Genomic DNA, 72,089 nt, shown 5'->3' with positions numbered 1-72,089 from the left:
CGCTCTACTACTATAATTGCCACACCGTTGCCGACAGGCTAGGCATAGTAGTAGCGCCCTTTGTGCATACCGCGCTACTGCTAACAAAATAATAGTAGCGCATTTTAGGGTATGGCGCTACTGCTAAGTTTGAACTTGGCCACATGGCGGGCCCCACTTAGCAGCAGCGCGGACTAATATCCAGCGCTACTGCTACGACCCGTAGTAGTAGCGCTTGTCCCTAACCCGCGTTGCTACTAACCCAAGCTTATCGTCTTTCCCTCCGCGCGGCCGAACCTCACTCTCCCTCTCCGCTCTTCTCACTCTCCCTCTCCACTCTCTCCCCACGCCACGCCGTCGTCGCCCGCTGCCACCGGAAGAGATCGAGGTATCTCCTCCATCCCTCCTCCTCCCTTCTCCCTCTCTCCTTCCACCTCCGCTGTCTCCGAAGGTGTTTGTTGGGTTGGCATAGATCAAGATTAGGATTTGTCACTCCGAGTATCGGAGAGGTATCTCTGGGCCTTCTCGGTAATGCACATCATAATAAGCCTTGCAATCAATGTGACTAATGAGTTAGTTGTGGGATGATGTAATACGGAACAAGTAAAGAGACTTGCCGGTAACGAGATTGAACTAGGTACTATGAAGATATCGACGATCGAATCTCGGGCAAGTGACATACCGATGACAAAGGGAATAGCGTATGTTGTCATTACGGTATGACCGATAAAGATCTTCGTAGAATATGTGGGAACCAATATGAGCATCCAGGTTCCGCTATTGGTTATTGACCGGAGAGGTGTCTCGGTCATGTCTACATAGTTCTCGAACCCGTAGGGTCCGCACGCTTAACGTTCGATGACGATTTTGTATTATATGAGTTATGTGATTTGGTGACCGAATGTTGTTTGGAGTCCCAGATGAGATCGCAGACATGACGAGGAGTCTCTAAATGGTCGATAGGTAAAGATTCATATATAGGACGATGATATTCGGACACCAGAAGTGTTCTGGGGCTACCGGGTACATATCGGGTCACCGGAAGGGGTTCCGGACATCCCCCCGGCAACTACATGGGCCTAATGGGCCAAGAAGTGGACAGACCAGCCCCTAAGGGGCTGGTGCCCCCCATGTAGGCCGAAATAGGGGGGAGGAAAGAGGAGAAGAGAGAAAGGAAGGGGAGAGATTCGGCCTCCCCCTTCCTTCTCTCCTCCCTCCTCCTTCCTTCCCCCTCTGGATGAATATGGAAGAGGGAGGCCGAATTGGGAGGCGCCCAAGTAGGATTCCTCCTACTTGGGGCGCCGCCTTGGCTGCCTCTCCTCCCCTCCAACCTATATATATGAGGGGGCACCGCTAGAACACACAACATTGATTCCTAGCCATGTGCGGCGCCCCCCTCCACAGTTTACGCCTTCGGTCATATTCACGTAGTGCTTAGGCGAAGCCCTGCGCGGATCACTTCACCATCATCGTCACCACGCCGTCGTGCTGATGGAACTCTCCCTCGACACTTTGCTGGATCAAGAGTTCGAGCTGAACGTGTGTAGAACTCGGAGGTACCGTACATTCGGTGCTTGATCGGTCGGAACGAGAAGAAGTTTGACTACATCAACCGCGTTGTCAAACGCTTCCGCTTTCGGTCTACGAGGGTACGGAGACACACTCTCCCCCTCTCGTTGCTATGCATCTCCTAGATAGATCTTGCGTGAGCGTAGGAAAACTTTGAAATTGCATGATACGTTCCCCAACAGTGGCATCCGAGCCAGGTCTATGCGTAGATGATATGCACGAGTAGAACACAAAGAGTTGTGGGTGGTGATCGTCATACTGCTTACCACCAATGTCTTATTTTGATTTGGTGGTATTGTTGGATGAAGCGGCCTGGACCAACCTTACATGACCACATTCATGAGACGGTTCCACCGACAGACATGCAACTAGTTTTGCATAAAGGTGGTTGGCGGGTGACTGTTTCTCCGACTTTAGTTGAATCGAATTTGACTGCGGACGGTCCTTGTTGAAGGTAAAAACAACAAACTTGATAAATCACCGTTGTGGTTTTGATGCGTAGGTAAGAACGGTTCTTACTAGAAGCCCGTAGCAGCCACGTAAAACTTGCAACAACAAAGTAGAGGACGTCTAACTTGTTTTTGCAGGGCATGTTGTGATGTGATATGGTTAAGACATGATGTGATATACTTTATTGTATGAGATGATCATGTTTTGTAAAAGTTATCGACAACTGGCAGGAGCCTTATGGTTGTCGCTTTATTGTATGAAATGCAAACGCCATGTAATTGCTTTACTTTATCACAATGCATTAGCGATAGTTGTAGAAGCAATAGTTGGCAAGAAGACCATGACGCTACGATGGAGATCAAGGTGTCAAGCCGGTGACGATGGAGATCATGACGATGCTTTGGAGATGGAGATCAAAGGCACAAGATGATGATGGCCATATCATGTCACATATTTTGATTGCACGTGATGTTTATCTTTTATGCATCTTATTTTGCTTAGTACGGAGATAACATTATAAGATTATCCCTTACTAAAATTTCAAGGTATAAGTTTTCTCCTTGAGTATGCACCGTTGCGACAGTTCATCGTGCTGAGACACCACGTGATGATTGGGTGTGATAAGCTCTACGTTCACATACAACGGGTGCAAGACAGTTTTGCACATGCGGAATACTCGGGTTAAACTTGACGAGCCTAGCATGTATAGACATGGCCTCGGAATGCTGGAGACCGAAAGGTTGAACGTGAATCATATAGTAGATATGATCAACATAGAGATGTTCAGCATTGAAAACTACTCCATCTCACGTGATGATCGGACATGGTTTAGTTGATTTGGATCACGTGATCATTTAGATGACTCGAGGGATGTCTATCTAAGTGGGAGTTCTTAAGTAATATGATTAACTGAACTTAATTTATCATGAACTTAGTCTAGATAGTTTTTGCATATCTATGTTGTAGATCAATAGCTCGCTATATAGCTCCTATATATTTTTGATATGTTTCTAGAGAAAAGTTGAAAGATAATAGTAACAATGACGCGGACTGGGTCCGTGATCTGAGGATTATCCTCATTGCTGCACAGAAGAATTATGTCCTTGATGCACCGCTAGGTGACAGACCTATTGCAGGAGCAGATGCAGACGTTATGAACGTTTGACAAGCTCGGTATGATGACTACTTGATAGTTTAGTGCGCCATGCTTTACGGCTTAGAACCGGGACTTCAAAAACGTTTTGAACACCACGGAGCATATGAGATGTTCCAAGAGTTGAAATTAGTATTTCAGACTCATGCCCGTGTCGAGAGGTATGAGACCTCTTACAAGTACTTTGCCTACAAAATGGAGGAGAATAGCTTAGCTAGTAAGTATGTGCTCAGAATGTCTGGGTACTACAATCGCTTGAATCAAGTGGGAGTTAAACTCCCAGAGAAGATAGTGATTGACAGAGTTCTCTAGTCACTATCACCAAGTTACTAGAACTTTGTGATGAACTATAATATGCAAGGGATAACGAAAATGATTCCCAAGCTCTTCGCGATGCTCAAACCGGCAAAGGTAGAAATCAAGAAATAGCATCAAGTGTTGATGGTTAATAAGACCACTAGTTTCAAGAAAAAGGGCAAGGGAAAGAAAGGGAACTTCAAGAAGAATGACAAGAAAGTAGCCACTCCCGTGAAGAAGCCCAAAGCTAGACCCAAGCCTGAAACTGAGTGCTTCTACTGCAAAGGAAATGGTCACTGGAAGCGGAAGTGCCCCAAATACTTGGCGGATAAGAAGGATGGCAAAGTGAACAAAGGTATATTTGATATACATGTTATTGATGTGTGCTTTACTAGTGTTTATAGCTACCCCTCGGTATTTGATACTGGTTCAGTTGCTAATAGTAGTAACTCGAAATAGGAGTTGCAAAATAAACAGAGACTAGTTAAGGACGAGGTGACGATGTGTGTTGGAAGTAATTCCAAGGTTGATACGATCACCATCTCACACTCCCTCTACCTTCGGGATTAGTATTGAACCTAAACAAATGTTATTTCATGTTTGCGTTGAGCATTAATACGATTAGATCATGTTTATTGCAATACGATTATTCATTTAAGTCAAAGAATAATTGTTGTTCTGTTTATATGAATAATACCTTCTATGGTCATATACCCAATGTGAATGGTTTATTGAATCTCGATCGTGGTGATACACATATTCATAATATTGATGCCAAAAGATGCAAAGTTGATAATGATAGTGCACATATTCGTGGCACTGCCGTTTAGGTCATATTGGTGTAAAACGCATGAAGAAACTCCATGCAAATGGGCTTTTGGAATCACTTGATTATGAATCATTTGATACTTGCGAACCATGCCTCATGGGCAAGATGACTAAAACTCCATTCTCCGGTAGAATGGAGCGAGCTAATGACTTATTGGAAATAATACATACCGATGTATACAGTCCGATGAGTGTTGAGGCTCGCGCCGGGTATCGTTATTTTTTGACCTTCACAGATGATTTGAGCAGATATGGGTATATCTACTTGATGAAACACAAGTCTGAAACATTTGAAAAGTTTAAAGAATTTCAGAGTGAAGTGGAGAATCACCGTAACAAGAAAATAAAGTTTCTATGATCTGATCGCGGAGGCGAATATTTGAGTTACGAGTTTGGCCTTCATTTAAAACAATGTGGAATAGTTTCACAACTCACGCCACCTGGAACACCACAACGTAATGGTGTGTCCAAACATCGTAACCGTACTTTATTAGATACAGTGCGATCTATGATGTCTCTTACCAATTTACCACTATCATTTTGGGGTGATGCATTAGAGACAGTTGCATTCACTTTAAATAGGGCACTGTCTAAATCCGTTGAGACGACACCGTATGAACTGTGGTTTGGCAAGAAACCTAAGCTGTCATTTCTTAAAGTTTGGGGTTACGATGCTTATGTGAAAAAGCTTCAGCCTAATAAGCTCGAACCCAAATCGAAGAAGTGCGTCTTCATAGGATACCCAAAAGAAACTGTTGGGTACACCTTCTATCACAGATCCGAAGGCAGGATTTTTTTGCTAAGAATGGATCCTTTCTAGAGAAGGAGTTTCTCTCGAAAGAAGTGAGTGGGAGGAAAGTAGAACTTGATGAGGTAATTGTACCTTCTCTCGAATTGGAAAGTACCTCATCACAGAAAACCGTTCCCGTGATGCCTACACCAACTAGAGAGGAAGCTAATGATAATGATCATGAAACTTCAGATCAAGATACTACCGAACCTTGTAGGTCAACCAGAACACGTTCCGCACCAGAATGGTACGGTGATCCTGTTCTGGAAGTCATGTTACTAGACCATGATGAACCTACGAACTATGAAGCGATGATGAGCCCAGATTCCGATAAATGGCTTGAGGCCATGAAATCTGAGATAGGATCCATGTATGAGAACAAAGTGTGGACTTTGGTGGACTTGCCTGATGATCGGCAAGCCATTGAGAATAAATGGATCTTCAATAGGAAGACGGACGCTGATGGTAGTGTTACTATCTACAAAGCTCGAATTGTCTCAAAAGGTTTTCGACATGTTCAAGGGTGTTGGCTACGATGAGATTTTCTCACTAGTATCGATGCTTAAGTCTGTCCGGATCATGTTAGCAATTGCCGCATTTTATGAAATCTGGCAAATGGATATCAAAACTACATTCCTTAATGGAAAAAGAGTTGTATATGATACAACCAGAAGGTTTTGGCAATCCTAAAGGTACTAACAAATTGTGCAAGCTCCAACGATCCATTTATGGACTGGTGCAAGCATCTCGGAGTTGGAATATACGCTTTGATGAGGTGATCAAAGCATATGGTTTTATACAAACTTTTGAAGAAGCCTGTATTTACAAGAAAGTGAGTGGGAGCTACCGGGGGTTTGGTGCGACATATGCCAAAGGATGGCTAATCATGATGGGGGCTAGTAAGACGTCGCCGGTGCCAGGAAGCGGGATGAGGCGAAGACATGCACGCCGACGAAGCTTACCCAGGTTCGGGGCTCTTCGTGGAGATAACACCCCTAGTCCTGCTCTGCGGGGTCTCCGCATGATCACTCAAGCAACAATGGTGGCTACAAGCTTGCTCCTTGAGCTGTTTCTCTAGAGGGGGAAGGAGAGCAAGTCTAGCCCTAGCTTCCTCTCTCTATGTGGGTGCGTGGGTGAATAAGAGGCTGAACCCTTTGCATGGGTGCCCTGGGGGGGTTTATATAGGCCTACCCCCCAGGGGTACAATAGTAATCCGGCCGGGTGTAGGCCCAAGTCGTCAGTGTCTCTGGTCGCCGGCTTCTCCGCTGGCTGGTGGGTCCCGCCGCCTGGTGGGTCCCGCCGTCTGTTCGATACTTGGCCGACAGGCCGTACCCACCGCTTGCGGGTCGTGCCGGCTGCCCGATACTGTAGCGAGGTGGCTAATGATGCGCGCTTTGTCAGTGGAGGCGTGGCTACAGTGTCGTCGCCTGGTGGGCGTTCACTGTAGCCATTCCCCGTCTCATCTGGTTAATGATGCGTGGGTCCCCAAGAGGGGGTGGGCCGCCTCGTCGTCTCTCGGCTTCTGCTGAGCCGACTGGCCAGGGACGGCCGCCCTCCGGTCTTCTCATTGTCAAGTGGGGCCCGCCGCCTGCGGGCCGTACCGACAACCCGTCGTAGGGGCACAACAGTGCTGCGCCGAACGGAGGAACCCCGCTTGGTACGGCGCACTGTGGCCTTGCTATGTCCTAGGCTAGGGGCGGCGTGGCGTGCTGTAGCCACGCCCCGTCTCGTCGTATTTATGAGGGTGCAGACTCTGAGAGTGCTTGAGGCCGCCTGCTGGGAGCCGGCCTCTCCAGAGGCCGCCTGCCAGGAGTCGGCTTGTCTTGAGGCCGCCTTCTAGGCCATGCCGCCTTCCAGCAGCCGGCCGCCTGGACCAGCCGGCAGCAAGAAGGCAGCGCTTTGGTCTTGGATTCTTGAGGGGCGCAGTCGGCCCCGATGTCTTGAAACGCCATGGAGAGCAGATGAGGCTACCCGTGGCTAATTACTCTGATAGTAGTCCCCGAAGCTGGTGGGGCGCCGCGGATGAAAGGGACGTGGGGCCGCAGTAGCTTCCTACTACGAGTATTTTGTTGATCTTGCTTCATCCGTCTTCCGGAGCGCCGACCGCGAGGAGTCGGACTTGACCAGGCTGCTGCCTGGTGGTTTTCAAAACATCGAGGCGGGAACCAAGTGGCGCGCTGGCCTAGCCCTAGGCCAGCCACCAGCTATTCGCGCGCCACGTGGCGCCAGCAGGCCAGGGGTCCTGCCAGCCCACGCACGCGATGGGACGTGGCCGTAGGCCAGGGCCCGCCACTACCGGGCCTTGGCCTGCGTGCGGATCCGCTATGGCCGAGGCGGACGGTTGGGCTTCTGGAGCGCATTTACCCCACGCTCTTTACTGCGCGGTTAGTGCGGGGACGTGGGGTGGTGGGCGCAGTTAATCCCACGAACCCCACGCTCCGCCCCCTCGGCTTCGCAGCCCGGGGCTACAAATAGGGGGAGGAGGGGGGGCACTAGCACGCACGCCCACCTCCTCCTTCTCCTTGCTCTTCTTTTTCTTTCTCTCCGCCGCCACCGCACCCCCGCAGTCTCGCCAGAGTGCCGTCGCAGCTTCCCGTGGCCAAGCCTTTCTCCCCCGCGGTGCGCTGTTCCGCCGCGGATCCGCTCCTCCTCCACCGTGTCGCACCTCCATCGAGCCTTCAACATCCATGGTGCGCGACAAGGCGAACTCCGGTGCCTGGGACGACTCCAACGTACAGCAGGACCACCTCGACTTCTTGCGCGACACAAGGCGGATGCCCGGCGCAGGCTATGTTGAGGCGCGCATCCCGCCGGCGATGGAAATCACGCCGGCGCCGAGAGACGGCGAGCGCGTCGTGTTCTGGACGCATTTCCTCCACGGCTTCGGCTTGCCAGTCAGCAGTTTTCTTCGCTCCTTCCTCGAGTTCTACAACCTTCAGCCGCACCACCTTACGCCCAACACGGTGGTGCTGCTTTCGTCCTTCGTCACGATGTGCGAAGGCTATCTCGGCATCCTCCCCACACTCGAGCTGTGGGGGAAGTGCTTCTACACCAAGCTCGGCGTCGCCGCCAAGGACGAGCCGGCCGAGTGCGGCGCCTTCGTCGCGTGCGGCGCCCAGGAGCCGGCAACCGCTTTCCCCCCATCACTCTGATCCAGTCTGTCAAGCTGTGGTAGAAATCCTACTTTTATGTGAAGAATGCCGACCCAGCGGTGGACTTCCTCAACCTGCCGCCCTATGAAGCCGGCCCGCCGGCTGAACCGCGCTCCAGCTAGACGTACAAGCCGAAGCACCTATCGGCCTCCGGCGCTGCCGCTGTCACCAGGCTCGAGGAGATGACGGACCTGGAGGGTCTCTAGGCAGCCGACTTGCTGACGGCCTTTGTGACGTGCCGGGTTCTCCCCCTCCAGGGCCGGCCTCACATGATTTGTCAGATGAGTGGTCACCGGGACCCATGCCGGTTGTCCACCCGTGAGATGCCGGTGGCGGAGGTGGCCCACATGGTGAATGAGATCACGAACCTCAAGCTCGCGGCGGACTGGCGGTTTGGCAAGCCGCCATACTCCTGCGCTAATCCGCCTCCTGCCGTAAGTTCTCGATTCTTCTCTCTTTTTTGGTCTTTATTTCTTCTGCCGAGTTCTGGCTTGCCGACTGAACAGTTGGACATATCACAGCTCCTTCCGACCGCGCAGCCGGCCGACACTCTGGCGCAGGGCCAGGTCTTCATGCCGGACCGGGTGGTGAGTGACGCGGACGACCCTGATTTGGGGGCGGCCGCCTTGGAAGACGACGCCACAGGCGGTGGCGACGGGGCAGGCAGCTCCGGTGGAGGAGGCGGCATCGAGGCGTGGTCGGATGACGATGCCTCGGAGGTCGGGCGGCGCCACCAGCCGGCCGGCAACAGGGCGAGGGCGAGCTCCTCAGCGGTGCCATCTGCACCAGGCGGCGCGCCGAAGCGCCGAGCCGGCACGCAGCTGCACGGCGCCCGGCCGAAGAAGCCCAAGGGCTCGGCTGCGGTGACCAGACGAGAGGAGGCTGCCTCGAAGGCCGTCCGGTTCCAGAGGGCCACGAAGCAGACACCGATGGTGCATGCGTGAGTGCCTACACCTCCTCATGCTTTCTTTTGTTTTTGTAAACTTTTACTGAATTTTCTTCAACTCATGCGAATCAGGGCACCGCTCTCTCTTGAGCGGTCGACCTCCGCCTCCATCGTCGGAGGGCCGGAGGGCTCCACCAACACCTGCCGTGTGGACCCGCGCGCCGAGCTCCAGGCGGCAACGCAGCGGAACGCGCGGGAAGCGCGCGAGGAGAAGGAGAGGGCGGACCAGGCGAAGCCGGACGCGGCGGCCAGGGCCCTGGCCTATGCCTTAGCGAAGGCCCAGGCGGAGAAGGCGGCCAAGACCCAGGTGGACGCGGCCGTCGGGCGCAAGTGGGGGCGGCCATAGGTGGCCAGGCCCCACTGCTGATCATTCCGCTGCGCTCCATGCCGCCAGCGACGGATGTCTTGGCGCCGACTGGAGGGGCCGGCGTCGACCAGCCGGCCGTGGAGAGGGAGGAGGAAGACGCCATCGTCCCAAGGCCGCAGGAGCCCCAATAGATGCCGGCTGCTGAGGCCCAAGACAGTCGGCCCAACGTGCCGCCAGCATCTCAAGGCGGTGGCGAGCTGGTGGTGGGGGCGACTTCTGTCGTTCGGACCCCGACACGTCGGCGTGTAGCAAAGGCGACCTCGGCTCTGCGACCCCAAGAGATTGGAGCTTCGAGCTCATCGGTTCCTGACGCCGAAGCCACCAGCTCCGTGCCGATGGAGTGGTTGCATGGGGGCGGGATGGGCACCTTGATCAAGGCGGCGCAGGACGTCCAGGCCGACTTCAGGGCCGAAGCAACCGCCCTTCAGCAATGCATGAAGGCGTTCGTGAAGACGCGGGCCACCGTTTGGGTATGTATCTTGCTTCTCGCTTTTGATTTTTGGGATCTTCGGCGGGGGCGCGCTAGCGCACCCGCTGGGTGTAGCCCCCGAGTTCCGGTCCGACTGTTGAGCAGTCGGGCAGGAACTGGGCTCTGAGCTCTGACTCCCCTTTCTTTCTGTTGCTTCGTTGTAGGACTACCACAACGTCCGCGCATCCACCTTCAACGCCTAGATCAAGGAGCTGGACAAGCGGACCGCGGACCTGGTTGAGAGCTGGAGTGAGCACTCCATCCTCTTTCTTCTCGCGGGGGCGCGACAGCGCACCCGCTGGGTGTAGTCCCCGAGATGCGGGCCGACTGCTGAGCAGTCGGGCCGGATCTTCCGACAACCACCTTTTCTTGCTTCCTTGTTGAATAGTTCAATCCATCGCGGGGGCGCGTCAGCGCGCCCGCAGGGTGTAGTCCCCGAGATTCGGGTCGACTGCTGAGCATCCGGGCCGGATCTTTCCGGCGTTTGCTTTGTCTTTGTTGATCATTGATTTTTTTTCTTCTTTGCCTTCGTAGGTGCCAATGCCACCCTACACCAGCGACTCGGTGAGGCTCAAACCGTGCTGCGCGCCAGGGAGGCGGCGTGCCTCAAGGCGGAGCAGGAGCGTGACCGCGTGGCCAAGCAGCTGGCTAACCAGGAATACGCCCATAAGGCGGAGCTGCAGAAGCTCAAGGACGCGGAGGAGGCTCTCCAGGCCGAGTTTGAGAGTCAGTGCTCAAAACTGGGTTGACACGCAGAAAGCCCTGGAGGCCGTCTACGTCGAGATCGAGGATCTGCTCGATGGTACATTGCTCTTTCCTTGCTCTGCCTGCCGATTTGTCCTGCGTGCTTGCCTCTGCCTTCTAATTTCTTTCTTCTTTTCCTGAGCAGAGTATTTCCCCGGCTACTCCGTCGCCGCCAACCAGGTCGTCGAGGCCCACCGCGATGAGCAGAGGCAGGCTGGCATGACGGTTGCGCCCAATGCCCCTCGAACTCTTGCCGAGGAGATGGTTGCCATCGAGGCTCGTCTCCAGCCGGCGCATCGGGCTCTTCGTCGTCTTCAGCATGCTGGAGCTCAAGTGGTCGCCGCCCTTTGGCCGGGCACTCCCATTCTACGCACCGCCAGCCAGACCTCCGACTGGTTGGAGGTGGCCATCGGCCGCATTGAGGCGTGGAAGGGCTCCTCCGCTCGGGCAGGTGCGTGCCGAGCTTTGGAGTTTGTCAAGTGGCTGAATTTGGACCAGCTCGCCACCCTTCGAGCCGAAGCCGGCGCAGAGCTGGAGGCGGTGGCGCCTTAGCTTCGTCATCGCGCCGTGGCGATCGTCGAGTATACGGACACCAGCATCTTCCTCCCTGAGCTGGACGAAGCGGGCGCCGAAGTGTCGCCCAATTGGTTCGGGCTGAACCCAAAAGGCGGCGAAGACTCGGTGAAGGAGACCGCGTCCAGCGATGAAGGCGAAGAGGAGGAGGACGAGGACGAGGGCGGCGAAGGCGACACGCTGGGTGGTGAAGATGACGGTCGGCCTCAGCCTGACCAGGTCTCGACCAACGGGCGAGATGCCGGCGAGCCGACTACTACCGGTGCTGACCAGGCCGAGACCCACCAGGCGGCCGCCCCACCACCCGAAGCCTCTACCTCCGCCGGCGTCTCCGATCCGGCTGCTGCTCCTTTGGCCTAGGTGGCCAAGTTATCTTTCTTTTCCCTGTTTTATAATTCTCGAACAAAATTTGTTAAGTTCACGCAATTCCACCCGCCGGGGGTGTATTCAAACTCCATTGAATGCTGGCCAAGGGCCTTTTGCTGTAAAAAGTAATCTTTTGCCGATTTCTGGCTTGTCTTGCTTTTCTACTTCTTTAGCTTTTTTCCTTTGCCGTCTTCCCTTGGCTGCCGTCTTGCCAGTCGGACAGCCGCTCTGCAGTCTGTGACTGGATCAAGTACTTGGTCGTTTGGGAAGAACAAGTACTTCAGCCGTTCGGTAGAATGTAGCAATTTAAGTTAGAAATCGGCCGGCCGGGTGCTCAGCAGCCGGTCGGCGAGGGAGGAGCCGACTCGGCCTATGCAAAATGTTTTTAGTCCTTAGCCATTTTTCGTGTGGGCAACGTTTCCTGCCTTCATCTCTTGCCGGCCGGACAGCCGCTCTGCGAGATGCGGCTTGTGGCAAGAGAGGGCTTAGGTGCCGGCACACTACTTGTCCGACTGCAGGTAACATAAGCATAGTACCAGGCGGCAAGCCCCCGGGCCGACTGGTCGAACCCGGTGCAAGGCAAAATAGTGAAATAACACATTCATAGGCGTAGAACTTATCATATAGATAAAGGGGGGTAGCCCTCGAGTGCTCCTCGAGGGCCCCGATGTCTTAGTGCTTTAATACAAAAGGCAACGTGATACATACTGAATCAATTGTAAAATCTTTGGAGGAGGTTTGCATTCCATGGGCGCTCCGATTCCTTGCCCGAGTCGTCTCTCTTGCGAGCTCTGGGCTTCTGTGCGTCGATGAGGTAGTAGGAGTCGTTCCCTAATGCCTTGCTGACGATAAAGGGGCCTTCCCAACGGGCCGAGAGCTTGTGCTGGCCGACTGTTCGCTGGATCAGCCGGAGCACAAGGTCTCCCTCCTGGAAGGATCTTGGCTTGACCTTCCGATTGTGGTAGCGGCGCAGACTCTGCTGGTAGATGGCGGACCGGCTGAGTGCTAACAGTCGGCCCTCCTCCAGCAGATCGACGCCGTCTTCTCGCGCCTCCTTCGCTTCCGCCTTAGTGTACATGGTGACGTGGGGTGAGTCAAATTCAATGTCAGTTGGGATGACGGCCTCGACACCGTACACGAGGAAGAATGGAGTGAAGTCGGTTGATTTGTTCGGAGTGGTGCGGAGGCTCCAAAGGACGGCCGACAGCTCATCGATCCAGCAGCCAGCCGACCGCTCCAAGGGCTCGATCAGTCGGGGCTTGATGCCGGAGAGGATGAGGCCGTTTGCTCGCTCGACTTGGCCGTTTGACTGCGGATGGGCAACGAACGCTAGGTCCAGTCGGATGCCCTGCGTCGCGCAGAAACGGGCCAAGGCTCCTTTGGCAAAATTTGTGCGATTACCAGTGATGATGCTGTGCGGTACTCCGTACCGAGTTGTGATGTCCGCAATGAAAGTCACGACAGTCAGCCCATTCAGCTTCTTGATTGGTTTTGCTTTAATCCACTTGGTGAACTTGTCCACGGCGACAAGCAGATGGGTCATGCCACTGCGTGCTGTCTTGAATGGTCCCACCATATCCAAGCCCCAGACGGCAAAGGGCCATGCTAGGGGAATGGTCTTGAGTGCCGAAGCCGGTAGATGTTGTTGCGAGCTAAACTTCTGACACCCTTTGCAATGCTTGACTAGATCCTTGGCGTCCTCCAAATTAGTCGGCCAGAAGAACCCGTGGTGGAAAGCTTTGGCCACGAGTGATCTGGAAGCCGCGTGGTGGCTGCACTCACCTTGGTGGATATCTTTTTGGATTGCTTGGCCCTTCTCAGCTTCTACGCAGCGCTGGAAGACTCCGGTCACGCTATGCCTGATGAGCTCTCTATTTACTATCATGTAGGCTCCTGCTCGGCGCTGTACTTGTCGGGCCGAGATCTCATTGGCCGACAGCTCTCTATTCACCAGAAACTTGAGGATGAGCTCTGCCCATGATGGTGCTTGAATCTCTTCTACTGTCACTACAGCCACTTGCACGAGGGCGGTTGGGCCGGGAGGCGGCGGGTCGGCGTTGATTGCCGCTTGCTGCGTGGCTGAAGTCCCCGGGCTGACTGCCGCAGCCCCCGGGCCGGGTGCAACTGCTGCAGTCACCGAGCCGCTTGGTGAAGTCCCCGAGCCGCTTGGTGAAGTCCCCAGGCCGACTGGTGCAGCCCCCGGGCCGGGTTGTGAAGTCCCTGGGCCGGGTGCGACTGCCATAGTCCTCGTGCTGCATGCTGAGGTCCACGAGCCAGCTGCTGTGGCCCTCGAGTCGGATCCAACTGCTTCGGGAGGAGCCAGCACAAAGATGGACCCAGATTCTGGGGAAGGCTTGATCAACGGCTTGAGGAGGCGCTGAAGGGAGACACCGGCTGGTATTGCTTGCCGGGTGGAGCCGATTCGTGCCAAGGCATCTGCTTGCTCATTGTCGGCTCTTGGCACGTGAAGGAACTCGCACCCCTTGAAGTATCCGCTGAGTTGCTAGACGAAGAAGCGGTAGCTTGCCATATTTGCGTCCTTGGCGTCCCAGTCACCAGAAGACTGCTGGACCACCAAGTCGGAGTCGCCGTAGCACAGGATCCGGCGGATGCCGATCTCTTTGGCCAACTGGAGGCCGTGTAGTAGTGCTTCATACTCGGCCACATTGTTGGAGGTGGCAAAGTGGATTTGCAGTGTGTATTTGAGCTTGTCGCCTTTGGGAGTGGTGAGGACGATGCCGGCTCCCAAAGCAGTGCGCATCTTTGATCCATCAAAATGCATCCGCCAATGAGTGGAGTCCGAAGCTAGCGGCAGGTACTGGGTCTCGGCCCAGTCGACGAGGAAGTCGGCTAGTGCTTGGGACTTGATGGCGGTGCGTGGCTGGTAGAAGATGGTGTAGGGGGCCAACTCGATGGCCCATTTGGCCACTCGGCCAGATGCATCTCTGTTGCCACTGATCTCAATGAGTGGGGCAGTGTAGACAACCGTGATCGGGTGCTCTTGAAAGTATGGCTTCAGCTTCTTGGCGGTGAAGTGCATGCCGTAGCACATCTTTTGATAGTGAGGGTAGTTCTGCTTTGAAGTTGACATCACCTCGCTCAAATAATACACCGGCCTCTGGACCGGTTGTGCCCTGTCGTCCTCCGGGCGCTCCACCACTATGACTGTGCTGATCACCCGGCTGGTGGCAGTGATGTAGAGGTACATGGGCTCTTTAGCAGTCGGAGCCGCCAGGACAGGCGGCGTGGTCAACATCTTTTTCAGCTGGAGAAAAGCTTCATCCTCCTTGTCGTTCCACTCAAAATGAGTGGTCTTCTTCATGAGCTGGTACAGGGGAAGAGCCTTCTCGCCCAGCCGACTGATGAACCGGCTGATGGATGCCAAGCAGCCGGTGAACTTCTGGACGTCTCGCAGTCGGGTAGGCTTCTCCATCCTCTCGATGGCTTTGATCTTCACCGGGTTGCACTCAATGTCGCGTTCTGAGACCAGGAAGCCAAGGAGCTAGCTGGCTGGTACTCCAAACACGCACTTTTCTGGGTTGAGCTTGATTTGAAATCGGCGCAGATTTTCAAAGGTTTCCTTGAGATCTTCGAGTAGTGTGTTGTGCTTCTCCATCTTCACCACAATATCATCTACGTAGACGTGGGCATTTTTGCCGAGTTGCTTGAGGAGGCATTTCTGCATGCAATGCTGAAACATGGCACCGGCATTTCTCAGGCCGAATGTCATGGTTAGGTAGCAGAAGGCTCCGAATGGTGTGATGAAGGCGGTCTGTCGGTTTCAACTTGATCTGGTGGTACCCTGAGTAGGCATCCAAAAAACTCAACAGCTCGCATCCGGCTGTGGAGTCTATCACTTGGTCAATCCTTGGCAAAGCTGGCTGCCAACAGACGGGCGATCTCTTCTCCCATGATTCTTCTCTTCTCCGATAGTCGGCGGAGGGGTTGCTTGACTGGCTTAGCATCTTCTCTGACATGTAGCTTGTGCTCGGCGAAATCCGTCGGAACACCCGACATGTCCTTGGGGGACCATGCGAAAATGTCCTGATTCTCACGAAGGATATCGACGAGCTCGCTTTCCTATTTGCTGTCAAGGTTTGCACCTATGACAGCGTACCTCTCCGGGTGCTCTGGGTCCAACGGTATCTTCTTTGTCTCCTTGGCCGGCTTGAAGGATCCTTCGGCTTCCGACTCCTTGGGATCGAGGGACATGTCTGCCTGCTTGCCGGCCATGGCCACGACCCGGTCAAGGAGCCGCTTCTCGGCAGCGATCACAAGGGACTCGGCCAGCCGGCTGCTAGCGGCCGCACAGTCGGACGAGTTCTGGTAATCTCCGGAGATGGTAATGACTCCCTTGGCGCTTGGCATCTTCATCTTGAGGTAGGCATAGTGTGGCACCGCCATGAACTTGGCTAAGGCAGGTCGGCCAAGCACTGTGTGTGGTATGGGCTTTCCAGGTCAACTACCTCAAACCAGATGGGCTCTCGGCAGAAATGATCTTTGTCTCTGAAGAGGACATCTATCTTGATCTTGCCGATTGGTGAGTGAGAAAGGCCAGGAACTATGCCATGGAAGACAGTCCGACTGGGCAGAAGGTGCTTGGGTTTGATCTTCAATTTCTCCATGGTGTCACGGTACAGGATGTTGATGCTGCTGCCGCCATTTATCAGGATTCAGGAGAAACGAGCAGCTCGCCTTTCTGTAGCAAAGGTTGCGTCCAACACCAAAGCGTAAGAACCCGGAGAAGGCATTACTTCCGGGTGGTCAGCTCGGCTCCAACTAATTGGCTTCTCTGACCAGTGCATGAACTCTGGGGCTTCAATGGCTACGACATTCACCTCTCGGGACTGTTGGCGCCGGCTGCGCCTGTCATCGGCCACACTGGTGAAAACAACATATGCTCTGTGCTCTTCAAGGAATTCATCTTGAATGGCGCCAACTGCTGGGCGGGCCGCCGGCTGCTGAGGAGGCGGAGGTGGCTGGCCAGCAGGCGGCGGAGGTAGCAGTCCTTCGCCCTTGGAGATTTGCGTGAGCCAGTGACACTTCCGAGTGGTGTGATTGGACGGCTTTGCGCCGCTATGGAACTTGCAGGGAGCATCGAGGGTTTGCTCATAGGAGAAGGCGGGCAGCCAATTCAGCTTGCCGCCTCTCTGACGCTTGGGTTGGGGCTGCCCTTCTGGCTGCTGGTCTTCGACTGTTGCCACTTGCCGGCTGGTGGAAGCCGGCATCGGGGCATTGAGCTTGTTGTCGTTCTGCTGCTAGCGCCGACTGGAGTCATCAGCCGGTGTCCGAGGAGCCTGAGGAGCCACTTTGCCGGATGCATCGACTTGAATCTCCGCCTTCATGGAGGAGTCGGCCATGGCGTACTTGTCCGCTATGATCAGCAACTCGTCGAGGGTGGCTGGCTCGTCGCAGAGAAGTCGGTGCTTGAGGAGGGTGCCTTCTCTGCACCCGGCTGTGAAGTACTCAATAGCTTGCACCTTGTGCACGCCCTCGCAAGAGTTGCGCAGCTCAGCCCAGCGCGTGAGGTAGTCGCGAGTCGACTCATTGGGGCCTTGGACGCACAAGGAGAGCTGGCGAGGCTTGGGCGGCCGCTTGTACATGCTGGTGAAGTTGCGGACGAAGGCTTCAGTGAAATCTACCCAGCTGTTGATGTTGTAGGGCTTCAGGCTATTCAGCCATGTCCGGGCGGTGCCCTGGAGCATGAGCAGAACATACTTCACGGCGACACGCTTGTTGCCGTTTGCTATGCTGGCGGCTGTGGAGTAGTCGACCAGCCAGTCCTCCGGCTTCATGGAGTCGGTATACTTGGGTGTATCTCTTGGGAGTGTGAACCCTTTGGGGAAGGGCTCGTCGCGGATGCGGGGGCCGAAACAGGGCGGGCCCAGCGCGTCTTCTTCTTTTAGCGCTAGGGATCGGTTGAGGCGATCGATCTGGTGGCGGGCATCATTTTCTCCGATTCCTTCTCGGGGGCCGAGGCAGTCGCCGAGTGTTGGGTGGTCAACAGGCGGCGGGGAGACGCGTCTTTCTCTGCGCGGGGGAGGCTGGTAGTCGCTTGGTTGTTCCATCGCTCGTGGGCGGCCGTCTTGGTCGCGCTCGATGGTGATGTGCGTCCGGCTGCGGCTGGCAGCCGGCTCCTTGTCTCACCGTCCGCGGGCGCCAGCAGTCGGTGTCTGGGACGTCGCGCCATGCTCCCGGCGGGGAGGCGGGTCGTCGTTCCGCCGGTTGGGCTCCTCGACACGGCAGCCGGCTTCTTGCTACTCGGCAGCCGCGTCAATGAGTCGCTGGACGCGCTCCGTCATATGGCGACGCTCGTCACCCTCGAGGTTGTCCAGCTCGTCCCCTACCACTTGGGCAGCTCGTATGTTCTCCCTGGGCGTGGCGTAGACGGGGCGATCTGCCCCGAACATGCTGGCAATGGCCGCATCGTGTTGCCGGACCATGCCGATGCGGCTGGGCCCGCCAGGAGCCGGCGTGCCACCAACGGCGCGGTCCATATCGCGCTGGTAAGCCTCCGAAAGGCGTCTCATGCTGGCTAGCTTCTTAGCGCTTTTGACGAGCTGGACGCGGCGGGCTTCCAGCGTCTCGGCGTCGGCGTCTTCTGCGTTGGGTGCAGACTGGTCTTGCAACGTTGCCTTGAGCGGGTCTCGGGCACCGTCACCGGAAACTCCATCATGGCTGATGACGAGCACCTCCGTGACGGTGCTGCCGCCACTATCGGTATGGGGGAGGGGATCATCAACGACCACCACGTTGGTAGGGAATGCGTCGAGCGACGCCGTGTCGGAGTCGACGAGCATCGGGTCGGTGGAGCCAACCGACTCTAAGTCGATGGCCGGCTCGTTGGCGACATGGAGCTGGTCGAGGAGGCTGACGAGGCACCTCTCGGGGCCGTCAGTGCCTGCATCGGACGCAGGCTCGTCGGAGAGGCGAATCTCGCCAACAAGGTCGGCGAGGCAGCTTGCCGCGCAGGCGACCTCCGCGCCAAGCAACGCATCAGCGCAAATGCCATCCGGCGTGCCTAGCTAGCTGCACTCGCCAGGGAGGATGAGGGTTCCCGTCCAGAACAGATCTCCGGACGACGGTGCACCTAGCCCCATGGTGGGCACCAAATGCCGGGGGTTTGGTGCGACATATGCCAACGGATGGCTAATCATGATGGGGGCTAGTAAGACGACGCCGGTGCCAGGAAGCGGGATGAGGCGAAGACATGCAAGTCGGCGAATCTTACCCAGGTTCGGGGCTCTTCGTGGAGATAACACCCCTAGTCCTGCTCTGCGGGGTCTCCGCATGATCACTCAAGCAACAATGGTGGCTACAAGCTTGCTCCTTGAGCTGTTTCTCTAGAGGGGGAAGGAGAGCAAGTCTAGCCCTAGCTTCCTCTCTCTATGTGGGTGCGTGGGTGAATAAGAGGCTGAACCCTTTGCATGGGTGCCCTGGGGGGGGGGGGTTTATATAGGCCTACCCCCCAGGGGTACAATAGTAATCCGGCCGGGTGTAGGCCCAAGTCGTCAGTGTCTCTGGTCGCCGGCTTCTCCGCTGGCTGGTGGGGCCCGCCGCCTGGTGGGTCCCGCCGTCTGTCCGGTACTTGGCCGACAGGCCGTACCCGCCGCTTGCGGGTCGTGTCGGCTGCCCGATACTATAGCGAGGTGGCTAATGATGCGTGCTTTGTCGGTGGAGGCGTGGCTACAGTGCCGCCGCTTGGCGGGCGTTCACTGTAGCCATTCCCCGTCTCATCTGGTTAATGGCGCGTGGGTCCCCAAGAGGGAGTGGGCCGCCTGGTCGTCTGCCGGCTTCTGCTGAGCCGACTGGCTAGGGACGGCCGCCATCCGTTCTTCCCATTGTCAAGTAGGGCCCGCCGCCTGTGGGCCGTACCGACAGCCCGTCGTGGGGGCATAGCCCCCTCTGACAGGGGTGACATCAGGGTCAGCGTGGCAACAGTGTCGCGCCGAACGGAGGAACCTGCTACCTCTTGAGCACTGTGTTGGTTTTCCCTTGAAGAGGAAAGGGTGATGCAGTAAAGTAGCGTAAGTATTTCCCTCAGTTTTTGAGAACCAAGGTATCAATCCAGTAGGAGGCCACGCCCAAGTCCCTAACACCTACACAAACAAATATAAACCTCGCAACCAACGCGATAAAGGGGTTGTCAATCCCTTCACGGTCACTTACGGAAGTGTAGCGACCAGACCTCAAATGGCCTGTGCTGCTCTGCACCAGTGTCATCCCTGGATCAGTAATGCTGACACGCACAGTACAAATGGAGGATTTATAACAGAGTAGCAATCACACACTTATTACATCGAATATCTCCAAAGAGATTAAGTATGATAAGCATGGCTTAAGGCCATCTAATAACGATAACAGCGGAAGACTTGGAAGATAAGTGAGTCCATCAACTCCAGCGGCATCACTGAGTATAAGACCACGACCTAAGGCATCTTACTCGTCGTCTGAAAAGTCTGCAACATGAAACGTTGCAGCCCGAAAACGGGTCAGCACATAGAATATGCTGGCAATGTAACACATAGAGAATAATGAATAAAATAATGCTATACTACATGCATGTATGGCTGGTGGAAAGCTCTATGGTTACAGTTTTGCGAAAAGCCATTTTTATCCTACTTCAAAGGAATAAATTTTATTTAACTATCATGGTGGTTGTGAAACATTGAGATGGTTGACAGCATCTCAATCCCAATTAAAAAGTCATCAATAACCCAACAAAATTAATTAGAAGTAACTTAGTGTTGAGATTCACATGATAATCCAAGTACTAGATACTCAAGTTGTCCATAACCGGGGACACGGCTAATCATGATCAGTTTGTACACTCTGCAGAGGTTTGTGCACTTTTCCCACAAGACTCGATCTCCTCCGTTGGATTTCTCGCACTGCATGATGTTTGAGAAACGGATGACCGAGACACAGTCTTTCCGAAGAGGTCCCCTTAACCGATAGATAGGCCGGTACACCTACAATCCCCTACATCTGCTAGCCCATCATGGAAAGGTTTCCCACAACTTACTCGACTATGCTAGAGCCCATAATAGCTTGCGGCTGCACACGGAAGTTTCTAGCATGAATAATCTCATGATCCCTTTGAACCTGGGTGGCGGTCCAAAAGAAAAACAGGCAATCCTGGAATACCCAGGTACCTCAATCCACCCAGATGTGAGTTTAAGTTGCCACCTTAAGTAAACCATTAATTAACAATCTCACATCTGTCATGAATTTCACTCAAACCCAAACCACGTCTACGAGCATAGCATGGCAATAGTAAAAGCAACGTAGAAGTAACTCCCAAGGGTTTGATAAGAAAACAGGTAATAGGTTCTACCTCAACTACTTCCCAATACCCACAATTTAATTAGATCCTAATCATGCAATTTTTGAGGGAAACAGATCTAATGCAATAAAACTGGGTATGAAAGGGATATGATCAAAGTGTTACTTGCCTTGCTGATGATCCGCAAAACCTAGCGATTCGAAGTAACAAGCGGCACACTCCGGGTACTCTATCGCAAACAAACAAGCATACAATTAGTACTCATCTAATGCACAGGTAAAACTCGAATGAAAGATCCAACCAGAAAGTTCAACTTAAGAACTCCGGTTTGCAAAAAGAATCAACTCGAAAGAAGCAACGAAAGTCAAACGACGAAAGAAAGAAACTTCGTTTGCTAATCTAGATCTAGGTCAAATTTTACTGTAGCAAAATCTTGTTTAAGTAGGTTAAACGGAAAGAGAATTTCGAGACGAAACTCTGGGCGCTTGAATCGCCTGATTCCGATAAACAAGCGAGAAGTTAAACAGATTCGAAAATTCGATGAGAAATCGAATCTGAGAAAATAACGAGAAATTCCGACGAAATAGAAAAACGGACGAACGGTTAAAGAACGGACGTTCGTTAACAGAGAAAAACCGACGAACGCGTTCGTTAAAACGAACGGTTCGGTAAACGCTCGTAAAATAATAAAACCGAAAAAAACCGATCTAGGGTTTTTTTTAAACGAAGGTTTTTTTTTACAGAAAACCGGTCAACGACGGGAACGGCGGCGGCAGTACCTCGACGGCGGGCTCCGGCGAGGGGGGGGGGGCTCCGGCGGGGGCGGGGCTCGGGGAGGCGGCGAGGGGCGGCGGCGGCGGCTTCCCGGCGGCGGCGACGAGCGGCGCGTGCGGGCGGGCGGCGGCGGCGATGTCGGCGGCGGCGGCTCGAGTTGAGGGAGAGAGAGGGGGGTATTTAAGGGGGAGGGGGGATGCGTCGGCGTGGGGAAGGGGGCACCCAGGGCGGCGGCGGCTCCCGTGCCCGGGACGGACTCCGGCGGCGAGCTCCCGTGCGGGAGGAGGAGAGGGCGCGAGCGGGCCGTCGGCTGGGCCTTTGGCCCAGTCGGCGCGGGCGTTTTTTTTAAATTAGTTCCGCGGAAAATAATACGTAGAAAAATAAATAAAAATCAGACAAATATGAAATAAATTTTCCCCGTCTAGTTAGAAAATCAAGAATAGGGTGAACATTTTTATAAATCAAAATAAATATTTTTGAAAACATGCATATTTTTAATGCAATAAAATTGCAAATAAAATCCAAATAAATGCCAATAAATGATTTTAATATTTTTCCTCCAGTATTTCCATTGTTTTGGAGAAGTCATATTTTCTCCTCTCGTTTATTTATAAAATTGGAATATTTTTCCGGAGAGAAAAATAATTAAAACCAAAATCCTCGTTTGAAAAATCAAATTAGAAGATTCGAGAAAATCCCCAACTCTCTCCGAGGGTCCTTGAGTTGCTTAGGATTATCGAGGATTTGTCAAAATGCAACAAAACATGATATGCAATGATGATCTATGTATAACATTCCAAATTGAAAATTTGGGATGTTACAAACCTACCCCCCTTAAGATGAATCTCGCCCTCGAGATTCGGGTTGGCTAGAAAACAGGTGGGAGTGGTTTTTCCGTAGATCTTCCTCTCGCTCCCAGGTGGCTTCATCCTCTGTGTGGTGACTCCACTGAACTTTGCAAAACTTGATAACCTTGCTGCGGGTAACTCGGCTGGCATACTCGAGAATCTTAACTGGTTTCTCCTCATAGGTCAAATCACTTTCCAATTGAATCGCTTCCAGTGGCACAGTATCTCTCAGTGGTATCTCAGCCATCTCTGCGTGGCACTTCTTCAACTGCGAAACGTGAAATACATCATGAACTCCAGACAATCCTTCGGGCAATTCCAGCTTGTAAGCGACTTCTCCCATACGTTCCAACACTCTATATGGTCCGATAAAACGGGGCGCTAATTTTCCTTTAACTCCAAAACGCTTCACTCCTCGAAGGGGTGATACTCTAAGATACACTCTGTCTCCGACTTCGTGAACTGTCTCCTTTCATTTAGAATCAGCATAACTCTTCTGCCTGGACTGGGCTACTTTGAGCCTATCGCGAATCAACCTCACTTTCTGTTTAGACTCCTTAATCAAATCTGGTCCAAACAACTGACGGTCTCCAACTTCGTCCCATAACAACGGTGTTCTACACCTCCTTCCGTACAAAGCTTCGAAAGGGGCCATCTTCAAACTGGTTTGATAACTGTTGTTATACGAAAACTCCGCATATGGCAAATTGTCGTCCCAACTAGATCCATAATCTAGTGCACAAGCTCTCAACATGTCCTCCAAAATCTGGTTGACTCTTTCGGTCTGTCCATCTGTCTGCGGGTGAAATGCTGTACTAAATTCCAGCCTGGTTCCCAACGTTTCATGTAACTGCTTCCAAAACTTCGAGGTAAATTGGGTTCCTCTGTCTGATACAATGGTCCTCGGAACTCCATGCAAACATACGATCCTGGTCATGTAGATCTTAGCCAACTTAGCACTGGTGTAAGTGGTCTTTACTGGAATGAAATGAGCCACTTTCGTCAAACGGTCGACTACAACCCATATCGAGTCATAGCCTGAACGAGTCCTGGGTAATCCGTGATAAAATCCATGCCTATTTTATCCCACTTCCATTCGGGTATCGGCAATGGCTGTAGCAATCCTGCTGGCTTCTGATGCTCTGCCTTCACTCTCTGACATACATCACAAACTGCTACATACTCAGCAATATCCTTCTTCATTCCGGTCCACCAGAAAGTATTCTTCAAATCCAGATACATCTTGGTATTTCCTGGGTGAATCGAGTACGGTGAATCATGGGCTTCTTGCAAAATCAACTTCCTGATCTCCGGATCATTTGGTACATATACGCGGTCCTCAAACCACAAGGTATCGTGCTCGTCCTCACGAAATCCCTTGGCTTTTCCTTTGCTCATCTTCTCCTTTATCTCTTCAATCTCCTTGTCTGTCTTCTGAGCTTCTCTGATCTTTTCCATCAAGGTAGACTGAATCTCCAATGTCGCTAAATAGCCTCTTGGGACTATCTCCAAACATAGCTCGTGTAGGTCCTCGGCTAACTCCTGAGGTAACTCTCCTGTCATGAGGGTGTTGACATGACTCTTGCGGCTCAACGCGTCTGCTACTACGTTAGCCTTTCCAGGGTGATAATGTAATCTCATATCATAATCCTTGATGAGCTCCAACCATCTCCTCTGTCTGAGATTTAACTCCTTCTGCGTGAAAATGTACTTCAAACTCTTGTGATCCGTGTACACTTCACAATGGTTTCCTATGAGGAAATGTCTCCATGTCTTCAGTGCATGCACCACGGCTGCTAATTCCAAATTATGCGTAGCATAATTCTTCTCATGGGGTTTAAGTTGTCATGAAGCATACGACACAACTCTTCCTTCCTGCATAAGCACTGCTCCAAGTCCTCGACGTGAAGCGTCGCAATAAACTTCATAATCCTTGCGTTGATCTGGCAGAATCAACACTGGTGAGGTAACCAATCGTTTCTTCAACTCTTGGAAACTAGCTTCACATTCCTCAGTCCAATTGAATTTGGTGTCCTTCTTCAACAGCTCAGTCATGGGCTTAGCAATCCTTGAGAAATTCTCGATGAATCTCCGGTAGTATCCTGCAAGTCCAAGAAAACTCCGGATTTCTCCAACTGTCGTGGGTGATTCCCAACTTGTCACTGTGTCAACCTTGGCAGGGTCTACTGCTATTCCTTCTCCAGAAATAACATGTCCAAGGAATCCAACTTCTTTCAACCAAAACTCACATTTGCTGAACTTGGCATATAACTGATGTTCTCTGAGCTTCTCAAGTACCAATCGCAAATGCTCCTCATGCTCTTCTTCATCCTTGGAAAAGATTAAAATATCGTCAATGAACACCACGACGAACTTATCCAAAAACTCCATAAACACTTTGTTCATCAGGTTCATGAAATAGGCCGGTGCGTTAGTCAGTCCAAATGACATAACGGTATACTCATACAATCCATATCTGGTGGTAAATGCCGTCTTAGGTATATCCTGCTCTCGAATCTTTAACTGATGGTATCCTGATCGTAGATCGATCTTGGAAAATACTTTAGCTCCTTGCAAGCGGGCAAACAAATCATTGATCATCGGCAGTGGGTACTTGTTTTTGATGGTCACTTCATTCAATCCTCGGTAATCAACAACCATCCTCAGCGATCCATCTTTCTTCTCCACTAGAAGTACTGGTGATCCCCAAGGTGACGAACTTGGGCGAATATAGCCTTTATCCAGTAACTCCTTGATCTGCTTCTTAATTTCCTCCAAATCCTTTGCGGGCATCCTATACGGTCTCTTAGATATTGGCCCTGTGCCTGGCAAAAGTTAAATCAAGAACTCAATGTCTCTATCCGGTGGCATGCCTGGCAACTCTTCTGGAAATACATCCGGATAATCCTTCACCACTGGTACTTCCTCCTGTACAACTCCTGATAAGGAATTTACTTGAGTCCTCTTTGGCATAGGTTGCGAAACTCACGCTTCTTCATAGCCATAGCTCCTGCTGAAACATGAGCTGTACGGAAAGCTTGCTGAAATTGGTCCCATGTGACAGTGTCAATAGGGTGCGTGGCTGTATAATTCTCCCACCATGATGCTGCGGGTCCATCAAGCTGATGTGCGACAAAATGCACTCTTTCCGCATCTGTGCATCCTGCAGTGGTCAACTCCCTTCCAACTTTGCGGAGCCAATCATCTGCAACAATCGGCTCGGTGCTACTGGAAAACACTGGCGGGTTTAGCCTTAAGAAACGGGCTAAGTGATCAACAGGTGGTGGTGGCGGTGGGTTGTTGTTGTTGTTGTTGCCTTGGTTCTGAACTAACACTTGCATCAGGGCATTCTGTTGCTGAATCAACTGGGTGATCTCCGGCGGAAAAACAAATCCGGTGTCGCTTCTCGGAGGCATCTGATAGGTTTAGAAAAGACGAGAGTTAAGAATAGAATGAGGTCTAGAGAGAAAACACTACCCATATGCTCATGAGTCAAATTCAATCAATATCACTCAATCAAATCCAAACAAGGCAAAACAATCGATCTAGCTAGCGTTACAAAGTGCTTGAACTAAACTACTAAATGGGGGAAACTACTACTGATATGGTGGTCTACTAGAAATTCTGATCCGTTGAAGACTCCATGATGTCTGCTCCAGCTTCATCAATCCATTCGTCTTCACTTGGTTCCGAGTCGGTGTCGTCGATGATGATGTAGTTATCCGGACAAGTGCATTCGTCGACTTCTGCTTTTGGCACTGGATTTCCCACGAATGTTCCAATCTTATTCTCCAGGTCGTCAATCTTCCCTACTAGTGCGTTGATTTCCTCCAAGTAATCTTCACGTGTAGTCTTGAGTTCTTCTTGGAGTTCCTTGATCTTCGTGAATGCCTTCTTCAGTTCTTCCTTGTCCGTGCACATTTGGTTCTCCTGGCGACGAATATGTTGGTTCTGCTCCTGGATGAAAGCTGCAATTGATCCATCCTTCTTGGTCTTGATCATCTCCCATTGCGCGTCTCGACGTCCACAAATCTGATAAATTGTATCCTTAAGCTCCTGGTGGTAGACTTCCCCAATGCGTCCCATGGCGATGTGCGGCCATGCTCTTCCCTAAACTCCAAGTTGGTGCTTCGAAAACCAATCTCATGGGTTCCGTAATTGGCACAAACGTCCTTCCTGGAATGATAACTTGAATCTTCCAGCTCTCCTCTTTAGGTAATGTGGCGTTGTAGGTTCCGGTGACACTTGGTATTCCTATGTTCAAGTACTTGGTGACTTCCTTCAAGTGTTGACCAAACGGCGTGTCTTCATCTGGTTGCATGAACTTGCTCCTTGCATTCGCCATTCCTAAAAGAGTAGAAAGTGGAGAGGGGTCAGAAATGAGAAGAGAGAAGCTTTCTAGGGCTTAAGCTTAGTGGTCGTGTCCTATAGTCAGCATGTGCTCTGATACCAACTTTGTAGCGACCAGACCTGAAATGGCCTGTGCTGCTGTGCACCAGTGTCATCCATGGATCAGTAATGCTGACACGCACAGTACAAATGGAGGATTTATAATAGAGTAGCAATCACACACTTATTACATCGAATATCTCCAAAGAGATTAAGTATGATAAGCATGGCTTAAGGCCATCTAATAACGATAACAGCGGAAGACTTGGAAGATAAGTGAGTCCATCAACTCCAGCGGCATCACTGAGTATAAGACCACGACCTAAGGCATCTTACTCGTCGTCTGAAAAGTCTGCAACATGAAACGTTGCAGCCCAAAAACGGGTCAGCACATAGAATATGCTGGCAATGTAACACATAGAGAATAATGAATAAAATAATGCTATACTACATGCATGTATGGCTGGTGGAAAGCTCTATGGTTACAGTTTTGCGAAAAGCCAATTTTATCCTACTTCAAAGGAATAAATTTTATTTAACTATCATGGTGGTTGTGAAACATTGAGATGGTTGACAGCATCTCAATCCCAATTAAAAAGTCATCAATAACCCAACAAAATTAATTAGAAGTAACTTAGTGTTGAGATTCACATGATAATCCAAGTACTAGATACTCAAGTTGTCCATAACCGGGGACACGGCTAATCATGATCAGTTTGTACACTCTGCAGAGGTTTGTGCACTTTTCCCACAAGACTCGATCTCCTCCATTGGATTTCTCGCACTGCATGATGTTTGAGAAACGGATGACCGAGACACAGTCTTTCCGAAGAGGTCCCCTTAACCGATAGATAGGCCGGTACACCTACAATCCCCTACATCTGCTAGCCCATCATGGAAAGGTTTCCCACAACTTACTCGACTATGCTAGAGCCCATAATAGCTTGCGGCTGCACACGGAAGTTTCTAGCATGAATAATCTCATGATCCCTTTGAACCTGGTGGCGGTCCAAAAGAAAAACAGGCAATCCTGGAATACCCAGGTACCTCAATCCACCCAGATGTGAGTTTAAGTTGCCACCTTAAGTAAACCATTAATTAACAATCTCACATCTGTCATGAATTTCACTCAAACCCAAACCACGTCTACGAGCATAGCATGGCAATAGTAAAAGCAACGTAGAAGTAACTCCCAAGGGTTTGATAAGAAAACAGGTAATAGGTTCTACCTCAACTACTTCCCAATACCCACAATTTAATTAGATCCTAATCATGCAATTTTTGAGGGAAACAGATCTAATGCAATAAAACTGGGTATGAAAGGGATATGATCAAAGTGTTACTTGCCTTGCTGATGATCCGCAAAACCTAGCGATTCGAAGTAACAAGCGGCACACTCCAGGTACTCTATCGCAAACAAACAAGCATACAATCAATACTCATATAATGCACAGGTAAAACTCGAATGAAAGATCCAACCAGAAAGTTCAACTTAAGAACTCCGGTTTGCAAAAAGAATCAACTCGAAAGAAGCAACGAAAGTCAAACGACGAAAGAAAGAAACTTCGTTTGCTAATCTGGATCTAGGTCAAATTTTACTGTAGCAAAATCTTGTTTAAGTAGGTTAAACGGAAAGAGAATTTCGAGACGAAACTCTGGGCGCTTGAATCGCCTGATTCCGATAAACGAGCGAGAAGTTAAACAGATTCGAAAATTCGATCAGAAATCGAATCTGAGAAAATAACGAGAAATTCCGACGAAAAAGAAAAATGGACGAACGGTTAAAGAACGGACGTTCGTTAACAGAGAAAAACCGACGAACGCGTTCGTTAAAACGAACGGTTCGGTAAACGCTCGTAAAATAATAAAACCGAAAAAAAACAATCTAGGGTTTTTTTTAAACGAAGGTTTTTTTTTTACAGAAAACCGGTCAACGACGGGAACGGCGGCGGCAGTACGTCGACGGCGGGCTCCGGCGGGGGCGGGGCTCGGGGGCGGGGCTCGGGGAGGCGGCGAGGGGGCGGCGGCGGCGGCTTCCCGGCGGCGGCGACGAGCGGCGCGTGCGGGCGGGCGGCGGCGGCGATGTCGTCGGCGGCGGCTCGAGTTGAGGGAGAGAGAGAGGGGGGTATTTAAGGGGGAGGGGGGTGCGTCGGCGTGGGGAAGGGGGCACCCGAGGCGGCGGCGGCTCCCGTGCCCGGGACGGACTCCGGCGGCGAGCTCCCGTGCGGGAGGAGGAGAGGGCGCGAGCGGGCCGTCGGCTGGGCCTTTGGCCCAGTCGGCGCGGGCGTTTTTTTTTAAATTAGTTCCGCGGAAAATAATACGTAGAAAAATATATAAAAATCAGACAAATATGAAATAAATTTTCCCCGTCTAGTTAGAAAATCAAGAATAGGGTGAACATTTTTATAAATCAAAATAAATATTTTTGAAAACATGCATATTTTTAATGCAATAAAATTGCAAATAAAATCCAAATAAATGCCAATAAATGATTTTAATATTTTTCCTCCAGTATTTCCATTGTTTTGGAGAAGTCATATTTTCTCCTCTCGTTTATTTATAAAATTGGAATATTTTTCCGGAGAGAAAAATAATTAAAACCAAAATCCTCGTTTGAAAAATCAAATTAGAAGATTCGAGAAAATCCCCAACTCTCTCCGAGGGTCCTTGAGTTGCTTAGGATTATCGAGGATTTGTCAAAATGCAACAAAACATGATATGCAATGATGATCTATGTATAACATTCCAAATTGAAAATTTGGGATGTTACAGGAAGTGAGATCTGATAGATATGATAAGATAATATGTTTGGTATTTTTATAATAAAGATGCAAAGTAAAATAAAAGGCAATAAAAATAGCTAAGTGTTGGAAGATTAATATGATGGAAAATAGACCCGGGGGCCATAGGTTTCACTAGTGGCTTCTCTCAAGAGCATAAGTATTACGGTGGGTGAACAAATTACTGTTGAGCAATTGATAGAATTGAGCATAGTTATGAGAATATCTAGGTATGATCATGTATATAGGCATCACGTCCGTGACAAGTAGACCGACTCCTGCCTGCATCTACTACTATTACTCCACACATCGACCGCTATCCAGCATGCATCTAGAGTATTAAGTTCAAAAGAACAGAGTAACGCTTTAAGTAAGATGACATGATGTAGAGGGATAAACTCATGCAATATGATATAAACCCCATCTTGTTATCCTCGATGGTAACAATACAATACGTGCCTTGCTGCCCCTGCTGTCACTGGGAAAGGACACCGCAAGATTGAACCCAAAGCTAAGCACTTCTCCCATTGCAAGAAAGATCAATCTAGTAGGCCAAACCAAACTGATAATTCGAAGAGACTTGCAAAGATAACCAATCATACATAAAAGAATTCAGAGGAGATTCAAATATTGTTCATAGGTAAACTTGATCATAAACCCACAATTCATCGGGCTCAACAAACACACCGCAAAGAAGATTACATCGAATAGATCTCCACGAGAATCGTGGAGAACTTTGTATTGAGATCCAAAAAGAGAGAATAAGCCATCTAGCTAATAACTATGGACCCGAAGGTCTGAGGTAAACTACTCACACATCATCGAAGAGGCTATGGTGTTGATGTAGAAGCCCTCCGTGATCAATGCCCCCTCCGGCAGGACGCCGCAAAAGGCCCCAAGATGGGATCTCACGGGTACAGAAGGTTGCGGCGGTGGAATTAGGTTTTCGTGGATGCTTCTGTTGGTTTGGGGGTACGTAGGTATATATAGGAGGAAGAAGTACGTCGGTGGAGCAACATGGGCCCCACGAGGGTGGAGGGCGTGCCCAGGGGGTAGGCGCACCCCCTGCCTCGTGCTCTCCTGGTTGATGTCTTGACGTGGACTCCAAGTCCTCTGGATCACGTTTGTTCCGAAAATCACGTTCCCGAAGGTTTCATTCCGTTTGGACTCCGTTTGATATTATTTTTCTACGAAACTCTGAAATAGGCAAAAAACAACAATTTGGGCTGGGCCTCTGGTTAACAGGTTAGTCCCAAAAATAATATAAAAGTGTATAACAAAGCCCATTAATCATCCAAAACAGAATATAATATAGCATGAAGCAATCAAAAATTATAGATACGTTGGAGACGTATCAAGCATCCCCAAGCTTAATTCCTGCTCGTCCTCGAGTAGGTAAATGGTAAAAATAGAATTTTTGATGCGGAATGCTACTTGGCATAATTTTTTAATGTAACCCTCTTAATTGTGGTATGAATATTCAGATCCGAAAGATTCAAGATAAAAGTTTAATATTGACATAAAAGCAATAATACTTCAAGCATACTAACTAAGCAATTATGTCTTCTCAAAATAACATGGCCAAAGAAAGTTCATCCCTACAAAATCATATAGTTTAGTCATGCTCCATTTTCGTCACACAAGAATGCTCTCATCATGCACAACCCCGATGACAAGCCAAGCAATTGTTTCATACTTTAGTAATCTCAAACTTTTTCAACCTTCACGCAATACATGAGCGTGAGCCATGGATATAGCACTATGGGTGGAATAGAATATAATGATGGGGGTTATGTGGAGAAGACAAAAAAGGAGATAGTCTCACATCAACGCGGCTATCGATTTATGTTAATGCAAGGAGTAGGGATTGCCATGCAACGGATGCACTAGTGCTATAAATGCATGAAAACTCAACAAAAGAAACTAAGTGGGTGTGCATCCAACTTGCTTGCTCACGAAGACCTAGGGCATTTGAGGAAGCCCATTGTTGGAATATACAAGCCAAGTTCTATAATGAAAAATTCCCACTAGTATATGAAAGTGACAAAACAAGAGACTCTCTATCATGAAAATCATGGTGCTACTTTGAAGCACAAGTGCGGAAAAAAGGATAGTAGCATTGTACCTTTTTTATTCTTTTGGGGCCTCCCTTTCTTTATTTAGCCTTTCTCTTTTTCTATTGGGACAATGCTCTATGAATGATGATCATCACACTTCTATTTATTTACAACTCAATGATTGCAACTCGATACTAGAACAAGGTATGACTCTATATGAATGCCTCCGGCGGTATACCGGGATAGGCAATGAATCAAGAGTGACATGTATGAAAAATTATGAACGGTGGCTTTGCCACAAATACGATGTCAACTACATGATCATGCAAAGCAATATAACAATGATGAACGTGTCATGATAAACGGAACGGTGGAAATTTGCATGGCAATATATCTCGGAATGGCTATGGAAATGCCATAATAGGTAGGTATGGTGGTTGTTTTGAGGAAGATATAAGGAGGTTTATGTGTGACAGAGCGTATCATATCACGGGGTTTGGATGCACCGGCGAAGTTTGCACCAACTCTCAATGTGAGAAAGGGCAATGCACGGTACCGAAGAGGCTAGCAATGATGGAAGGGTAAGAGTGTGTATAATCCATGGACTCAATATTAGTCATAAAGAAATCACGTACTTATTGCAAAAATCTACAAGTCATCAAAAACAAAGCACTACGTGCATGCTCTTAGGGGGATAGATTGGTAGGAAAAGACCATCGCTCGTCCCCGACCGCCACTCATAAGGAAGACAATCAAAGAACACCTCATGTTTCAAATTTGTTACATAACGTTTACCATACGTGCATGCTACGGGACAGAAGTATTTCTCAATTCCACAACTACTCAACTAGCACAACTTTAATATCACTACCTCCATATCTCAAAACAATCATCAAGCATCAAACTTCTCTTAGTATTCAACACACTCATAAGAAAGTTTTTACTAGTCTTGAATACCTAGCATATTAGGATTAATTTCCCAATTTAAGCAAATTACTATGCTGTTTAAGACTCTCAAAATAATATAAGTGAAGCATGAGAGAATAATATTTTCTATAAAACAAAACCACCGCCGTGCTCTAAAAGATATAAGTGAAGCACTAGAGCAAAAACTATATAGCTCAAAAGATATAAGCGAAGCGCATAGAGTATTCTAATAAATTCCGAATCATGTGTGTCTCTCTCAAAAGGTGTGTACAGAAAAGATGATTGTGGTAAACTAAAAAGCAAAGACTCAAATCATACAAGACGCTCCAAGCAAAACTCATATCATGTGGTGAATAAAAATATAGCTCCAAGTAAAGTTACCGATGGAAGTAGACGAAAGAGGGGATGCCTTCCGGGGCATCCCCAAGCTTTGGCTTTTTGGTGTCCTTAGATTATCTTGGGGTTCCATGGGCATCCCCAAGCTTAGGCTCTTGCCACTCCTTGTTCCATAATCCATCAAATCTTTTACCCAAAACTTGAAAACTTCACAACACAAAACTTAACAGAAAATCTCGTGAGCTCCGTTAGCGAAAGAAAACAAAACACCAATTCAAGGTACTGTAATGAACTCATTCTTTATTTATATTGGTGTTAAACCTACTGTATTCCAACTTCTCTATGGTTTATAAACTATTTTACTAGCCATAGATTCATCAAAATAAGCAAACAACACACGAAAAACAGAATCTGTCAAAAACAGAACAGTCTGTAGTAATCTGTAACTAACGCAAACTTCTGGAACTCCAAAAATTCAGCCAAAATATGACGACCTAGACAATTTGTTTATTGATCAGCAGCAATTGGAATCAATATTTTATCACGTCCTGGTAATTTTTAACAATTGTTTCCGTGAACAGAAAGTTTCTGGAATTTTCAGCAAGATCAAATAACTATCATCCAAGAAGATCCTATAGGTTTAACTTGGCACAAACACTAATTAAAACATAAAAACGAATCTAACCAGAGGCTAGATCAAATATTTATTCCCAAATAGAAGCAAAAAGAAAAAAAACTAAAATAAAATTGGGTTGCCTCCCAACAAGCGCTTTTCTTTAAAGCCTTTTAGCTAGGCATTGAGATTTCAATGATGCTCACATAAAAGATAAGAATTGAAGTGCAAAAAGAGCATCATGAAACACGTGACAAACATATCTAAGTCTAACATACTTCCTATGCATAGGCATTTTATAGGCAAACAAATTATCATAGCAAGCAAAAACTAGCATATGCAAGAAAGTTGAAAGAAACAATAGCAATCTCAACATAACGAGAGGTAATTTAGTAACATGAAAATTTCTACAACCATATTTTCCTCTATCATAATAATTACATGTAGGACCATAAGAAAATTCAACAATATAGCTATCACAAAACATATTCTTAACACAATCCACATGTATGCAAAGTTGACAGTCTTCCAAAATAGTGGGATTAACGTTAACTAAAGTCATTACCTCTCCAAACCCACTTTTATCAAAAAATTCATAAGATTGAACATTCTCCAAATATGTGGGATCTAAAGTTGACACTCTTCCAAACCCACTTTCAATATTATTGCAAACACTATTCTCACTCTCATATTCATCATGGGGCTTAAATAAATTTTCAAGATCATAAGAAGAATCACCCCAATCATGATCATTGCAACAAATAGTAGACATAGCAAAACTAGCATCCCCAAGCTTAGGGTTTTGCATATTATTATCACAATTGACATCAAGAGAATTCATAGTAAAATCATTGCAATCATGATTTTTATTCAAGGAGCTATCGTGAATCTCTTCATAAATTTCTTCATCACAATTTTCAGATTCACGAATTTCAAGCAAAACCTCATAAAGATAATCTAGTGCACTCAAATCACTAGAAATTGGTTCATCATAACTGGATCTCTTAAAGAGATTAGCAAGGGGATGAGGATCCATAAACTTTTAGCAAGCGAAGATGCAAGCAAAAAAGAAGGCACATGGTAACACAAGATCGAACGGAAGAAGGGCGAATAAAACGGCAAGGGTGAAGTGGGGGAGAGGTAAACGAGAGGCAAATGACAAATAATGTAATGTGAGAGATAAGAGTTTGTGATGGGTACTTGGTATGTTGACTTTTGCGTAGACTCCCCGGCAACGGCGCCAGAAATCCTTCTTGCTACCTCTTGAGCACTGCGTTGGTTTTCCCTTGAAGAGGAAAGGGTGATGCAGTAAAGTAGCATAAGTATTTCCCTCGGGTTTTGAGAACCAAGGTATCAATCCAGTAGGAGGCCACACCCAAGTCCCTCGCACCTACACAAACAAATATAAACCTCGCAACCAACGCGATAAAGGGGTTGTCAATCCCTTCACGGTCATTTACGAAAGTGAGATCTGATAGATATGATAAGATAATATTTTTGGTATTTTTATAATAAAGATGCAAAGTAAAATAAAAGGCAATAAAAATAGCTAAGTGTTGGAAGATTAATATGATGGAAAATAGACCCGGGGGCCATAGGTTTCACTAGTGGCTTCTCTCAAGAGCATAAGTATTACGGTGGGTGAACAAATTACTGTTGAGCAATTGATAGAATTGAGCATAGTTATGAGAATATCTAGGTATGATCATGTATATAGGCATCACGTCCGTGACAAGTAGACCGACTCCTGCCTGCATCTACTACTATTACTCCACACATCGACCGCTATCCAGCATGCATCTAGAGTATTAAGTTCAAAAGAACAGAGTAACGCTTTAAGTAAGATGACATGATGTAGAGGGATAAACTCATGCAATATGATATAAACCCCATCTTGTTATCCTCAATGGCAACAATACAATACGTGCCTTGCTGTCACTGGGAAAGGACACCACAAGATTGAACCCAAAGCTAAGCACTTCTCTCATTGCAAGAAAGATCAATCTAGTAGGCCAAACCAAACTGATAATTCGAAGAGACTTGCAAAGATAACCAATCATACATAAAAGAATTCAGAGGAGATTCAAATATTGTTCATAGATAAACTTGATCATAAACCCACAATTCATCGGTCTCAGCAAACACACCGCAAAGAAGATTACATCGAATAGATCTCCATGAGAATCGTGGAGAACTTTGTATTGAGATCCAAAAAGAGAGAAGAAGCCATCTAGCTAATAACTATGGACCCGAAGGTCTGAGGTAAACTACTCACGCATCATTGGAGAGGCTATGGTGTTGATGTAGAAGCCCTCCGTGATCAATGCCCTCTCCGGCAGGACGCCGGAAAAGGCCCCAAGATGGGATCTCACGGGTAAGAATTAGGTTTTCGTGGATGCTTCTGTTGGTTTGGGGGTACGTAGGTATATATAGGAGGAAGAAGTACATCGGTGCAGCAATGTGGGCCCCACGAGGGTGGAGGGCGCGCCCAGGGGGGTAGGCGCGCCCCCTGCCTCTTGCTGTCCTGGTTGATGTCTTGACGTGGACTCCAAGTCCTCTGGATCACGTTTCTTCCGAAAATCACGTTCCCGAATGTTTCATTCTGTTTGGACTCCGTTTGATATTCTTTTTCTGCGAAACTCTGAAATAGGCAAAAAACAGCAATTTGGGCTGGGCCTCCGGTTAATAGGTTAGTCCCAAAAATAATATAAAAGTGTATAACAAAGCCCATTAATCATCCAAAACAGAATATAATATAGCATGAAGCAATCAAAAATTATAGATACATTGGAGACGTATCAGAACCCTGCTTGGTACGGCGCACTGTGGCCTTGCTATTCCCTAGGCTAGGGGCAGCGTGGCGTGCTGTAGCCACTGTTGGAAATATGCCCTAGAGGCAATAATAAATGGTTATTATTATCTTTCTTTGTTCATGATAATTTTCTATTGTTCATGCTATAATTGTGTTATCCGGAAATCGTAATACATGTGTGAATACATAGACCACAACGTGTCCCTAGTAAGCCTCTAGTTGACTAGCTCGTTGATCAACAGATAGTCATGGTTTCCTGATTATGGACATTGGATGTCATTGATAACGGGATCACATCATTAGGAGAATGATGTGATGGACAAGACCCAATCCTAAGCATAGCTCAAAGATCGTGTAGTTCGTTTGCTAGAGCTTTTCCAATGTCAAGTATCTTTTCCTTAGACCATGAGATCGTGCAACTCCCGGATACCGTAGGAGTGCTTTGGGTGTGCCAAACGTCACAACGTAACTGGGTGACTATAAAGGTACACTACGGGTATCTCCGAAAGTTCTGTTGAGTTGGCACGGATCGAGACTAGGATTTCTCACTCCGTATGACGGAGAGGTATCTCTGGGCCCACTCGGTAATGCATCATCATAATGAGCTCAATGTGACTAAGGAGTTAGCCACGGGATCATGCATTACGGTACGAGTAAAGAGACTTGCCGGTAACGAGATTGAACAAGGTATTGGGATACCGACGATCGAATCTCGAGCAAGTAACATACCGATTGACAAAGGGAATTGAATACGGGATTGATTGAATCCTCGACATCGTGGTTCATCCGATGAGATCATCGTGGAACATGTGGGAGCCAACATGGGTATCCAGATCCCGCTGTTGGTTATTGACCGGAGAGGCGTCTCGGTCATGTCTGCATGTCTCCCGAACCCGTAGGGTCTACACACTTAAGGTTCGGTGACGCTAGGGTTGTAGAGATATTAGTATGCGGAAACCCGAAAGTTGTTCGGAGTCCCGGATGAGATCCCGGACGTCACGAGGAGTTCCGGAATGGTCCGGAGGTGAAGAATTATATATAGGAAGTCCAATTTCGGCCACCGGGAAAGTTTCGGGTGTTATCGGTATTGTACCGGGACCACCGGAAGGGTCCCGGGGGTCCACCGGGTGGGGCCACCTATCCCGGAGGGCCCCATGGGCTGAAGTGGGAAGGGAACCAGCCCTTAGTGGGCTGGGGCGCCCCCCCTTGGGCCTCCCCCTGCGCCTAGGGTTGGAAACCCTGGGGGTGGGGGCGCCCCACTTGGCTTGGGGGGGAAGCCACCCCCCTTCCCCCTTGGCCGCCGCCCCCCTTGGAGATCTGATCTCCCAGGGCCGGCGCCCCCCCAGGGGGCTTATATATAGTGGGGGGAGGGAGGGCAGCAACACCACAGGCCCTGGCGCCTCCCTCTCCCCCTGCAACACCTCTCCCTCTCGCAGAAGCTTGGCGAAGCCCTGCCGAGATCCCCGCTACATCCACCACCACGCCGTCGTGCTGCTGGATCTCCATCAACCTCTCCTTCCCCCTTGCTGGATCAAGAAGGAGGAGACGTCGCTGCTCCGTACATGTGTTGAACGCGGAGGTGCCGTCCGTTCGGCACTCGGTCATCGGTGATTTGGATCACGGCGAGTACGACTCCATCAACCCCGTTCATTGGAACGCTTCCGCTCGCGATCTACAAGGGTTTGTAGATGCACTCCTTTCCCCTCGTTGCTACTATACTCCATAGATGGATCTTGGTGATGCGTAGGAAATTTTAAAATTCTGCTACGATCACCAACAGTGGCATCATGAGCCAGGCCTATGCGTAGTTACTATGCACGAGTAGAACACAAAGCAGTTGTGGGCGTAGATGTTGCCAATTCTTCTTGCCGCTACTAGACTTATCTTGTTTCGGCGGTATTGTGGGATGAAGCGGCCTGGACCGACCTTACACGTACGCTTACGTGAGACAGGTTCCACCGACTGACATGCACTAGTTGCATAAGGTGGCTAGCGGGTGTCTGTCTCTCCCACTTTAGTCGGAACGGATTGGATGAAAAGGGTCCTTATGAAGGGTAAATAGAAATTGGCATATCACGTTGTGGTTTTACGTAGGTAAGAAACGTTCTTGCTAGAAACCTATAGAAGCCACGTAAAAACTTGCAACAACAATTAGAGGACGTCTAACTTGTTTTTGCAGCATGTGCCCTGTGATGTGATATGGCCAGAAGATGTGATGAATGATATATGTGATGTATGAGATTGATCATATTCTTGTAATAGGAATCACGACTTGCATGTCGATGAGTATGACAACCGGCAGGAGCCATAGGAGTTGTCTTTATTTTTTGTATGACCTGCGTGTCATTGAAGAACGCCATATAAATTACTTTACTTTATTGCTAAACGCGTTAGCCATAGAAGTAGAAGTAATCGTTGGCGTGACAACTTCATGAAGACACAATGATGGAGATCATGGTGTCATGCCGGTGACGAAGGTGATCATGCCGCGCCTCGAAGATGGAGATCAAAGGCGCAGGATGATATTGGCCATATCACGTCACTTTATGATTTGCATGTGATGTTTATCATGTTTACATCTTATTTGCTTAGAACGACGGTAGCATAAATAAGATGATCCCTCACTAAAATTTCAAGAGACGTGTTCCCCCTAACTGTGCACCGTTGCGAAGGTTCGTTGTTTCGAAGCACCACGTGATGATCGGGTGTGATAGATTCTAACGTTCGCATACAACGGGTGTTGACGAGCCTAGCATGTACAGACATGGCCTCGGAACACACGCAATACACTTAGGTTAACTTGACGAGCCTAGCATGTACAGACATGGCCTCGAAACACGGAGGACCGAAAGGTCGAGCATGAGTCGTATAGAAGATACGATCAACATGGAGATGTTCACCGATCTTGACTAGTCCGTCTCACGTGATGATCGGACACGGCCTAGTTAACTCGGATCATGTTTCACTTAGATGACTAGAGGGATGTCTGTCTGAGTGGGAGTTCATTGAATAATTTGATTATATGAACTTAATTATCATGAACTTAGTCTAAAATCTTTACAATATGTCTTGTAGATCAAATGGCCCACGTTGTCCTCAACTTCAACGCGTTCCTAGAGAAAACCAAGCTAAAAGATGATGGCAGCAACTATACGGACTGGGTCCGGAACCTGAGGATCATCCTCATAGCTGCCAAGAAAGATTATGTCTTAGAAGCACCGCTAGGTGAAGCACCCATCCCAGAGAACCAAGACGTTATGAACGCTTGCAATCACGTGCTGATGATTACTCCCTCGTTCAGTGCGGCATGCTTTACAGCTTAGAACCGGGGCTCCAAAAGCGTTTTGAGAAGCATGGAGCATATGAGATGTTCGAAGAGCTGAAAATGGTTTTCCAAGCTCATGCCCGGGTCGAGAGATATGAAGTCTCCGACAAGTTCTTCAGCTGTAAAATGGAGGAAAATAGTTCTGTTAGTGAGCACATACTCAGAATGTCTGGGTTACATAACCGCTTGTCTCAGTTGGGAGTCAATCTCCCGGATGACGCGGTCATTGACAGAATCCTCCAGTCGCTTCCACCAAGCTACAAGAGCTTTGTGATGAACTTCAATATGCAGGGGATGGAAAAGACCATTCCTGAGGTATATTCAATGCTGAAATCAGCGGAGGTGGAGATCAGAAAAGAACATCAAGTGTTGATGGTGAATAAAACCACTAAGTTCAAGAAAGGCAAGGGTAAGAAGAACTTCAAGAAGGACAGCAAGGGAGTTGCCGCGCCCGGTAAGCCAGTTGCCGGGAAGAAGTCGAAGAATGGACCCAAGCCTGAGACTGAGTGCTTTTATTGCAAGGGAAGTGGTCACTGGAAGCGGAACTGCCCCAAATACTTAGCGGACAAGAAGGCCGGCAACACCAGAGGTATATGTGATATACATGTAATTGATGTGTACCTTACTAGTACTCGTAGTAGCTCCTGGGTATTTGATACCGGTGCGGTTGCTCATATTTGTAACTCAAAACAGGAACTGCGGAATAAGCGAAGACTGGCAAAGACGAGGTGACGATGCGCGTCGGGAATGGTTCCAAGGTCGATGTGATCGCCGTCGGCACGCTGCCTCTACATTTACCTACGGGATTAGTTTTAAACCTCAATAATTGTTATTTAGTGCCAGCTTTGAGCATGGACATTGTATCTGGATCTCGTTTAATTCGAGATGGCTACTCATTTAAATCCGAGAATAATGGTTGTTCTATTTATATGAGAGATATGTTTTATGGTCATGCCCCGCTGGTTAATGGTTTATTCTTGATGAATCTCGAACGTGATGTTACACATATTCATAGTGTGAATACCAAAAGATGTAAAGTTGATAACGATAGTCCCACATACTTATGGCACTGCCGCCTTGGTCACATTGGTGTCAAGCGCATGAAGAAGCTCCATGCAGATGGACTTTTGGAGTCTCTTGATTATGAATCATTTGACACGTGCGGACCATGCCTCATGGGTAAGATGACCAAGACTCCGTTCTCCGGAACAATGGAGCGAGCAACCAACTTATTGGAAATCATACATACCGATGTGTGCGGTCCAATGAGTGTTGAGGCTCACGGAGGATATCGTTATGTTCTCACTCTCACTGATGACTTGAGTAGATATGGGTATGTCTACCTAATGAAACACAAGTCTGAAACCTTTGAAAAGTTCAAGGAATTTCAGAGTGAGGTTGAAGATCAACGTGTCAGGAAAATAAAGTTCTTACGATCAGATCGTGGTGGAGAATATTTAAGTCACGAATTTGGTACGCACTTAAAGAAATGTGGAATCGTTTCACAACTCACGCCGCCTGGAACACCTCAGCGAAATGGTGTGTCCGAACGTCGTAATCGCACTCTATTGGATATGGTGCGATCTATGATGTCTCTTACCGATCTACCGCTCTCATTTTGGGGCTATGCTTTAGAGACTGCCGCATTCACTTTAAATAGGGCTCCGTCGAAATCCGTTGAGACGACACCGTATGAATTATGGTTTGGGAAGAAACCTAAGCTGTCGTTTCTAAAAGTTTGGGGATGCGATGCTTATGTCAAGAAACTTCAACCTGAAAAGCTCGAACCCAAGTCGGAAAAATGCGTCTTCATAGGATACCCTAAGGAAACCATTGGGTATACCTTCTACCTCAGATCCGAAGGCAAGATCTTTGTTGCCAAGAATGGGTCCTTTCTGGAAAAAGAGTTTCTCTCGAAAGAATTGAGTGGGAGGAAAGTGGAACTTGATGAGGTGATAGTCACCCCTTCCGAACCGGAAAGTAGCGCAACGCGGGAAGATGTTCCTGTGGTGCCTACACCGACTGGGGAGGAAGTTAATGATGATGATCATGAAGCTTCAGATCAAGTTACTACTGAACTTCATAGGTCCACAAGGACACATTCCGCACCAGAGTGGTACGGCAACCCTGTCCTGGAAATCATGTTGTTAGACAACAGTGAACCTTCGAACTATGAAGAAGCGATGGCGGGCCCGGATTCCGACAAATGGCTAGAAGCCATGAAATACGAGATAGGATCCATGTATGAAAACGAAGTATGGACTTTGACTGACTTGCCCGATGATCGGCGAGCCATAGAAAATAAATGGATCTTTAAGAAGAAGACAGACGCGGATGGTAATGTTACCATCTATAAGGCTCGACTTGTCGCTAAGGGTTATCGACAAGTTCAAGGGGTTGACTACGATGAGACTTTCTCACCCATAGCGAAGCTGAAGTCCGTCCGAATCATGTTAGCAATTGCCGCATTCTATGATTATGAGATATGGCAAATGGACGTCAAAACGGCATTCCTTAACGGCTTTCTTAAGGAAGAATTGTATATGATGCAGCCGGAAGGTTTTGTCGGTCCTAAGAATGCTAACAAGGTATGCAAGCTCCAGCGCTCCATCTATGGACTGGTGCAAGCATCTCGGAGTTGGAACATTCGTTTTGATGAGATGATCAAAGCGTTTGGGTTTACACAGACTTATGGAGAAGCCTGTGTTTACAAGAAAGTGAGTGGGAGCTCTGTAGCATTTCTCTTATTATATGTGGATGACATATTATTGATGGGAAATGATATAGAATTCTTGGAAAGTATAAAGGCCTATTTGAATAAGTGTTTTTCAATGAAGGACCTTGGAGAAGCTGCTTATATATTAGGCATCAAGATCTATAGAGATAGATCAAGACGCCTCATTGGTCTTTCACAGAGTACGTACCTTGACAAGATATTGAAGAAGTTCAATATGGACCAGTCCAAGAAGGGGTTCTTGCCTGTATTGCAAGGTGTGCAATTGAGCACGGCTCAATGCCTGACCACGGCAGAAGATAGAGAAAAGATGAGTGTCATCCCCTATGCCTCGGCCATAGGGTCTATTATGTATGCCATGTTGTGTACCAGACCTGATGTAAACCTTGCCGTAAGTTTGGTAGGAAGGTACCAAAGTAATCCCGGCATGGAACACTGGGCAGCGGTCAAGAATATCCTGAAGTACCTGAAGAGGACTAAGGATATGTTTCTCGTTTATGGAGGTGACGAAGAGCTCGTCGTAAAGGGTTACGTCGACGCTAGCTTTGACACAGATCTGGATGACTCGAAGTCACAAACCGGATACGTGTATATTTTGAATGGAGGAGCAGTAAGCTGGTGCAGTTGCAAGCAAAGCGTCGTGGCGGGATCTACATGTGAAGCGGAGTACATGGCAGCCTCAGAGGCAGCGCAAGAAGCAATCTGGATGAAGGAGTTCATTACCGACCTAGGGGTGATTCCCAATGCGTCGGCCCCGATGACTCTCTTCTGTGATAACACTGGAGCTATTGCCCTTGCCAAGGAGCCCAGGTTTCACAGGAAGACCAGGCATATCAACCGTCGCTTCAACTCCATTCGTGAAAGTGTTCAAAATGGAGACATAGATATTTGTAAAGTACATACGGACCTAAATGTAGCAGATCCGTTGACTAAACCTCTCCCTAGAGCAAAACATGATCAACACCAGAACACTATGGGTGTTCGATTCATCACAATGTAACTAGATTATTGACTCTAGTGCAAGTGGGAGACTGTTGAAAATATGCCCTAGAGGCAATAACAAATGGTTATTATTATATTTCTTTGTTCATGATAATTGTCTATTGTTCATGCTATAATTGTGTTATCCGGAAATCGTAATACATGTGTGAATACATAGACCACAACGTGTCCCTAGTAAGCCTCTAGTTGACTAGCTCGTTGATCAACAGATAGTCATGGTTTCCTGACTATGGACATTGGATGTCATTGATAACGGGATCACATCATTAGGAGAATGATGTGATGGACAAGACCCAATCCTAAGCATAGCTCAAAGATCGTGTAGTTCGTTTGCTAGAGCTTTTCCAATGTCAAGTATCTTTTCCTTAGACCATGAGATCATGCAACTCCCGGATACCGTAGGAGTGCTTTGGGTGTGCCAAACGTCACAACGTAACTGGGTGACTATAAAGGTACACTACGGGTATCTCCAAAAGTGTCTGTTGAGTTGGCACGGATCGAGACTGGGATTTGTCACTCCGTATGACGAAGAGGTATCTCTGGGCCCACTCGGTAATGCATCATCATAATGAGCTCAATGTGACTAAGGAGTTAGCCACGGGATCATGCATTATGGTACGAGTAAAGAGACTTGCCAGTAACGAGATTGAACAAGGTATTGGGATACTGACGATCGAATCTCGGGCAAGTAACATACCGGTTGACAAAGGGAATTGAATACGGGATTGATTGAATCCTCGACATCGTGGTTCATCCGATGAGATCATCATGGAACATGTGGGAGCCAACATGGGTATCCAGATCCCGCTGTTGGTTATTGACTGGAGAGGCGTCTCGGTCATGTCTGCATGTCTCCCGAACCCGTAGGGTCTACACACTTAAGGTTCGGTGACGCTAGGGTTGTAGAGATATTAGTATGCGGAAACCCGAAAGTTGTTCGGAGTCCCGGATGAGATCCCGGACGTCACGAGGAGCTCCGGGATGGTCCGGAGGTGAAGAATTATATATAGGAAGTCCAGTTTCGGCCACCGGGAAAGTTTCGGGGGTTATCGGTATTGTACCGGGACCACCGGAAGGGTCCCAGGGGTCCACCGGGTGGGGCCACCTATCCCAGAGGGCCCCATGGGCTGAAGTGGGAATGGAACCAGCCCTTAGTGGGCTGGGGAACCCCCCCTTGGGCCTCCCCCTGCGCCTAGGGTTGGAAACCCTGGGGGTGGGGGGCGCCCCACTTGGCTTGGGGGGGAAGCCACCCCCCTTCCCCCTTGGCCGCCGCCCCCCTTGGAGATCTGATCTCCCAGGGCCGGTGCCCCCCAGGGGGCTTATATATAGTGGGGGGGGGAGGGAGGGCAGCAACACCACAGGCCCTGGCGCCTCCCTCTCCCCCTGCAACACCTCTCCCTCTCGCAGAAGCTTGGCGAAGCCCTGCCGAGATCCCCGCTACATCCACCACCATGCCGTCGTGCTGCTGGATCTCCATCAACCTCTCCTTCCCCCTTGCTGGATCAAGAAGGAGGAAACATCGCTGCTCCGTACGTGTGTTGAACGCGGAGGTGCCGTCTGTTCGGCACTCGGTCATCGGTGATTTGGATGACGGCGAGTACGACTCCATCAACCCCGTTCATTGGAACGCTTCCGCTCGCAATCTACAAGGATATGTAGATGCACTCCTTTCCCCTCATTGCTAGTATACTCCATAGATGGATCTTGGTGATGCGTAGGAAATTTTAAAATTCTGCTACGATCACCAACAGCCACGCCCCGTCTCGTCGTATTTATGAGGGTGCAGATTCTGAGAGTGCTTGGGGCCGCCTGCTGGGAGCCGGCCTCTCCAGAGGCCCCCTGCCAGGAGTCGGCTTGTCTTGAGGCCGCCTTCTGGGCCATGCCGCCTTCCAGCAGCCGGCCGCCTGGACCAGCCGGCGGCGAGAAGGCGACGCTTTGGTCTTGGATTCTTGAGTGGCGCAATCGGCCCCGATGTCTTGAAACGCCATGGGGAGCAGATGAGGCTACCCGTGGCTAATTACTCCGACAGGAGCTCTGTAACATTTCTAATATTATATGTGAATGACATATTGTTAATTGGAAATGATATAGAATTTCTGGATAGCATAAAAGGATACTTGAATAAGAGTTTTTCAATGAAAGACCTCGGTGAAGCTACTTACATAATGGGCATCAAGATCTATAGGGATAGATCGAGACGCTTAATAGGACTTTCACAAAGTATATACCTTGGCAAAATTTTGAAGAAGTTCAAAATAGATCAGTCAAAGAAAGGGTTCTTGTCTGTGTTGCAAGGTGTGAAGTTGAGTAAGACTCAAAACCCGACCACAACAGAAGATAAAGAGAGAATGAACAGCAGTCAAAATTATCCTTAGTTACCTAAGAGGACTAAAGAAATGCGTCTCAGTTATGGAGGTGATAAAGAGTTTGTCGTAAAGGGTTACGTCGATGCAAGCTTTAACACTGATTTAGATGACTCTGAGTCTCGATCTGGATACATATTGAAAGTGGGGGCAATTAGCTAGAGTAGCTCCATGCAGAGGATTGTAGACATAGAAATTTGCAAAATACTTACGGTTCTGAATGTGGCAGACCCGTTGACTAAACTTCTCTCACAAGCAAAACATTATCACAACTTAGTACTCTTTGGGTGTTAATCACATAGCGATGTGAACTAGATTATTGACTCTAGTAAACCCTTTGGGTGTTGGTCACATGACGATGTGAACTATGGGTGTTAATCACATAAAGATGTGAACTATTGGTGTTAAATCACATGGCGATGTGAACTAGATTATTGACTCTAGTGCAAGTGGGAGACTGAAGGAAATATGCCCTAGAGGCAATAATAAAGTTGTTATTTTATATTTCCTTATATCATGATAAATGTTTATTATTCATGCTAGAATTGTATTAACCGAAAACTTGATACATGTGTGGATACATAGACAAAACACACTGTCCTTAGTAAGCCTCTACTAGACTAGCTCGTTAATTAAAGATGGTTAAGTTTCCTAACCATAGACATGTGTTGTCATTTGATGAACAGGGTCACATCATTAGGAGAATGATGTGATGGACAAGACCCATCCGTTAGCTTAGCATGTTGATCATTCAGTTTTATTGCTATTGCTTTCTTCATGTCAAATACATATTCCTTCGACTATGAGATTATGCAACTCCCGGATACCGGAGGAATACCTTGTGTGCTATCAAACGTCACAACGTAACTGGGTGATTATAAAGATGCTCTATAGGTATCTCCGAAGGTGTTTGTTGGGTTGGCATAGATCGAGATTAGGATTTGTCACTCCGAGTATCGGAGAGGTATCTCTGCGCCCTCTCGGTAATGCACATCATAATAAGCCTTGCAAGCAATGTGACTAAAGAGTTAGTTGTAGGATGATGTGTTATGGAACGAGTAAAGGGACGGTAACGAGATTGAACTAGGTATGAAGATATCGACGATCGAATCTCGGGCAAGTAACATACCGATGACAAAGGGAATAACGTATGTTGTCATTATGGTACGACCGATAAAGATCTTCATAGAATATGTGGGAACCATCTGAGCATCCAAGTTCCGCTATTGGTTATTGACTGGAGAGGTGTCTCGGTCATGTCTACATAGTTCTCGAACCCGTAGGGTCCGCACGCTTAACGTTAGATGACGATTTTGTATTATATGAGTTATGTGATTTGGTGACCGAATGTTGTTCGGAGTCACGAATGAGATCATGGACATCACAAGGAGTCTCAAAATGGTCTAGAGGTAAAGATTTATATATAGGACAATGATATTCAGACACCGGAAGTGTTCTGGGGGTACCGGGTACATATTGGGTCACCAAAAGGGGTTCCGGGCATCCCCCCGGCAACTTGATACGTCTTCAACGTATCCACTTTTCCTAAGGCTTTTCCTCTTGTTTTGGACTCTAATTTGCATGATTTGAATGAAACTAACCCGGACTGACGCTGTTTTCAGCAGAACTACCATGGTGTTGTTTTTGCGTAGAAATAAAAGTTCTCGGAATGGAACGAAACTTTGCGAGGATTTTTTATACCAATAAAGAGAATTTCTAGAGCCAAGAGTCACCCGAGGGGGGCACCTGGGTGGGGACAACCCACCAGGGCGCGCCTGCCCCCCAGGCGCGCCCAGGTGGGTTGTCCCCACCTAGTGGCCCCGTAGACCCTGAAACCGACGCTATAAAATCCTATTTTTCCGAAAAAAACTAGGGAGAAAGAATTATCACGATCCACGAGACGGAGCCGCCGTCACCTCCTGTTCTTCATTAGGAGGCCAGATCTGGAGTCCGTTTGGTGCTCCGGAGAGGAGGATCTTCGTTCTTCATCATCACCAACCCTTCTCCATCGCCAATTCCATGATGCTCCCCACCGGGAGTGAGTAATTCCTTCGTAGGCTCGCTGGTCGGTGAGGAGTTGGATGAGATTAATCATGTAATCGAGTTAGTTTTGTTAGGGCTTGATCCCTAGTATCGACTATGTTCTGAGATTGATGTTGTCATGACTTTGCCATGCTTAATGCTTGTCACTTTGGGCCCGGGTGCCATGATTTCAGACCTGAACCGTTTATGTTATCACCATTATATCCATGTTCTAGATCCGATCTTGCAAGTTATAGTCACCTACTACGTGTTATGATCCGTAACCCCAGAGTGACAATAGTCGGGACCACTCCCAGTGATGACCGTAGTTTGAGGAGTTCATGTATTCACCGTGGTGTTAATGCTTTGTTCCGGTTCTCTATTAAAAGGAGGCCTTAATATCCCTTAGTTTCCAATTGGACCCCGCTGCCACGGGAGGGTAGGACAAAAGATGTCATGCAAGTTCTTTCCATAAGCACGAATGACTATTTACGGAATACATGCCTACATTATATTTATGAACTGGAGCTAGTGTCGTACCGTCCTAGGTAATTGTCACACGATGAATATCATCCAACAAATTACCGATCCAATGCCTACGAATTTATCCTATATTGTTCTGGCTAAGTTACTACTGCTATCATTACTATTGCACTTGCTACAAAACTACTGCTATCACTGTTACCGTTACTATTGTTGCTACTATTATGAAAACTATCATATTACTTTGCTACTGATCACTTTGCTGCAGATAATTAATCTCCAGGTGTGATTGGATTGACAACTCGGTTGCTAATACTTACAAATATTCTTTGGCGCCCCTTGTGTCCAATCTATAAATTTGGGTTTAATACTCTACCCTCGAAAACTGTTGCGATCCCCTATACTTGTGGGTTATCAAGACCTTTTTCTGGCGCCATAGCCGGGGAGCATAGCTATATTTATTGAGTCACTTGGGATTATTATCAATTTATCACGATGAAGAATCTGAAGGATGCTAAGACCAAGATATTTCCCTCTAAGACGAGGGGAGGTAAGGAACTGCCATCTAGCTCTGCTTTAGATTCACCTGCTGTTATAAGTAAACTTGCAACAGCACCACATGCTATTAATCCTGACATGTCGCAAGTTATTGATGATGCTACTTCTGCTATGAATGATACTTATGATGATGCTAGTACCTTGCTTGATGATAATGATGTGTCACTTGGTGATTTTCTTGATGAACAAATTGCTAGAGTAAGACAACATGATATTGTTGAATCTGATGATGAGCTTGAAACTGAAAATCTTGAAACACCTACTAGAACTAGCCCTCCTAGATATGAATTGCCTAAGGTACCGGAAGGCTATGTTATGAATGAGGAGACAACTAGAGACATTCTTGCTTGTAAGGATAGAGATGATCTAGAGAAATTATTATGCAAGTATAAAGAAAAATCTCTAAATGCTAGAATGCAATATGATCCTAAGTCTTTCACCTATCTTTATTGATGGTAAGGATTATGAATTCACTGTCGACCCAGAGTTAATTACTTTGGTTGAATCTGATCCTTTCCATGGTTATGAAACTGAAACTGTTGTGGCACATCTTACTAAGTTGAATGACATAGCCACCCTCTTTATTCATGATGAGAAAACTCGCTATTACTATATTCTCAAATTATTTTCGTTCTCATTAAAGGGTGATGCTAATGCTTGGTACAATACTCTTGCTCCTGGTTGTGTGCGTAGTCCCCAGGATATGATTTATTACTTCTCTGAAAAATATTTCCCTACTCATAAGAAACAAGCTGCCTTGCAGGAAATATTTAACTTTGTGCAAATTAAAGAAGAGAGTCTCCCACAAGCTTGGGGGAGGCTTTGTCAATTACTTAATGCTTTGCCTGATCATCCTCTTAAGAAAAATGAAATACTTGATATCTTCTATAATGGACTAACCAATGCTTCTAGGGATTTCCTAGATAGTTGTGCTGGTTGTGTTTTCAGGGAACGAACTATTGGGCAAGCTGAAGAATTATTGAATAACACATTGAAAAATTATGATGCGTGGACTCTTCCTGAGCCACCGCCTAAACCCACTCCGAAGAAGAGGGGTATATTATATATTAGTCCTGAAGATATGCAAGAGGCAAAGAAATCCATGAAGGAAAAAGGTATTAAGGCTGAGGATGTCAAAAATTTACCTCCTATTAAAGAAATACATGGGCTTGATACACCACCACTGCCTAAGGTGGTAGAGGTAAATTCTTTAATGCAATTCAATGATAATGACAATCCTCACAATATGCACCCTAGCCAATGCCTTTATGAGTTTGAAAACTACATTAGAAAACAAGATCCCTTCAATGCAAATTTTATGAAACAATTGAAATACAACTCTGATATGATTGCTCGCTTGAGTGACTTGTTATTTAGAATCTCAAATGATGTTAGAGGTGTTGGAAAACATGCTTCTGTGGTTCAAACCCGGCTAGAACAAGTTGCTAAATCTCAAAGAGAGTTGCTAGATAAAATGAACAATAACACACATGACTTTGCTGTTAGAGTAGCAACTAGAGGAGGTAAAATGACTCAGGAACCACTTTATCCTGAGGGACACCCAAAAAGAATTGAACAAGACTCTCAAAGAGTTAACACTGATGCACGTAGTCCTAAAATGAAAAAGAAGAAGAAAAATGATAGCACTTTGCATCCTTCTAGTGAACCTGAAGTAGAAAAACCTACTGATAATGACAATGAAGTTTCTATCTCTGATGCTGAAACTCAATCCGGTAGTGAACACTCACCTTCTGATAATGAAAAAGATAATGATGAGGTTCATGAATACACTCAAACAAATAATAAAGAACTAGACGATGATGTTGAGATAGAACCACCAGTTGATCTTGATAACCCATGATACGTCTCCAACGTATCTATAATTCATGAAGTATTCATGCTATTATATTATCCTTCTAGGATGTTTTATATGCATTTATATGCTATTTTATATGATTTTTTGGACTAACCTATTAACCTAGAGCCCAGTGCTAGTTTCTGTTTTTTCCTTGTTTTTGTGTTTTACAGAAAAGGAATACCAAACGGAGTCCAATTGACGTGCCAATTTTTGATGATTTTTTATGGACCAAAAGAAGCCTCCGGAGCAAAAGAGTTGGGCCAGAAGAGTCCCGAGCTGTCCACGAGGGTGGAGGGCGCGCCCACCCCCCTGGGCGTGGGCCCCTGCCTCGTGGACGGCTCGGAGACCCTCCTGACGTGAAACCTACGCCAAAAATTCCTATAAATACAGAAACCTCCAGAAAAAAACCTAGATCGGGAGTTCCGCCACTGCAAGCCTCTGTAGCCACCAAAAACCAATCGGGACCCTGTTCCGGCACCCTGTCGGAGGGGGGATCCCTCATCGGTGGCCATCTTCATCATCCCGGCGATCTCCATGAACAGGAGGGAGTAGTTCTCCCTTGGGGCTGAGGGTATGTACCAGTAGCTATGTGTTTGATCTCTCTCTCTCTCTCTCTCTCGTGTTCTTGATTTGGCACGATCTTGATGTATCGCGAGCTTTGCTATTATAGTTGGATCTTATGATGTTTCTCCCCCTCTACTCTCTTGTAGTGGATTGAGTTTTCCCTTTGAAGTTATCTTATCGGATTGAGTCTTTAAGGATTTGAGAACACTTGATGTATGTCTTGCATGTGCTTATCTGTGGTGAAAATGGGATATTCATGTGATCTACTTGATGTATGTTTTGGTGATCAACTTGCAAGTTCCGTAACATTGTGAACTTATGCATAGGGGTTGGCACACGTTTTCGTCTTGACTCTCCGGTAGAAACTTTGGGACACTCTTTGAAGTACTTTATGTTGGATTGAATAGATGAATCTGAGATTGTGTGATGCATATCGTATAATCATACCCACAGATACTTGAGGTGACATTGGAGTATCTAGGTGACATTAGGGTTTTGGTTGATATGTGTCTTAAGGTGTTATTCTAGTACGAACTCTTGAATAGATCAATCAGAATGGATAACTTCGTACCCTACCATAATCTCTTCATTTGTACTCTGCTATTAGTGACGTTGGAGTGACTCTTTGTTGCATGTTGAGGGATAGTTATATGATCCAATTATGTTATTATTGTTGAGAGAACTTGCACTAGTGAAAGTATGAACCCTAGGCCTTGTTTCAACGCATTGCAATACCCTTTACGCTCACTTTTATCGCTTGTTACCTTGCTGTTTTTATAATTTCAGATTACAAAAACCTATATCTACCATCCATATTGCACCTGTATCACCATCTCTTCGCCGAACTAGTGCACCTATACAATTTACCATTGTATTGGGTGTGTTGGGGACACAAGAGACTCTTTGTTATTTGGTTGCAGGGTTGTTTGAGAGAGACCATCTTCATCCTACACCTCCCACGGATTGATAAACCTTAGGTCATCCACTTGAGGGAAATTTGCTACTGTCCTACAAACCTCTGCACTTGGAGGCCCAACAACGTCTACAAGAAGAAGGTTGTGTAGTAGACATCAAGCTCTTTTCTGCCGTCGTTGCCGGGGAGGTGAGTGCTTGAAGGTATATCTTTAGATCTTGCAATCGAATCTTTTGGTTTCTTGTTTTATCACTAGTTTATTTTATAAAAGGAAACTACAAAAAATGGAATTGAGAGTGCCTCATATGCTTCATCTTTTTAATGTCTTTCGTGAAAATAAGGATTCCGATAATTGTGCTCAAGTGCTAGAAGAAGAATGCATTAGAATGTTTGGCACTAAATATTTGAATGATGAGCATGATTGCAATGTTGTTAGTATGAATTCTTTGAATACCCATGATGCTAATGATATGCAAAGCCACAAGCTTGGGGATGCTATGTTTGATGAAGATGATATGTTTAGTCCCCCATGTTTTGATGAGCAAATTTATTATGATGAAAGCATGCCTCCTATTTATGATGATTATTGTGATGACACATATGCTATAAAGAATAAAGATAACCATGAAACTTGTCATCATAATTTTAATTTTCAATTGGATTATGCTTCACATGATAGTTATTTTGTTGATTTTGCTCCCACTACTATTCATGAGAACAAATTTGCTTTTGTGGAGAGTACTAAAATTTCTATGCTTGTAGATCATGAAAAGAATGCTTTATGTGATAGTTATATGTTTGAATTCATTCATCATGCTACTAAAAATTATTATGAGGGAGGAACATATACTTGTAGGAATTGCAATAATATCAAGTTTCCTCTCTATGTGCTTAAAGTTTTAAAGTTATGCTTGTTTTGCCTTCCTACGCTAGTTGATTATTCTTCCCATAAGTTGTTTGCTCACAAAATCCCTATGCATAGGAAGTGGGTTAGACTTAAATGTGCTAGTCATATTCTTCATGATGCTCTTTTTATGTTTCAATTCTTATCTTTTATGTGAGCATCATTGAAATCATCATGCCTAGCTAGGGGCGTTAAACGTTAGCGCTTGTTGGGAGGCAACCCAATTTTATTTTTGTTCTTTGCTTTTTGTTCTTGTTTAGTAATAAATAAATCATCTAGCTTCTGGTTAGATGTGGTTTTATGTTTTAATTAGTGTTTGTGCCAAGTAAGACCTATAGGATCTTCTTGGATGATAATTATTTGATCTTGCTGAAAAGGACAGAAACTTTCTGCTCATGAAAACAATTGTTAAAAAATCACCAGAAAGTGATAAAATACTGATTCCAATTGCAGTAGATCAATAATCAAATTATCTAGGTCGTCCTATTTTGGTAGATTTTTATGAGTTCTAGAAGTTTGCGTTTGATACAGATTACTACAGACTGTTCTGTTTTTGACAAATTCTGTTTTCTATGTGTTGTTTGCTTATTTTGATGAATCTATGAGTAGTATCGGAGGGTATGAACCATAGAGAAGTTGGAATACAGTAGATATTACACCAATATGAATTTAGAATGAGTTCACAACAGTACCTAAGTGGTGATTTGTTTTCTTATACTAACGGAGCTTACGAGTTTTCTGTTAAGTTTTGTGTTGTGAAGTTTTCAAGTTTTGGGTAAAGATTCGATGGACTATGGAATAAGGAGTGGCAAGATCCTAAGCTTGGGGATGCCCAAGGCACCCCAAGGTAATATTCAAGGACAACCAAGAGCCTAAGCTTGGGGATGCCCCGGAAGGCATCCCATCTTTCGTCTTCGTTCATCGGTAACTTTACCTGGAGCTATATTTTTACTCACCACATGATATGTGTTTTGCTTGGAGCGTCATTTTATTTTGTTAGTATTTGCTTGCTGTTATTTATAATAATGTTTTGCATCTCTATTTTCAATAAAAATGTCAAGGATAGCCTTTACCATGCTTATTTTGCAAGTATACATGTTGCTGTTTCGAAACAGAAAGTTTACCGCTGTTGCAAAAATTCCCTAGAAAAGTCAGAATATGATAAAATGTTGAAACTTTTTGCATATTGAGCTCTGATAAATTTTCTACAGTGTGGTAGAATTTCATAATATTTGGAGTTAGGGAAGTATGATGAATCTTGCATTCTTTACAGACTATACTGTTTTGGCAGATTGCTATTATGTTTGCATATGTTTGCTTGTTTAATGATTCTATTTGAGGATAGGAGTATTAAATATGCAGAGGCATTTAGTATGCAATGTTGAATAATAATTTTAGTGATTTGTTACAGTAGAAAATGATAAGGTTTTTGCATTGGTTTATACTAGCTTATCTCACGAGTTCTTGTTGAGTTTGGTGTGGATGAAGCTTTCGAGATTTAGGAAACTGTGATATCAGAGGAATTAAGGAGATACATGTGACACCCGGATAATTAGCCTACAGTAACCCCACGTTAACGATGCCACGTCACCTCAGATTACTGTTGATAATCTCACGTTAGTTGGAAACGATTCATATTCAAAATTTGAATTTAAGTTAAACAATTAAAGTTTTCAAAAGTCAAAACTAAATTGTTCCTAATGTGTCAAATAATCCTTAGTAAATGTTGGTGGATAAATTATCTTTTAATAAAATATTTAAATGCACTAAAGTAATAGAAATGATAGCAAAAACAATTAATTAGACGCCTTTTATAAAGTTATAATAATAAAACTAAATTAGTAGTGTGCCAAAATAATTGTGGCAGTGGACTGATTAGCAATACTAATTTAGGTGCTGACTGGGTATTTTATAAAAATAAAATAAAAGAAACTTTAAATGAAAACAGTAAAGAAAATAAGTAAAAAGAAATAAAAGACAACCCCCCCCCCCCCCCGACTGGGCCTTGGCCCAGTTGGCTGAAGGAGCCAGTCGGCCCAGCCGACCCACTCCCGCACCCCCCTGGCCTACTAGGCCTCCTCCCCTCCCCGTGACCTAGCGCCACCCCCACTACTCCCACTCGCCCCCACTCCCTCCCCCTCGTCCCACTCCTCCTCTGCCTTCCTCCGATCCAGATCGGATCGGAGCGTGGGGGCCCGACCCCGCCGCCTCGTCCCTACGCCTCGTCGCCGGCTGGCGCCTCCTCGTCGCCTCCCCACACCGCCTCCTCAACCCTCCTCCCCAACCGGCCTCCTGGCGCCTCTGCTTCCTCCCGGCGCCGTCCCGCCATCGCCGCCTCGACCCCGACCCCGTCGCCCGAAGACCTCACCGGACCTCCCCGCCGGCCTGCCTCCCCTGCGTACGACGTCTCCAACCTCCACCTCGCGCCCCACTGCCACTCCCCTACGGCCACCGTAAGCACGCGCCCCTCCTCCCCTCCTCCTATCTTCCTCGCGCACGCGCTCACGGCCACGACCACGTCCGGCACACACGCGCGCATGTTGCTCGCTCCGGCACCCGTCGCACGCCTCCCCCTGCTCCTGGCCGCGAGCCTCGCGTCGAGGCAACGCCTCGCCGGCGGCTTTGCCGTTGGTCGCCCGCGGCCCCACACCTGTCGGCCGCTCTGCCGGACCCAACCTGGCCTCGCCCTACCCCGCTCCGGCGCCGCCCGGTGTTCCTCCCATCCCTCCCGCTCCGGCCACTGGCGGCCGGTCTCGCCGCGGCCACGGCTCCCTCACTGGCCGGCCCCGTGACCGCTGGCACCTGCAGCGCCCAGTCGGGCGCCCGGGGCTCTGCCCCGTTTCGCCAGCGCCCGATCCACTAAGCCCCCAGGGGCCAATGACAGGCAGGCCCCGCCCTTAAACGTTTTATATAAAAAAGAATAAAAATAATAATAATTAAGAAAATAAATAATTAATTTATTACTTAATTAATTAACTTAATTAATCCTGATCAGATTAACTTAATCACTTAGGTTAGTTAATTAATCTGTTAGGTTAGTTAACAGTCAATACAGCTGGGACCCACGTGTCAGATTGACCAGTCAACCCCTCTGTTGACTGCTGATGTCATGCTGATGCAATAATACTAATTTCAAATTAATTTAACAATAATAATTTAGAAAATGATTTGAAACTTTAAAAATTAATATAAAATAAACCGTAACTCGGATGAAAATGTTTTGTACATGAAAGTTGCTCAGAACGACGAGACGAATCCGAATATGCAGCCCGTTCATCCGCCACACATCCCTAGCATAGCGAACCTGCAACATTTCACCTCTGGCTCATCTGTCCGAAAACGTGAAACACGGGGATACTTTCCCGGATGTTTCCCCCTTTCGCCGGTATCACCTACTACCGCGTTAGGGCACACCTAACACCGCTCATTGTCATGTCATGCATCGTCATGCTTATGTTTGCAATGCATTTACTGTTTCTTCCCCCTCTTCTCTCCGGTAGACTACGAGACCGACGCTGCTGCTGCCCAGTTCGACTACGGAGTTGACGACCCCTCCTTCTTGCCAGAGCAACCAGGCAAGCTCCCCCCTTGATCACCAGATATCGCCTATTCTTCTCTATACTGCTTGCATTAGAGTAGTGTAGCATGTTACTGCTTTTCGTTAATCCTATCCTGATGCATAGCCTGTCCTTGCTACCACTGTTGTTACCTTTACCTGTAATCCTACATGCTTAGTATAGGATGCTAGTTTTCCATCTATGGCCCTACATTCTTGTCCGTCTGCTGTGCTATACTATCAGGCCGTGATCACTAGGGAGGTGATCACGGGTATATACTATATACTTTATATACATGACACATGTGGTGACTAAAGTCGGGTCAGCTCGTTGAGTACCCGCAAGTGATTCTGATGAGGGGGCTGAAAGGACAGGTGGCTCCATCCCGGTAGAGGTGGGCCTGGGTTCCTGACGGCCCCCGACTGTTACTTTGTGGCAGAGCGACAGGGCAGGTTGAGACCACCTAGGAGAGAGGTGGGCCTGGCCCTGGTCGGCGTCCGCGGATACTTAAAAATAACACGCTTAACGAGTTCTTGGTATTTGATCTGAGTCTGGCCATTTGGTCTATACGCACTAACCAACTACATGGGAAAGATATGGGCACTCGACGTCGTGGTATCAGCCGAAGCCTTCGTGACGTCAGCGACTGAGCGGCGCGCGCCGGGTTGGACCGCGTAACGTGACTTCCTTTGAAATGGAGGTTGCTAGGTCTGCTCTCCGGCCGCGTACGCAACGTGCAAGTGTGCAATGGGCGATGGGCCCAGACCCCTGCGCGCATAGGATTTAGACCGGCGTGCTGACTTCTCTGTTGTGCCTAGGTGGGGCTGCGACGTGTTGATCTTCCGCGGCCAGGCATGACCCAGAAAAGTGTGTCCGGCCAAATGGGATCGAGCGTGTTGGGTTATGTGGTGCACCCCTGCAGGGAAGTTTATCTATTCGAATTGCCGTGTCCCTCGGTAAAAGGACGACCCGGAGTTGTACCTTGACCTTATGACAACTAGAACCGGATACTTAATAAAACACACCCTTCCAAGTGCCAGATACAACCCGGTGATCGCTCTCTAACAGGGCGACGAGGAGGGGATCGCCGGGTAGGATTATGCTATGCGATGCTACTTGGTGAACTTACCATCTACTCTCTTCTACATGCTGCAAGATGGAGGTGGCCTGAAGCGTAGTCTTCGACAGGATTAGCTATCCCCCTCTTATTCTGGCATTCTGCAGTTTAGTCCACCGATATGGCCCTTTACACATATACCCATGCATATGTAGTGTAGCTCCTTGCTTGCGAGTACTTTGGATGAGTACTCACGGTTGCTTTTCTCCCTCTTTTCCCCCTTTCCCTTCTACCTGGTTGTCGCAACCAGATGCCGGAGCCCAGGAGCCAGACGCCACCGTCGACGACGACTCCTACTACACTGGAGGAGCCTACTACTATGTGCAGCCCACTGACGACGACCAGGAGTAGTTAGGAGGATCCCAGGCAGGAGGCCTGCGCCTCTTTCGATCTGTATCCCAGTTTGTGCTAGCCTTCTTAAGGCAAACTTGTTTAACTTAGTCTGTACTCAGATATTGTTGCTTCCGCTGACTCATCTATGATCGAGCACTTGTATTCGAGCCCTCGAGGCCCCTGGCTTGTATTATGATGCTTGTATGACTTATCTATGTTTTAGAGTTGTGTTGTGATATCTTCCCGTGAGTCTCTGATCTTGATCGTACACGTTTGCGTGCATGATTAGTGTACGGTCAAATCGGGGGCATCACAACACAAAAGCTCAAGCTTGGGGATGCCCAAGGCACCCCAAGATAATATTTCAAGAAGTCTCAAGCATATAAGCTTGGGGATGCCCCAGTAGGCATCCCACCTTTCTTCTTCAACAATTATCGGTTAGTATCGGTTGAGCCTAAGTTTTTGCTTCTTCACATGATGAGTGCTATCCTTGAAATGCCATTTTATTTTGTTTTGCTTGCTGTTTGAATAATATCCCAAGATCTGAAATTCTTAAATGAGAGAGAGTCTTCACAAAGCTACATAATTATTTAACTACTCATTGATCTTCACTTATATCTTTTTGGAGTAGTTTGTCATTTACTCGTGTGCTTCACTTATATCCTATGAGTAAATGGTTGAATGATTTGAATATCATAAATCTGAAATTATATATGTTTCATATGCCTTTCCCATGGGGAGTAATGCCTTCACATATAAGAAGTAGAGGTGGTAAATTTTTGAAGGTTAGCAAACATTGTATTGTCACTTGAACAATTCATGAAAGAATATTGAAGGAAGAGAGGTTTCACACATAAATATACTATCTTGGACATCTTCTATGATTGTGAGCCCCATTAATTATTTTCAAACCTGAGCAAATTAGTTGAAGTTGGACAAGGAAGACAACATAATGAGTTATGCTTGGGTATATTTGTATAGAAGTTATATTGTTATGGATCCTCTAACATGTGGTTCTTGCTATTTAGAATCCTTTGCTAGCCAAAATATCTGTACTAAGCGGGAATACTCCTTGTGCATCCAAATACCTTGAACCAAGTTTATTCCATGAGTGTCCACCATATCTACCTATATGCGGTATTTACCTGCCGTTCCCAAGTAAATTTGCATGTGCCAAACTCTAAACCTTCAAACAATAATCTGTTTTGTATGCCCGAATCGCTCATGTAGAGATTAGGGGCTGTCAGTATCTTCCATGCTAGGTGGGTTATTCTCACGATGAGTGGACTCCGCTCATCATTCACAAGAAAATGGCTGGTAACTGGGATGCCCAGTCCTATGATCAAAAGATCAAAAAAAAATCGCAAATAATTTAAACAAAACTCCCCCAGGATTGTTGATAGTTGGACGGCACCCGTTGTTTCGGATAAGCCGTGGAGTGTGATTATTGGTGGAGGGGGAGTAAAATCTTTACCTTTCTGTTTGGGAACCGCCTATAATGTATCTAGTATGGAAGATATTGGGAACTCTTGGTCGCTATGTTGACAATGAAAGCATACCTCTCAAAATTATTTTCTTCTCAGTTTTAGCTTTGAGCTCTGGCACCTCTGTAAATCCCTGCTTCCCTCTGTGAAGGGTCTATCTTTTACTTTTATGCAAGAGTCAGTAGTATTCCTTCTCATTCCAACCTACTCTTTAGTTGGCAAGCATCATGTGATGGGGAAAGATCTAAGCATATATGGCCATTCAAATATATTTGATCATGGATTATTATTGTTGACATTACCCTTGAGGTAAAAGGTTGGGAGGCGAAACATTAAGCCCCTATCTTTCTCTGTGTTCGATGAATGCTATTTGTTCTAAAAATATGCTTTGAGTGGTAGCAATCATGGAAGACTATATGATAGTTGAGTATGTGGCATTTGCTAAATCAAAGCTCTTACATAGACCCTTCCTGAAAATAAGATGAATTGCAATTGTTTGATGACTGAGAACATAGTTTGTTAGTTTTCAAGAAAGTTTATGGTCTATGCTTTAACATGTGAATAGCTTGTTACTTGATCATGAAAAGTTTTATGAGTTGAGCTACTGTTATGACATATAATGATGCTAGAAAAGGTGATTGAAATTATCATTGATCAAACTTGTGCACCTGCTAGCATTCACACTTCATAAATTATTTGTTTTATCATTTACCTACTCGAGGACGAGTAGGAATTAAGCTTGGGGATGCTGATATGTCTCCAACGTATCTATAATTTATGAAGTATTCATGCGATTATATTATCCTTCTAGGATGTTTTATATGCATTTATATGCTATTTTATATGATTTTTGGGACTAACCTATTAACCTAGAGCCCAGTGCCAGTTTCTGTTTTTTCCTTGTTTTTGAGTTTTACAGAAAAGGATTACCAAACGGAGTCCAATTGACGTGCCAATTTTTGATGATTTTTTATGGACCAAAAGAAGCCTCCGGAGCAAAAGAGTTGGGCCAGAAGAGTCCCGAGCTGTCCACGAGGGTGGAGGGCGCGCCCACCCCCCTGGGCGTGGGCCCCTCCCTCGTGGACGGCTCGGAGACCCTCCTGACGTGAAACCTACGCCAAAAATTCCTATAAATACAAAAACCTCCAGAAAATAACCTAGATCGGGAGTTCCGCCACCGCAAGCCTCTGTAGCCACCAAAAACCAATCGGGACCCTGTTCCGGCACCCTGTCGGAGGGGGGATCCCTCATCGGTGGCCATCTTCATCATCCCGGCGATCTCCATGACGAGGAGGGAGTAGTTCTCCCTCGGGTCTGAGGGTATGTACTAGTAGCTATGTGTTTGATCTCTCTCTCTCTCTCTCTCTCGTGTTCTTGATTTGGCACGATCTTGATGTATCGCGAGCTTTGCTATTATAGTTGGATCTTATGATGTTTCTGCCCCTCTACTCTCTTGTAATGGATTGAGTTTTCCCTTTGAAGTTATCTTATCGGATTGAGTCTTTAAGGATTTGAGAACACTTGATGTATGTCTTGCATGTGCTTATCTGTGGTGACAATGGGATATTCACGTGATCTAGTTGATGTATGTTTTGGTGATCAACTTGCGAGTTCCGTAACATTGTGAACTTATGCATAGGGGTTGGCACACATTTTCGTCTTGACTCTCCGGTAGAAACTTTGGGACACTCTTTGAAGTACTTTGTGTTGGATTGAATAGATGAATCTGAGATTGTGTGATGCATATCGTATAATCATACCCACGGATACTTGAGGTGAAATTGGAGTATCTAGGTGACATTAGGGTTTTGGTTGATATGTGTCTTAAGGTGTTATTCTAGTACGAACTCTTGAATAGATCGATCAGAAAGGATAACTTTGAGGTGGTTTCGTACCCTACCATAATCTCTTCATTTTTTCTCCGCTATTAGTGACTTTGGAGTGACTCTTTGTTGCATGTTGAGGGATAGTTATATGATCCAATTATGTTATTATTGTTGAGAGAACTTGCACTAGTGAAAGTATGAACCCTAGACCTTGTTTCAACGCATTGCAATACCGTTTACGCTCACTTTTATCACTTGTTACCTTGCTGTTTTTATAATTTCAGATTACAAAAACCTATATCTACCATCCATATTGCAATTGTATCACCATCTCTTCGCCGAACTAGTGCACCTATACAATTTACCATTGTATTGTGTGTGTTGGGGACACAAGAGACTCTTTGTTATTTGGTTGTAGGGTTGTTTGAGAGAGACCATCTTCATCCTACACCTCCCATGGATTGATAAACCTTAGGTCATCCACTTGAGGGAACTTTGCTACTGTCCTACAAACCTCTGCACTTGGAGGCCCAACAACGTCTACAAGAAGGTTGTGTAGTAGACATCAACCCACAACCTAAGAATACACGTTATGATAAAAGAGACTTTGTTGCTAGAAAACACGTTAAAGAAAGAGAACCGTGGGTTCAAAAACCTATGCCTTTTCCACCCAAGTCAACTAAAAAGAAAGATGATGAAGAATTTGAACACTTTGCTGAAATGCCGAGGCCGGTCTTTTTGCGTACTCGCTTGACTGATATCTTGAAAATGCCTCCTTATGCAAACTATATGAAAGACATCATCACCAATAAGAGAAAAATACCGGAAACTGAAATCTCCACCATGCTTGCTAATTATACTTTTAAAGATGGAGTACCTAAAAAACCTGGATATCTGGGAATACCGACTATACCTTGCTCCATCAAAAAAACTATGTGAAAACTGCTTTATGTGATTTGGGAGCTGGTGTTAGTGTTACGCCTGTCTCTTTATATAAAAGACTTGATTTGAATAAACTCACACCTACTGAAATATATTTGCAAATGGCTGACAAATCAACTGTCATACCTATCCGTATTTGTGAGGATGTGCCCGTTGTTGTTGCTAATGTTACTATTTTGACTGACTTTGTTGTACTTGAGATACCCGAGGACGACAACATGTCGATTACCCTTGGTAGACCCTTCTTGAATGCTGCAGGGGCTGTTATTGATTGCAATAAAAGCAAGGTCACTTTTCATATCAATGGTAATGAGCATACAGTGCACTTTCCGAAGAAACAATTCCAAGTGAATGGTATTAATGTTATTGAAAAATCTCTGACAATCACTATTGGAAGTTTTCAAATACCTCTACCGACTGCCCAAAAGAAATATGAAATGCTTATTATGGGGGACATTCATATCCCCGTTGAGGTAACTTAGTGATTTACGAAAGTTCTTCGGTTTCATGCTAATCGAAAGTGGTTATTAATAAGACTTGATCAACCTTATTAATGGATCATTTTTAGAGGTATGAAGTTGATGAATTTAGTAAGCACTATCTTCTGTCCCTACTTTTTGTTTTATGTTTTTATTAGTTAAATAAAATAAAATGCCATGTTTTGTCTGTTTTCTGAATTTAACGTGCAATACAAAAATAACCCAAAAATAAAAGTTCTCAGAATGCCCTGAAAATTTAATACGATTTTTTTCTGAATATTTAAGAATTTTTGGTGCAAATAATATCAGACAGTGGTGCACTAGGTGGGCACAAACCATCTGGGTGCGCCAGGACCCCCATGCGCGCCCTAGTGGGTTGTGGTCCCCACGTGGGCCCACTCACTTATCTCTTCACACCACATCACACCTACCTCCAGAAAAAAATCACCATTGCTCTCTCTCCCGTGTTCTTGCTCTCAAACCCGCGGATTTCGATCTCTTTGCTCGAAGCTCCGTTTTCGAAACTGTTTCGGGGGATTGTTGCTTGGAAAAAGATGAATATCTTTAGGAAGTTTGCTTCCAAGAAGGACTCCAAGGGAGTTATTGGGGAGTAGTCTGACAGTGATCTCCATAACCAGCGGTTAGCGGAAGTACGGCCGTGCGAATGGCCGCATATCCCATTCATGGAAGAGGTTGGAATCCTGCAAGAGTTTACACAATATGCTGCTAATGCCGGCCTCACCGACTTCATCGCAGCTGAATGTGAACAGTATCATCTCCTCACAAACACCTTTGTTCAAAGTTTTAATTTCCTTCCTAGGAATAATCCTCCTGAGGTGCAATTCAATTTATATGCTGAACCCCATCAGATACCTCTTACTGAATTTTTTAAAATATGCTTGCTTCCTGCTGATGGTGGTTTGGTAGAGCCTAGGCCGGCAGAGTTTGAAGCCTTTTATCGTACCTTGACAGTGGGAGATGAGAGAGGGGTGTCGGGTATCACTGCCGCTGGCTTGCATTTTCCTGCTGTTCATTATTTCACTCTTTTTATTGCAAAATGCTTGCTTGCTAGAGAGAAGGTGGGTGCACTCAGTTCACCAGACCTTGCTGTTTTACTTCGTGCACTAGAGGGCGATAACACTTATAGCTTGGGAGCTATTGTGGCACGTCGCGTCCACGTTAATAAGTCCAAGGGTAAAATACATGGTGGTATTTTCGCTACTCGCTTGGCGGCTCGCTTTAATGTTGAGATACGCCTTCATGATTATCCTTTGCCCAAGGTTCACTTAGATCGCGCAGCCATGGAACACCACCATTTTATTGCACGCGATTACCCTAACATTCCTATCCCTTATAACCTGGTTTTCAGTGTTAACACTCGTGATATTATTCCATTGCCTGCTCCTGCTTTTGTTTGATCATGTTGCCAGGGGCCGATATAGGATTATGCCTGCGGATATCATCGCCTACCGGAACAACCAAGATGCAGCAGAGGAGGAGCCTCATCAGTGGGATCCGTGGATGCCCGCTCCTCAGCACCCCGCCTACTATCCAGGCTACTGAGTGCTTACAAAGTTAGGCCAAAAGCCTAAGCTTGGGGGAGTACGTGTTTCCCACCGACATTACATTGATGTTCACACATTTCATTCCAGTTGTCGGTGTCCACACTTTTTCATTGTATCATCCATGTTAAATTTATTTTCTCGCTTTCTTCTCGTGTGTTTGGAAAACCTTATAAAAACAAAAAATAATAGTTGTAGTTAGTTTACTTTCTATGCATGCTTAGCTATAGCACTAAAAAGAAAACCCAAAAAGATTTCCTTTTTCTTCTTTTGATTGTTTGGAGCTTTCCCGTGTAAATAATTTTTCTCGTTTTTGTTTTTCCCTTTTTATTTGCTTGTTCCAGAAAATTAAGAACTCCAAAAATATTTCAGTGTGTTTCTCTGATTTTTTTTATTTTTATCGAGTCGTACCGAGGAGAAGACCACGATGAAAATGTTGAGTGGCTCTCATATGCATAATTGTTGATCTAACAAAGAGCCCATTTTACCTTGTCTTCTCCTATTGAATAAATTGTTTGCAGATTCCAGCTTAGTCCACGGCACTCTTGCACTATTATTATTTTCACATCGTTCGGTCGTGCAAGTGAAAGGCAATAAGGACGATATTTGATGAACTGGCCGTGGCAGAGAGAAACGGGTATGAACTCGACTTGTTCTATTTTTGTAAATATGTTTAACCTAGTATCCATGATTCAGCCCATTATGATTAAACATGTTTGCAAGGACAATTAGAGATTATAGTTTCTCATGCCATGCATAAGTAGCTAGGAGTGGATAATGATTTATCTTGGATATCAACATTGCGTTAAAATGATTGTGATGTAGTATGATGATATGGTATCCTCCTCTGAATTTTCGAGTGGCTTGACTTGGCACATGTTCATGCATGTAGTTGAATCAAAACCAACATAGCCTCTATGATATTTATGTTCATGGTGTTCCTATCCTACTCATGCTAGTGTCCAATGTTACTTATGCATAGTGCATGTTCATGACCGTTGTTTCTCTCTCGCTGGACGCTTCTCAACCTAATTGCTAGCCTTCACCTGTACTAAGTGGGAATTCTGCTTGTACATCAAAAACCTTGAACCCAAATTATTCCAGATGAGTCCACTATATCTACCTATATGTGGTATTACCCTATCGTCCTGAGTAAATTTGCATGTGCCACCTCTAAAAACTTCAAATAAATATCCTTTTTTGTGTTCCTGGATCATTCATGGAACGACAGGAGGTGGTCGGTATCTTCCATGCTAAGCGGGTTATTCTCAGGTCGAGTGTTTATTCACACGCCATCGCACGAGAAAAGGGCGGTAATAGGGATTCCTAGTCTCGAACTCAAAATGAAAATAATTAAACAAAACTCCCTAGGGACTGTTGTTGGTATGGACGACACCCGTTGTTTCGGACAACCCGTGGAGTGTGATTGTTGGTGGAGAGGGAGTAAACCTTTACTTTTATCACTTGGGAACCGCCACTAGCGTGCTTAGCATGGAAGATATTGATAATTGATGGTCGTGAAGTAAACAAGAAGGGTGCATGTCTCAAAATATCATTTGCCTCAGTTTTAAAATTTTGAGCTCTAGCACCTCTGCAAATCACTGCTTCCCTCTGTGAAGGGACTATCTATTTATTTTTATGTTGTGTCATCACCTTCTAAAATAAGCGCCAGAACCTGAGAGCACTGCTGTCATGCTGATGCATTGTGTATAGCTAATGTTGGGTGCATCACGACTGGATCTTTGCTACCATGAATTACAATGTTTAGTCGCTGCTTGAACTTTGGAGGTGCTCTGCATTTATGTTTTGCGGTCTCCGAAAGGGCTAGCGAGATACCACTATTGTCATATTATATCATGGTTGTTTCGACAGCGTGTTGCCGTTTGAGATATCTTATTATTGCTCGCTAGCTGATTATGTTATTGATATGAGTTAATATAATTTTTAAGAATTATTGTCGACATGGTTAGTTATAACGTTGGCTGAAAACCTGGGTGCTGTTTAAGCTTATTTATGCAAACAAGAGCAAAAGAGTTTGTAAAAGTTTTTCTTTTTCACTTTCAGTTTATCAACTGAATTGCTTGAGGACAAGCAAAGGTTTAAGCTTTTGGGAGTTGATACGTCTCCAACGTATCTACTTTTCCTAATGCTTTTCCTCTTGTTTTGGACTCTAATTTGCATGATTTGAATGAATCCAACCCCGGACTGACGCTGTTTTCAGCAGAACTACCATGGTGTTGTTTTTGTGCAGAAATAGAAGTTCTCGAAATGGAACGAAACTTTGCGAGGACTTTTTATACCAATAAAGAGAATTTCTGGAGCAAAGAGTCACCTGAGGGGGGCACCTGGGTGGGCACTACCCCCAGGGCGCGCCTGCCCCCCAGGCGCCCAGGTGGGTTGTCCCCACCTGGTGGCCCGGCAGACCCTGAAACGGACGCTATAAAATCCTATTTTTCCAGAAAAAATCAGGGAGAAAGAATTATCACGATCCACGAGACGGAGCCGCCGTCACCTCCTGTTCTTCATCAGGAGGCCAGATCTGCAGTCCGTTTGGGGCTCCGGAGAGGGGGATCTTCGTTCTTCGTCATCACCAACCCTTCTCCATCGCCAATTCCATGATGCTCCCCACCGGGAGTGAGTAATTCCTCTGTAGGCTCGCTCGTCGGTGAGGAGTTGGATGAGATTCATCATGTAACCGAGTTAGTTTTGTTAGGGCTTGATCCCTAGTATCCACTATGTTCTGAGATTGATGTTGCTATGACTTTGCCATGCTTAATGCTTGTCACTTTGGGCCCGGGTGCCATGATTTCAGATCTGAACCGTATATGTTATCACTATTATATCCATGTTCTAGATCCGATCTTGCAAGTTATAGTCACCTACTACGTGTTCTGATCCGGCAACCCCGGAGTGACAATAGTCGGGACCACTCCCGGTGATGACCATAGTTTGAGGAGTTAATGTATTCACCTTGTGTTATTGCTTTGTTCCGGTTCTCTATTAAAAGGAGGCCTTAATATCCCTTAGTTTCCAATTGGACCCCGCTGCCACGAGAGGGTAGGACAAAAGATATCATGCAAGTTCTTTCCATAAGCACGTATGACTACTTACGAAATACATGCCTACATTATATTTATGAACTGGAGCTAGTGCCGTATCGCCCTAGCTTATGACTATCACATGATGAATATCATCCAACAAATTACCAATCCAATGCCTACGAATTTATCCTATATTGTTCTTGCTAAGTTACTACTGCTATCATTACTATTGCACTTGCTACAAAACTACTGCTATCACTGTTACCGTTACTATTGCTGCTACTATTATCAAAACTATCATATTAGTTTGCTACTGATCACTTTGCTGCAGATAATTAATCTCCAGGTGTGGTTGAATTGACAACTCAGCTACTAATACTCACAAATATTCTTTGGTTCCCCTTGTGTCGAATATATAAATTTGGGTTGAATACTCTACCCTCGAAAACTGTTGCGATCCCCTATACTTGTGAGTTATCACAACTACATGGGCCTAATGGGCCAAGAAGGGGACAGACCAGCCCCTAAGGGGCTGGTGCGCCCCATGTAGGCTGAAATAGGGGGGAAGGAAAGAGGAGAAGAGAGAAAGGAAGGGGAGGGATTCGGCCTCCCCCTTCCTTCTCTCCTCCCTCCTCCTTCCTTCCCCCTCCGGATGAATATGGAAGGGGGGAGGCCGAATTGGGAGGTGCCCAAGTAGGATTCCTCCTACTTGGGGCGCCCCCTTGGCTGCCTCTCCTCCCCTCCAACCTATATATATATATATGAGGGGGGAACCGCTAGAACATACAACATTGATTCCTAGCCGTGTGTCGCGCCCCCCTCCACAGTTTACGCCTCCGGTCATATTCACGTAGTGCTTAGGTGAAGCCCTGCGCGGATCACTTCACCATCACCGTCACCACGCCATCGTGCTGATCGAACTCTCCCTTGACACTTTGTTGGATCAAGAGTTCAAGGGACGTCATGGAGCTGAACATGTGCAGAACTCGGAGGTCCCGTACGTCCGGTGCTTGATCGGTCGGAACGAGAAGAAGTTCGACTACATCAACTGCATTGTCAAACGCTTCTGCTTTCGGTCTATAAGGGTACGTGGACACACTCTCCCCCTCTCGTTGTTATGCATCTCCTAGATAGATCTTGCATGAGCGTAGGAAAATTTTGAAATTGCATGCTACGTTCCCCAACACCTGCCTCCTCCCTCTCCTTGCCTCGTCCATCAGCCTCCTCCCTCCCTCCAATCCCTCCCTCCTGCCTCCTCCCTTCCTGCCTCGTTCGTCTTCCTTCTCCCTCAACCTCCCTCCTGGTCACCTCCCTCCCTGCCTCGTCATCCTCCTCCCTCCACCTAGCTCCCTCCCTCCACCTCCCTCCCTCCCTCGCTCATCCCTGATAACCCACAAGTATAGGGGATCGCAACAGTTTTCGAGGGTAGAGTATTCAACCCAAATTTATAGATTCGACACAAGGGGAGCCAAAGAATATTTGAAGGTATTAGCAGCCGAGTTGTCAATTCAACCACACCTGGAGATTAATTATCTGCAGCAAAGTAGTTTGATAGTTTTGATAATAGTAACAGTAGCAACGGTAACGGTAACAGTGATAGCAGTAATTTTGTAGCAAGTGTAACAGTGATGATAACAGTAGTAAATTAGCAGAAACAATATAAGATAAATTCGTAGGCGTTGGATCAGTGACTTGTTGGATGATATTCATCATGAGACAGTTATAACCTAGGGTGATACGGCACTAGCTCCAGTTCGTCAATATAATGTAGGCATGTATTCCATAAATAGTCATACGTGCTTATGGAAAGAACTTGCATGACATCTTTTGTCCTACCCTCCCGTGGCAGCGGGGTCCATATTGGAAACTAAGGGATATTACGACCTCCTTTTACTAGAGAACCGAAACAAAGCATTAACACATAATGAATACATGAACTCCTCAAACTATGGTCATCACCGGAAGAAGTCCCGGTTTTTGTCACTCCGGGGTTACCGGATCATAACACGTAGTAGGTGACTATAACTTGCAAGATCGGATCTAAAACATGGATATGATTATGATAACATAAACGGTTCAGATCTGAGTTCATGGCACCCGGGCCCTAAGTGACAAGCATTAAGCTTGGCAAAGTCATATCAACATCAATCTTAGAACATAATGGATACTAGGGATCAAGCCCTAACAAAATTAACTCGATTACATGATGAATCTCATCCAATTCCTCATCGACCAGCGAGCCTACGAAGGAATTACTCACTCCCTGTGGGGAGCATCATGGAATTGGCGATGGAGAAGGGTTGGTCATGACGAAGAACGAAGATCCCCCTCTCCAGAGCCCCAAACGGACTCTAGATCTGGCCTCCCGATGAAGAACAGGAGGTGACGGCGGCTCCATCTCATGGATTGCGATAATTCTTTCTCCCTATTTTTTTCTGGAAAAATAGGATTTTATAGCGTCAGTTTTAGGGTCTGCGGGGCCACCAGGTGGGGACAACCTACCTGGGCGCGCCAGGAGAGGGGGCGCGCCCTAGTGGGCTGTGCCCACCCAGGAGCCCCTCTCCGGTAGGTCTTAGCTCCAGAAATTCTTATTTATCATATAAAAATTCCTCGCAAAGTTTCGTTCCGTTCCGAGAACTTTTATTTCTGCACAAAAACAACACCATGGTAGTTCTGCTGAAAACAACGTTAGTCCGGGGTTAGTTTCATTCAAATCATGCAAATTAGAGTGCAAAACAAGAGGAAAAGTGTTAGGAAAAGTAGATACGTTGGAGATGTATCAACTCCCCCAAGCAAACCTTTGCTTGTCCTCAAGCAATTCAGTTGATAAACTGGAAGTTAAAAATAAAAACTTTTACGAACTCTTTTGCTCTTGTTTGCATAAATAAGCTTAAACAACACCCAGGTTTTCATCTAACATTATTACTAACCATGACGAAAATAACTCTTAAAAATTATATTAACTCATATCAATGACATAATTAGCTAGCGAGCAATAATAAGGTATCTCAAATAGCAACACGTTGTCAAAACAACCATGATATAATATGACAATAGTGGTATCTCGCTAGCCCTTTCTGAGACCGCAAAACATAAATGCAGAGCACCTCCAAAGTTCAAGCAGCGACTAAACATTGTAATTCATGGTAGAAAAGATCGAGTCATGATGCACCCAACATTAGCTACACACAATGCATAAGTCATGACAGCTGTGCTCTCAGTTTCTAGCGCTTGTTTTAGAAGGTGATGACACAACATAAAAGTAAATAGATAGTCCCTTCGCAGAGGGAAGCAGTGATTTGCAGAGGTGCCAGAGCTCAAGTTTTAAAACAGAGATAAATGATAATTTGGGACATGCACCCTTCTCATTTACTTCACGACCATCAGTTATCAATATCTTCCATGCTAAGCACGCTAGTGGCGGTTCCCAAGCGATAAAAGTAAAGGTTTTGACTCCATTGGGAGTTTTTGTTTGATTATTTAAGAGATTAACTCTTTTTCAGTTTGCAGTTTGGGACTGGGCATCCCTATTACCGCCCTTTTCTCGTGCGATGGCAAGTGAATAAACACTGGACCTGAGAATAACCCGCTTAGCATGGAAGATACCGACCACCTCCTATCGTTCCATGAATGATCCACGCACACAAAAAGGATATTTATTTAGAAGTTTTTAGAGGTGGCACATGGAAATTTACTTAGGACGGCAGGGTAATACCGTATATAGGTCGGTATGGTGGACTCATCTGGAATAACTTTGGGTTCAAGGTTTTTGATGTACAAGCAGAATTCCCACATAGTACAGGCAAAGGCTAGCAATTAGATTGAGAAGCAGCCAGCTAGAGAGCAACAATGGTCATAAACATGCATTATGCATAAGTAACATTGGACACTAGCATGAGTAGGATATGAACACCATGAACATAAATATCATAGAGGCTATGTTGGTTTTGATTCAACTACATGCATGATCATGTGCCAAGTCAAGCCACTTGAACATTCATAGGAGGATACCATATCATCATACCACATCACAATCATTTCAACACAATGTTGATATCCAAAATAAATCATCATCCACTCCCAGCTACTTATGCATGGCATGAGAAACTATAATCTCTAATTGTCATTGCAAACATGTTTAATCATAATGGGCTGAATCATGGATACTAGGCTAAACATATTTACACAAACAGAACAAGTCGAGTGATGACCCACAAGTATAGGGGATCTATCGTAGTCCTTTTGATAAGTAAGAGTGTCGAACCCAACGAGGAGCAGAAGGAAATGATAAGCGGTTTTCAGCAAGGTGTTCTCTGCAAGCACTGAAATTATAGGTAACCGATAGTTTTGTGATAGGATAATTTGTAACGAGCAACAAGTAACAAAAGTAAATAAAGTGCAGCAAGGTGGCCCAATCCTTTTTGTAGCAAAGGACAAGCCTGGACAAACTCTTATATAGAGAAAAGCGCTCCCGAGGACACATGGGAATTATCATCAAGCTAGTTTCCATCACGTTC

Source organism: Aegilops tauschii, chromosome 5, assembly GCF_002575655.3.
Source record: "Aegilops tauschii subsp. strangulata cultivar AL8/78 chromosome 5, Aet v6.0, whole genome shotgun sequence".
Lineage (NCBI taxonomy): Eukaryota > Viridiplantae > Streptophyta > Magnoliopsida > Poales > Poaceae > Aegilops > Aegilops tauschii.
This window is presented reverse-complemented; position numbering follows the sequence as displayed.